General features: G+C 40.4%; 4 protein-coding genes across 11 annotated transcripts in view; 3 read left to right on the top strand and 1 right to left on the bottom strand.

Annotated features, from left to right (window-relative positions):
• Nucleotides 1-5732, top strand: part of LOC110483956 (tropomyosin alpha-1 chain) — a 19957-nt gene extending 14225 nt beyond the window's left edge. For 3 of the 7 annotated variants that reach the window (XR_002467662.3, XR_002467663.3, XM_021554239.2), the window contains one exon: nt 1-55. This exon is cut by the window's left edge and continues 151 nt beyond it. Coding sequence is in view for 4 of the 7 variants with exons in the window: in XM_077785868.1 (XP_077641994.1) it covers nt 4800-4882 (83 nt within the window). In the remaining 3 variants the exon portion in view is untranslated. Of the gene's footprint in view, nt 56-3574 lie in introns of those variants that run through there. The other 4 variants (XM_077785868.1, XM_077785870.1, XM_021554240.3 and 1 more) reach the window with 2 other exon arrangements.
• Nucleotides 5733-18516: 12784 nt separating this feature from the next.
• Nucleotides 18517-27274, top strand: LACTB (lactamase beta). Its single transcript, XM_031505747.2, has 6 exons — nt 18517-18762; nt 19670-19736; nt 21274-21464; nt 21807-22149; nt 23457-23622; nt 24128-27274. Exons 1-6 carry the CDS (start codon nt 18517-18519, stop codon nt 24669-24671), a joined length of 1557 nt encoding a protein of 518 aa, XP_031361607.2. The 3' UTR covers nt 24672-27274.
• Nucleotides 27275-27642: 368 nt separating this feature from the next.
• LOC110483903 (small ribosomal subunit protein eS27-like) lies at nt 27643-32017 on the bottom strand. The gene is made up of 4 exons (XM_021554136.2): nt 31924-32017; nt 31588-31696; nt 29232-29342; nt 27643-28164 (listed from the first exon to the last, which is right to left on the bottom strand). Exons 1-4 carry the CDS (start codon nt 31927-31929, stop codon nt 28136-28138), a joined length of 255 nt encoding a protein of 84 aa, XP_021409811.1. The 5' UTR covers nt 31930-32017; the 3' UTR covers nt 27643-28135.
• A 7864-nt stretch (nt 32018-39881) lies between these two features.
• RAB8B (RAB8B, member RAS oncogene family) lies at nt 39882-66509 on the top strand. 2 transcript variants are annotated; one of them, XM_021554137.2, is made up of 9 exons: nt 39882-40082; nt 55895-55955; nt 56956-57016; nt 58392-58469; nt 58856-58945; nt 59749-59814; nt 61882-61932; nt 62409-62433; nt 62564-66509. In XM_021554137.2, the coding sequence occupies exons 1-9, from the start codon at nt 39959-39961 to the stop codon at nt 62707-62709; spliced, it is 702 nt and encodes a 233-aa protein (XP_021409812.1). In that variant the 5' UTR covers nt 39882-39958; the 3' UTR covers nt 62710-66509. The 2 variants fall into 2 exon arrangements, with proteins under 2 accessions (XP_021409812.1, XP_021409813.1); XM_021554138.2 differs by having other exon boundaries at nt 62409-62681.
• The last annotated feature ends 4021 nt before the right edge of the window (nt 66510-70530 follow it).

Here is a 70530-nt window from a genome sequence, read left to right as displayed (position 1 = left end):
TGCTCTGCTGTACAGAAACTACATTTCTCAATGTAAAATAAATATCCCAGGTGTATCCCTTTTGCTATTCCTTCGCCTTTTATTTGTTTAACTAATTATTTAAGTTATTAATAAAATTTACGCTTTTATGCCATTAGGGATTTCATTTTTTGGTGTTTTCATTTTTTAGATGAAAACACTTTTGCCTGAATGTTGACAATGCCAAGCCAGCAAGTGCAGTGTGTGAAAATCGACCAGTTATTATCTTAGTTTTTCTCAAACTCTGCTGCAGATAAAATTACTAATAGATATAATAGGAACTCTTCCAGCTGTTATTGTTAGGACAAAATTTGCAAGGACACTACTTCCTTGGAGTCACTTGGTCGTGGGCGCATGGCTGAGGGAGCAGTTACATCCTTGATGTAACCAGATTTTTCACTTAAAAGCCTGAAATCTTTTCCTAGCTTTATGCTGAAGACTTCTTATCTTTATTTAAATGTGTTTGTTCATTAACTTACATATTTGAGGCAGATTTAAAGAGGCAGCATCAAAACCTTTAAATTCTTTTTTTCACCCAAAAATAATCCTTGAAATGTCTTGCAAAAAGAGTTTTCCCTCTTTCACACCTTGGTTATTCAGCCAAGATGATGCTTGCTAACATTTTGGAATTTCTACAATATATTTTTCTTGAGTGGCATGATAATATTGGAAGTACATTGGGAAGGTTTTGGTAGCTTTCCACTTGTGCTTAGTTCAAACTTGTGAGTTGGAATTGCAGACCCATGGGAAATGGTTCAAAGCTGGAGTAGGAAAATTCTAGTGATTATGCTATTAATGAAATTATTCTGCTACAAAATGGAACATCATGGATTTCAAGTTTCAGCTGATTTGTCACTGATTAAGGATGAAGCATTAAATACTGACATCTTTTGCTCTTTTTGTATTGTTATTTTCAACTAGGAAATGTATTGCCTTATTTTAACTTTATTTACATCACACTGAAATAAGTTATTTTCCAGTTCACATGAAAACAAAAACCAGATTGATTTCTGGTGATCCTGTAACTGTATATATTGCAAAAGCTCCTAAGTCACCAAAGCTAAATAAATTCATTATACCATAGCTGAACTGTAGTTTTTAACTTTTAGGAAAATGTAAATGTCTCTTTCTTGTTCAGCTTCAAGATTATTCAACACTGCAGTCTAAACTAGATTTTCTCCCCTCCTCAAAACTTGTTTTCCCAATAAGACTTGTGAATGGATGCATGCCCTTCTTGGCCCGCCATCCTTGGATAACTATGGCATATCCCAATTTTCTACCTATGACACATCCTAATGTTGCTGGCTGGGGGCAGAAGCCCAAATACAGGACATGCATCTGCAATCTCAGACAGTTCAGGTAATTAAGTTCAGTACTTACTACTCCTCAAGTGACACAGTAAGTGGCTGTGTGTGAAGGGTAACCAGATAGAATAGGATATATAAAAGTTGAGCGAATGTAATGGATGAGCATTTGTAAAATGACTAATAACTTCATAAATCCAGGAGTTAGGGGGATTGTGATCAACTGTAACTTGTCATCTGAGCCAGAGTAAAATATGCTACAGCAACTCCAGCTGCTTAATCTATTGTGTTCTGGTTCATTGTTTTAGCAGAGTTCACCCAATTCCTTGCAGTACTGGTATTTCTTAGGAAAAGTAAACAGAAAAAGCAAAATCCATTGTAGGAATCTGTCATTTTTTAACATAGTGATTTTAAACATCAGTATTAAAATTTTGCCTTTAGTGTCAGTCATACATGATCAGCTCTGCACTGAAGGATGACAGATGGCTGGACAGAGCACTGGAAATGAGCAGTGCAATGTAGATCCCCAGGTAGCTGCATGCAGAACTCCTGGCTGGTTCTGCTGCTCTGATCTTCACTCCAGGGAACTGTTGTGGTTCCCCATTCTGGTGTGGCTCAGCACTCTTGTCACCCTCCATTGTGGTATTGTACCTGCCATGTCTGGCTGGTTTTGTGCCTGAGGATTGTTCCCAGGAGTGCAGGGCTGGCTCTGGGCTCTGCTGAGCATTGCTGGCTCTGCACAGAGACAGAAGTCCCTGCTCTGCTGCTGGGGCTCCTGCAGAGCCAGCCTCTGCCTCTGGAGCAGATGGACACACAGCCCATGGGGAGTCAAGGGCTCACTGTCTGCTTGGGAAGTGCTTTCCCTGCTTTACTGGGGGATTTAGTTGTTTTGGAAGTTGAGAAATACTGCAAATCTCAGTTGTAAATACTGTAAATCTGCCTCAGTCAGAGAAGAGATTTCTGTGATGATGATAAGAGTAAGTTCATGTGATTAATTTTTGAATAACAACTATATACACTTTGTTAGACAAATGGAAGTTTTAGTTACTGTAAGGCTTTGATGTTTTTTTCTGCATATATGTGACATTATCGTGATGAGAGGGACAAGATCCATTTGTTACTGGAGGATCTGCAGGATCAGAGCTGTGAAATGTGCCCTGGCTTTACTGAGCTGGCTGTGGGAGTTTGGGCTAGGGAGGAAGCTGGGAGGAGTTGCTCACCATACAAGCATGTCCTGCAGACCAGCTCACTGCACAGCTTTGCCTTTGCTGTGTCCAGTGCCTGCAGGGGAAGAGGATTCCTGTGGAAGCTGTTAGGCAGCTTGTGGAAAAGAGTCAGAAACAGTCATTTCCTGTAGGGGAATAATCTGGGATCAAGAGGTCAGGAGTGCAGTTAGGCTATTGAGAAGAGCATGGGCAATTTGAGAATACAAGATAGTCAAAAGTCGTTGTGGAACATTTTTACTCCGCAGAGCAACTCTCAGTAAATGTCCTGTCACAACATGGCTGTGGCTGTTCTGTTTCAACACAAATTGTCCTCTCTGTTTGCTGTTTTTGAGCAAAGTGTTCATCCTTCCTTTCCATTTTCACCAAATGTGAGTCTGTTTTCCTACGAAGTAAAACTCAGCAACTTAAAGGTATCAAAATGGGTCGATTCTAGTAACCCCAGTAATATTTACCTATCAAAAATAACAATTTTGATAGGTAAACAATTCCAGTAATATTTACCTATCAAAAATAACATTTCAGCCCATCAGACCTACAAGGAAAGGAGTATGGGCTGAGTTGACCTGGTGGTAGTTGCCTGCTAGCATCTCCCCTGCTGTTACTTATGCTGGCTGTAGTGCAATTGTTTTCTCTCTACTGGCAGATGAGGTTCCACTACACCTTGAATAGTTTGCAAAGAATAATGGCATTCATAAAACAAATTCACATACTGTACAGAAGACTAAAGTAAGACATAGTACTTCTAGGAATATAGCTGCAGTTCTTCCATTTCTGTTCCAGTTTGTGTCTCACAGCTGTTCCCACAACAGGATTCTTAGCCAGTTCTTGATATGGTACAATAGCTGTTCCTTGGAGTAGCTATTACTAGAGTTCTAGAAACAGAGGTAAAATGTTTCTCTCTATGTTACTGAACTGTCTGTCATGTGACCAGTTTCTTTAGTAACTCTTATTTAACTGTTTTCTCTGTCTAATCTGTCTTCATTCTGCCTCTTTTTTTCCCTTCTAACCTGCTTGCTGCCTGTACAGACCAACTCTACCAGCAACTTGAGCAAAACAGTCGCCTAACTAATGAACTAAAGCTGGCATTGAATGAGGATTAAACTTTAGTGTGACTATATTGTTAACTTGTTTGAAAACACCTTCTTCCAAATTTCCTTTAAGAATGAATCAGTAATTGTAGAAATAAGCAAGAAACTTAGATTTTTTTTTTTTTTTTAGCTGTTGATTCTGTGGTAAATTAATGAAAGAAATTCACTTGGGAAAATATGGAAATGCTTCTTCTGGATGAGGCTTTTCATTATGTCTCTGCACACCTATTTTGGAGGAGCACTAAGCTCTTCTGCTGTACAGTAGCTTCTTTCCACTTAAGAGCTACAGCATTTCATTAACAGTCTTCAAAAAGTAACAGCCTATGTTGCAGAAAGGCACTTAGTTTATCTGACAACACGAATTGGCCCTAAGATTTTTACCACAGTAAGAGAAAAATATTCATAGAATCCGTATTTCTGTATTTCAAAGCCAACTTAAAGGATACTACAGCTGTTTTTTCTGGAGATTTTGATGTGATAATTTTGCCTTACTATGAATTTGGCTTGTATTTGACATTAAAAAAAAAGAATGGGAGCTCCATCTGACAATACCCAATCAGTTTAAAGGTATGCTTGCATAGTATGAAGTTACTATTACTGGATCCTGTTGGGATGCACCACCAGAACACTATGCTCATTTATTGTATTAACTATGTGTGTTAAGTGATTGTCCTATAAAAATGTGCATGCAACATAAGTCTACTAACTTTGAGTTTATTTTTTTCTAGAAGAATTAAATTTCTTAAAGGTCACTTTACCAAAAACTATAATACTTGTATTTTTTTTGTTCTTTGTGGTTTTGAATTCTGTGAAACTTTTAATTTTGCATCTGCAAAGAACTTTATTGCCTACTTAAAAAAAAAAAAAAAGCCACTTATTATCTCTCATGCCTATAAACAAAGAGCTTCCAAAACATTGTGTCTGTCAGCAGTGCATTTTTTTAACAAATGCAGCTGTGAACAGTTCTAAACTTGCATTACTTGCTGTTTGTTTTATTAATTTGGAATTCTCTCTAGTTGTGTTACCTGGAAACATTGATATTTATGAGCATGCACATTTCTTAACTTTCTAAACCCTTTGAGAGAAATGTTGATTGCATGCCTTCATGTTCAGTGCCTCCAAAGAACTGCTATTCATGTTTTAATTTTCTAATCCCACAACAGAGAAAGTGGCGCATGCCAAAGAAGAAAACCTTAATATGCATCAGATGCTGGATCAAACTTTACTGGAGTTAAACAACATGTGAAAACCTTCTTAGTGGCAACCACACTATTTGTTTTATTATTTTTACACCTGCTTGCCTTGAAGCCCCATAAACATGTCTTTATTTTAGTTTCACCACAGTCACAAGAACATCCGCTAAATTATCAAGCAGGGGTCAGGGAAACACCAAAATGGGCAAGCCATATGCGGGTTAAACGACATTACGTTATGGTTTAAATGTGCCATTTCCCAACAAAAATGTTACCTACACTTTGTAGAGAGTTCAGCAATTTGGTATGCTTAGTCTTCGAAGAATCCTGGCTGTGGCAGAAAGTGTCCCACCTCAAGTGCCAACTACAGTTTTTACACAAGAAGAATGATTCATGTTCAAGAGAGATCAGGTGGAAATGGTGCTATTTTGAACAAAAGATTCTACTTGAAGTCTTTTGTTTGATATCAGACAAGTCAGGAGTTGTCCAGCACAGTAACTTATTTTTATCAGGACTTGACTGGTCTGTGAGAATTTGGACTTTCTGTGCCTTCTAATTCAGTAAAACAAAGATATATAAGCAGTGGAGACAAGTGAAGGCTTCTGAAGGTTTTAAATTGTATTCTTGCAACTCAATACAGAAGTGTAGGTCAGCATTTCACCTTGAGTTTTAATTTGATTGTATTTTTCATGTTGAAATGAAAGATTCAATAAATTCAGGACAAAACATTAATTTGGAAGAGATTGTGTTAAAATGTATTTTATTTGTGGGGATTTGGGGTAGGGTTGGAATTTTTAAACTGATGTTTGCCTCACTTTTTTCACACTTTCTTTGAGCAGTCTTAAAAGTATACCTGTATGTAAACATTGTATAATGATATGAAATAAAATGCACATTTTAGGACATTTTTTAAATTTTGTTCTCCTGTGGTTTGTTACTCATCACATCAATTTCCTGTGCATCCCTGTGTAAACTCTGCATGTGTGCAGTGTCTCTCATGGTGTGAAACACTGTTAACACACTGGCTCTGAGTCTTTTCTGTCTTTTTAGGCCAAGGTATGGGAACATGGTGGTTTGGCCAGATGTGGATCTGCAGCTTCTCAGAGGGGCCCTTTGGGGCCATATTGCAGGAACCTGTCCCTGTCACTTGACTGCATGCCCAGATTGTGTGCAGGATGCAATTATCCCATAGTAGATGGTAGAACTTTCCAGAATTACTTAACATTGACCAAAATGCTTTTGGTAAGACTATTGCAGAGCTCCCATAGACCTCTTTGGGAAATGAGCCCTGAAGGCCATGCTCTTAGAAACACTACCATGTATTTGTGTATCTTACCTGGTAATATGTGCTAATTTATTTAATACAGTGATAAACCTTTGAAAATCATGTGTCATCTTCATAAGAGATATTTCCACTCAGCTTTTCAGTACTGGTTGATAATTTTTACATATGTAGATATCTTTATTTTAATTGTTAGGTCTGTCAGTGGGCAGCTTCAGGACTTGAAAAATAATTTTTTTTTCCTTCTTTTTCTGTAGTATATTGCTGAAAGCTGATGCTGTCCATCCCTCTAGCAGCAAGGAGCTTGGTAGGAGAAAGGTACAGATACTTTCCAGATCACCAAAGAATTTCCATTAGTGGGCCCTTAGCAAGCAGCTGAGAACAGATTACTTGATCACTGGTGTAAGGTGCTGAAGGGGTAAAGTAATACACAATAATTTCAGGTTAAGTGGGAGTCAGAGAGGGAACATGTACTGGTACGAGCCTGGGGATTTTTTCTGTTTGTGTTTTAAAGGGAGGAACTTGATAACATTACAGACTTTTATTGGCTGCTGCCAAGTCATCCTAAATGGAAAGGATGAAATCCTTGGCTTTATGTTTCTCTTGTGTTTTGGGGGAGCAAAATACATGTTGCAAGGCTCCTGCAAGGCCTTAGCTTGTACTGGAGACTGACAGATAAAATTCCAACCACAAAGTGCTGAGGTAAATTAATCTCTTGCTCCTTCCTTGCTTAGCACAAGGATGAAGTGTCAGGTAGTTGAGCTCTGAGAGTTCAAGTCCTCATGCATGTGTGGCTTCCACTGGTGCTGCTGGAGACTGGAGGGTTTGCTTTAGCAAAGTACTGTGCTGGGAATGGTTTGTGGAGGGTCACCCAGAGAGTCAGAGGCTGTGCAGGAGTGGAACAGAGGAGTTCTTGGCACTGGGCTGTGCGTCTTACACAGCCAAGTGTGCTGCTGGCTCCACTGCATTGCTGCTATGGTCCCTTGGTATGTGCTTGAGTCCTAAACAATGAGTCTGAGTGAGGTCAGACCCTTTGTTTGCTGCTTAAAATTGCTTTTCAGGAGACCACAAACTGCCTTGTGGTTTGGGGAATCTGAGTTCAACTTCCACTGTGTGTAAGGATATGAGAAGGCTGTGGTTTTCCTATCTCTTAATGGTATCATGTCACCTTTAATAGGGCAAGCATGTGCAAGCAGAGAGATAAGAATTAATCTGAAAAAAATCTGTTTGCAGAGTAACTTCCCCAAAGTGCACTGTTGCAGATGAATCCATAAAGCTTCTTAATAGGTAAGTAAAAGCTTTCCAGTTTCAAGGAGAGCCAAATGCAGCAATGAACATGATGATGATGAATCTCACCAAGTGGCTTTTTGCTGACTAGCAACAGACACATAAATACACATAAGAGCATATTTGCAGGATCAGGAAAATTGTTTTTACCATATCTCATAAGCTAGTACCCCTCATGGGTTCTTTAGATGTAGTGTCTAATCAGACAAAACTCAGTGCAGGTATAAAGCTGAGCACCCATTTAACCCCATTATAGCAAATGTGCAGCTACTTTAACTAAAAGTTTGTTAAATCACAGAACCCTGCATCGTTCAACATTCCTCAGGATGTATGTCCTGGTTTAGAGAATTACTCACCCTTTCTTTTAATGGAAAAACACATTTGGCAGTCTGAAATATATCCTAATTGTGCAGCCATGCTCTTTAATTGTCTGGTTTGGTTTTTGAGCTGACCTCTCTCAATGAAATGAGTAGTTCTGAGAGCACCAGAACTGGCAAAACCTGCCTTCTTGCAGATTCCTATCTCATGGTTGGCTGTAAACTTGGAATTAATTATTTTCCAGGTATGGAGATGTTTGTGTTGTCTCCTGCTCCCTCTTGGGATATCTCTGGTACAAATAATGTACCAGGCCTGCTGCAGGGTGTGCTTTCCTTCAATCATGACCCTCAGAGGCATGTTGTATCTTAATGGTTCCTTACATTCACAAAACTTGCAGAAATGTATTTTATCTTTTAGAGTTCTGTGTGGTCAGTCACTTCAATCAAGAGTTATTGAATAGGTGAGAGATAAGAAAGAACAGGAACCTTGATTAGGAAACAAGGCTAAAGCAGTAGGCTGCACCTATAGAGCACTGCCTCTCAGCTCTGGATCTATAAGGTATTATGTGTATTAAATGCTTCTCAAAATCTGAGTTGTCAAACTCCACTATACTGTTAATATCACAGGAATATCTATTACACTGGGCTGTCACTGGCTGCTGTAATCTTCATTAGTGACAGAAAAAGAAGAAAGTAGCCAACTAAGTTTTGAAACTGGGGAAGGAAATACGCCACATGAAGCCAGCACATAGAAAAATAGAGTACTTTTTCTTTCAGGTGTTCCTCTGGGTGGGCTTTAATAGTAAAACAGGAACATCAGTGAAAGATTAAATGGGAATTGCAGCAAAGAAGTCAAAGCAGAGGAAACAAGGATAATGCCTTTTATCTTCATGGAGGATTTTTTGAAAATGCTCACAGGAATAGCTCTTTTAATAGAGGGAAGCTGTATAACTTACTGTCTTCAGTGTGTGTTGTGTTCTTTCCAAGGTACAGAGAATCTGTACAAGTTTGCATCATCATCTTGGCTTCTGTTGCAAACCCATCTGGTTTTCTGTAAGTCAGAGCCTTGCCAATTCGTAAGCTGCAGCTGAGAATTGCATAAATGCAGGATGCCCCTCAATGCCAGCAGCTTAGTGAGCAATCTAGATAGTCCCTGTGGAAACAATGGGAAACAGAAGCAGATAGAAGTCTTACAGACACATAAAACCTTGTCACTCCTTTCCATTTGTGATTTCCTGACTCATAATGCACTAAAATGAAAGGACATTCCACAGTATTTTGGATTTGAGTATTGTGGACCTTAAGGATACCACAGCATTGGCTTCTTCCTGTCTCTTTGCTGGTTTGAGCAATAGCTGGATAAAGATTAAACAGCCTCTTTTTCATTAAAAAAATAGAGCAAAGACACGCAAAAACCCCAAGTCCTTCAGACCCAGCTGCAACTGCTGATACCACATGTCAAAACACACTGACCTGCAGGGTTGTGAGAACATTTCTCTATTCTTCACAGCAAGACTATATAGATCATGGGTACAAAGGGTTGATACATGTTTGAGGCCATGATCCAGCAAAGTATTTTGAATGCCTTCTATTCCAAGGCCTGACTATGATCTGCTTCTAGGGATTGTTCGTTTCCTCAATGTAGTTTTCATTCTTTGCCGTGAGACACGAAGAGAAATGTGGAGGAAGAATCCACGTGGTCTGTCACAGCCAAAGCTCATGGCAAACTGTGTTTCCTTGGCTAAAACCTGCAAGTGCCACACCTAGTGATAGTTGCCTGTGCCACTGAGGAAAGGTCTGGTGTTCCTACAGTACATTTTGTGAAAGAATAATTACAGTGGAGCAACTGCAAAGCTTTGGTAAATTGTTTTAACTTGGAACACCTTGGTATTGATATTAACATGGAGATCTGTGCGAATTTCCAGCTTAAAAATAGAGCATTTCATTGCGGGCCCAAGGGATAACTTATGGTTTTCTTGACAAGGATATTACTTGGAGAAATAGTCTGGGAAAATGCCTCAGAATCTTTCCTGGATTATGGTTTTTTTCAGACAGCAAGGATGAGCCTGCCAGACTTCTTTCTACTTAATCTGGATTGCTGAGCTACTTCCTTGTTTTTTATTGTACATATGTAGACCATGAAATAGGATAAAAGGGTGATGTAATTTCTGCAGGCTGTCCAGAAAAAAAAAAAATCTGGAACATGAATTAGGTGAGAAAATAGGAAGGGAAACAAGAAGATAGAATTGCACATGGGGGCTGAAGGCCAGTTGGGAGGGTATAGAGAACATGAAGATGATCTACAGAGGGTTGAATCCTCCCCTCTAAATGCTGCTGTGTTATGCTTTGTCTTGCTCCTACAGCCTCCACATGTCTGTGCAGCCACCTCATTCCTTTGCCACAGGGGAAGATGTTTGGTAAGGTCTAGGTAACAGGAATTCTTTGTCAACCTCGTCTGGGTTTAAAATATGCAGGAACTTTTTCTGTAAAAATCATTTCAGTGGTTCTTGCCACCCTGGCAGAATCTGGGTAAAATTTCTCTATGCTAGGACTTCATTATCAATTATCCTAACTAGGAAATTACAACACTTAAAAAATCCAGACTCATTATTTTTTTGCTGCTTGTCAGCAGGTAGCAAACATGCAGCACTTGTGTGTGTGCTTTTATTACATTCACATGCTGCTGTATCTGAGTGAAAGGCATTTCCAGGAAATTAACTGCTGGGAAGGATTGTGGATACAAGAGACAGCTCAACTAACAGCCCAAACTGGGTGTTAGTCCATGGGAGGTGCTCAGTGCTGAGACTTACTGTCATAAATTGGAATGAAAAGCACATGAGCTTATGAGTCTGTGTGCAGGAGATAAAGACATTATTGCCATTTTGAGCAATTAAATTATTGACTCCTCCCTCTGCATCTCCTTCAGTTTTTGTGCTGCCAGCAGTAGGAACCAGCTGGCAAAAGGACTGATAGGAAGGGTTTACTCTAGATCCATTATATTTGTGAATCACAAGCTATTAACAGTTTGGATTTAATTAAAGAAAAATGATAAAATCCAAGTTTAAATTGAGTGCAGATTGTGTAGGGATCTGTGCCATTTCAGCTGAGTTGTTTTAAAGATCATTTTACCAAACCACCCAGGTGCATACACTGCTTTGGCCATAGCACACATATGGAGTACATAGAGCTAAGGTCTGCCTGTTTGACTAAGCCTTAGTCAAACAAACAGTTCCATTAGAGCAAAGTCTCAGTGTTGCAGAATTGAGCTTTAATAGTCATTGCACAATGAAAAAAATCTCTTGTGTGTCAAAGCTGCTGGATCTTTAGCTGCCGTGACATTTGGTATGTCTGTTTAAAAATCAAACAGCTGCCCACAGTGAGCAGTGCAATGTTATATTTCAATTTCTAAAGAAGAAGCTGGTGTTCAGAGGTGCTGAGCAATTCTTTTGATCTGAGTGGGACACCTGCATACTGTATTAAAGGCCTGAGATGGCAGAAATCCCTTTTCAAACTACTTTAAACCCAGAAAACCATGTCTGTTTTCCCAGTTCCTCTTTTGCCCAAGTCTGTTTTGCCTGTGAATCAACAATGAAGACATTGCTCTCTAACATCAGACATATTACTTATCATTTGTACATGTATTTCTCAGACAACATAGGGATTTAGCTTTGGTTATATTTTATTTTCCTGGCTGAGAATTTACAAGAACACAACAGCCACAAAAAAAAAAAAAAAAAAAAACCAAAAAAACCAAAACCTTTTATTCACACCTGTTGGTTAAATTTGCCAGGTGCTAAGTCAAGTAGGAACTTGTTAGCTTTCATTACAGCATTTGGAAAAAATGTTGTCATCCACTAAGTAGAGCACAGCCTCTCCTCCAGCACCAGCACGCCTCGAGCTGGATTCTCCTGTGACAGATGTGTCCTTACCTTCCTTGCCTTCACACAGCAGATTGCTTTTATTGGTGATGAAAGGATGAAAAGAACCCAAGCTGAGTGACAGACATTGAGATGAGTGTGCAGGTAGTAAAACTGTTCTACTGAGTGATGGTAATCACACGAAGCCATAACTATAAGTTAAGTGTTACAATGATGTAACAATATACAGTGATGTACATTGCTATACACCAGAAAGTACAAGTAGTATCTAAAACAAAGAAATGGTCCTGGTTTTGGTCAAGGTAAAAGAAATAAATGACAGTATTTCCAATTCAAGCAGCTGATGAGTTATTCCAAGTCTTACACTTAGGGCATATTAGAAAAGTCACTCATCTCAGGCAATTGTCTTCCCTCAGTAGCAAAGTTTTTAAAATTCTCTTAGTTGTTTCCCACAGCTCTGCTTGCAAAGGTACAAAAGAAATACCTACTTTAGTTTTTGCAAATATCCTATTGTGGTATAAACCTGTGCAAATGTAATTAACTTGATTTATCCTGTATGGAAAGTGAATAAAGTAAAATCCCTGCTTACTAATTTGTGTAGCATATAATAATTACATATTTTGAGAGGGGCTCTTTTGAAATATATCTAAGTTTGGGAAGGAAAAATATGAAGCAAAGGAATAGAGTTTGTAGTATTCGTGGACTCAATCCCATAAGAATATGCAAGCACAGTGCCAAATGCCTCCACCCAAATACCCAAGACGTTACTAATTTGATAAGAGTCCTTTTCCTGTTTTTTACTAGCCTGTGCAGTTTCTCAAGCTATCTGTACTCTGTTCCCACAAAGAGCAGTTTTAGCAGCACAGAACATGTCTGCAAAGCAAAATGAAGGTGTAGTTGCAGCACAGGTAGGTGAAAGCACATGAGAATGGATGGTCAGAGCAGTAAACATGTGGAAAAGGGGCTGGCAACCAGCCTGCACTTATATCTGGGTGAGTATTTGGTGTAAACTGCAGAGAACCTTTTGTTTGTGGCAGTAAAAAATACATGCTGGGGCTTCAAATAATGTTGAATGGCTTGGAAAAACTGCTGGACTAGGTACTGAGCAGGATCCTAGCAGTCTTCTGTCTAGAACAGATAAGTTCAGTAAATGCAAATCAGGCCTGTATTCTTCAGACAGGATATGCCTGAAGATTCACACAGAAAATCTGGAACCACATTTTTCCTCCTGCTGCTGTATCTGTCCAAGCAGACACAGCTTTCTTTCTTCCTGACTTGTAGGCACCTGCTGTGGAGGTGCTGGCACTTCAGGATGGCTGAGTGCAGTTGCCTGGCCCACTTCTCTCACCAGCCAGAGTCAGGCTGTCAGAGTCCTCACACACTCACACACTCTGGGCCACGTTCATTTCATTAAGCTTTGTATTTTGGGGAGAAAGGGTGGAAAGAGAGGTAGTTACCACCCAGTTGTGAGGAGCTCTTTCTAGAGCAAGCCAGAAAGCTCTCCCCAGTGCTTAAACACCTAATTTTATCTTTGGGCATGTGAGCCTCACAATATCTCGTTAATATGTTTAATCTTTCAGGTGTTTTACACCTTCCATGGCTCGCTTTTTGTTTTGAAACAACATGCTTGAGTCTGAAAAGATACAACTGGAAAGTGAATCTCTGATGCTGTGTGGTGCCTCTGGCACTCTGAGCAGTGGTGATGCACACCATCATTTTCCATGGTGTCCTGTACCTCTGCCCAGTAAGTGGGAGAAAAGCTGGAGAGGATAAAAAGGTTACACACAGCAACTGAAGTCTAATGATAAATGTGAGTACATCCTCAGGCACAAAATTGTTCAGTCCTCTCTGTGCTGTTTTCTACCAGAAGGGATTGTTACTTGGAGAATAACTTCAGGAAAAACAACAACCAAAAAAATCTGCATGTTTTATTTTCTTTGGAGGGAGAGGGAGAGTGTATGTGTGGTGGTTTTCTCTTTTTTTACACTGATGTATTTCACAAATGTTCCTTCACTACATACTTTCAGCTGGTGAAAATTATTTTTCCTCTGGGTCCAAAAAAGTTTTGGGTAGACCCTGAATTAAAACTATGAGAAAATCACCACGGCAAAACTGGAATTTTAAAACTAATGTTTTTGCAAAGAAGAAAAATAAGTGTGTGTGCCCTTTGGCTGATCTGTAACCACAGCATGGTCTTTTCAGCATTCCTTTTCTTAACATACAAAATATTTTCCAAACTCCCATCCTGTTTTTTTAGGAACGGTGTCAGACTGCATGCAGCTTCTGAAACTAAGGCAGTAACAGTGTGGCACTATAAAACTTGCTTATTCTATTTCATTGAAGGTATATAATGCCCAGATGATACATCCTGAATACACAGGAAAATGAAGAAAATTAAGCAGAGCTGATGATAAATGTGTTGATCTCACTGTCTGAAGACCCACTGCTTTTAATCCTGCTCTTTCTCTTGGTTCTCTTGTAAGGTATTTTACATACTTAAAGAGTTCCTGAGTAGTTTCTCAGCTGACCTATGACCTTATGGAAAAACAACTCGGAGAAGATTCAAATGTCAGACTCGAGCTGGGAGTGTGCCCTTATTTCTGTACCTTTAGGGGGGTCATGCCTGGGCTGGCTCTGACTGTCCTAGCACAGAATGTTCCAGGTGCAGGTTGGTAATGCAGCTCTGCTACTGCCCTGGTACTTACCCCGAGATCATGCAGCTCTTACCTTACTTGAGAAATAACAATACTCTGAAGACTGCTATACTGACCAAGACCAAGCAAAAAAATGTCTGTGGGTGAGGAGACTGTAATAACTGAGTTCAGTAACTCTGTGACAACCAAGGAAGCTCCCGCAGCAGTGGAACCACTCCCTTTGCTAGCAACTGGTGAAATGGGTGAGGGTTTTTACTGCCATCTACTGTGCAAATGCTTCAAGCCAGAGGGAAATAAACATTCTGACTCTTGGTTCTCAAATAAATGAAATTGCTTCTGAAAAGAGAGAGAAAGCAGAGCTTGATTTCTCTCTACATCTGGTATTCCCTTTATTTATCTTCTTTTCTAATTCAGAAATAATTTGGGTATTTTATTTCCTTCCTGTGCTGAGAGTAGAAATATCAGGCTTGATCAAGGTAATTGTTATCCCTTCACTCTTTGCATTTTCCATAAACATAAATTTTCTACATATCTATGTATACATAGATAGTATTTTTAATTGCCGGATTTCTATTTTTCTTCATTTTATCTAGTACAGTCCTTTTTGACAACTTTAGCTCTTGTCTGTTAATTATAGTCCATTAGATTCAACACTTAGGTCCATAAATCTTTACAGAAATTAGTCTGTAAAGGAATCCAGTTGGAATAATGGGAATCCATTGGATTAATGGACCACTTCATTGTTTCACAATAAATCCAAAAAAGAAAATGAAGGAACTTCCTTACACTACAACTTCCTTCATTTTTAAGAGCCCTTTCCTACACATTTTCCTACAAGCTTCAGTCTGGGTCTGAGCCAGTTACAAATGGTGTTTAATAATATTAAAGAGCAGAGATGGGCTCATGATTTCAGGTTTGACCAGCACTTTATCAGGGGAATACTAATCACTTGTTTTCTATCTTTCAAACTTTTCATGTTGTTTGTTAAAAACATTGCCCATTTTTTCAATGGAAGGGCTACATTTTAGGGGCGTGTCACTGCAGAGTTTGTCAGTGAACTAGAAAAGCAAATGAGATCATCATAGCAAGAAATAATGTGATCAAAGTCCAGACCTACAATCAGGAACAGCCATAAAACATCTGTTATTATTGCTGAGACATCAGAATCCACAAAAGCATTTGCCGAAATGGAGGAGGACTGATGGAAGTCATGAAGTTGTTTTCAAAATTCCTGATTTTTTTTTTTTTTACCCCAAGAGTTGTGTTTTAGGAAATGTTGATGAAGCCTCACAGTTTGCAAATGCCTGATGTTTCCACAAACTGGTGACCATCAGCAGCAGGGTGAGCATATTGTACCTTTTGCTGGTGGGCTACAGCACTGCAGAGCAGTGCAAAAGCTGCTGCCCACTTTCCTGTGGTTCCCCAGCTCACATCATCACAGCCTTATGAAAAAGCCAGTGAATGCTGTGGCATGCAACCACAGAGCAAGATAACTGGGAAGATACACCAGCACTTTGGAGATCTTGTTTTATTGTGCACTTGGTGTTTGTCTTAGAGGCACTAAAACCTTAAGGAATTCTTGATGGTGAGACTCCAGAGCTGGGCCCAAGTGGAGGTGAGTGAGCACAGCCCTGCCTTGCTGAGACACCCATTGTCTCACACCATTCTTTATCAACTGAGTAAGGCATATCTCAACACAAAACCAGCAAATATAGTCTGGAAAGGAGGCAGAGCAGGGGGAAAATCAGCTGGTTTAGTACTAAAACAATCATCTGGATATTTTTCTACCATGCCAGAGGGGTCTCCAGATTGACTTTTCTGGTTATGTTACATAAAGAAGATGTATTATAGCTGAGACTTTGTGCCTATACTTCTGAGTCACTGATGGACAGGAATGGAAGAAATGTCTTTTTTGTAAAATTAGAATTGGATCAGCCTAGTGCTTGCTGTCCTCATTTTCTACTGCTATCAGTAGAAAAATAGTAGAAAATCCTCAAAACATTGTAAGCCTGATACCTCAGTTCAAAGTTAGCAAACCCAGCAGTTTAGAGGAAGATAAAACAGATAACAATAGGCCAGGTTGTGCTACTGGACTTAGCACAAAGCTCTTCATTAAGGCAATCAGAGAAAAATGGCAATCTCTGTTTCTGGCCCATTCCAAAGTGTCATGTCAAAGAGTGTTCATGCTGAGCAGGTTAATGTAGGAATGCAGAGAATCCTGCTGCAAAATGCTTCCAGAGACAGTTTAACACCGTGAAAATGAGTTACAAGAAAGTAAATACATCATCTTGTACCAGTTGGGTATGAAGTTGTACTGTGATAAGCAATGGAGTTTTATTGAGAAAATACTAATGAGCAATAAATGCCTGCAGTGGAAAGGGTAGCATCTGGTCTGCATTTGACTTCACACATGAAAGCTATTTGGCCTGACTTTCTGCCAAATCCTACCATTTTTGAGATCATTGGGCATGAAGAAGATTGAAATCCCTAGGTTAGCATCTCAAAGAAGTGAGCTTGTAAGCAGAAGTGGGGAGTCTGTCCTAGAACTCTCCATATGCCAGCTGTGCCATCCTCACTTTTCTAGGCTGAAACTTGACACTACAGCAGTGCTGGAAGATAAACCTACTGTAAGTAATTCCTGAAAACCTAGTTCAAATATGGTCATCTTGCAGTTAAGAGGTTTTATCTGGGTCTTAGCCCAGCTTGCTGTACTTCAGCCTGACATACATTTAGCAGCAGGTTTTTTTCATTTGATTCTGCAAACATTTGCTGGGGAGTGCAGAGTTAAGAAATTATTTTGCAACTTAAAGTATTCTACACCTTCTCTACCTTTTTCTTATGCATCAGAGCAATGGAAGTGTTGGTTAATACCAGGTTATTTTGCCAAAGCCACGTTGGTGCTGGTAGGAGTTACAACTTCACCTCCATCAGGAGGAAGAATGAGTGGTGCTGAGCCTGCTGGGACTCTGCTTCAAAGACCTTTATTTTCAAAGAATAAGTCTTTGGGGAGGATTGACAGGAATTTAACTAATTTTGCCAAATGCCACCTGTGACTGCACGTGGACACAGCTGATGGCTTTTGGTGGTTAACTAAAGAAACAGCTCTAAGTCCCCTGTACTTGGTGCTGGTGAGGCCACCTCTCAAGTGCCAGTTCTGTGCCCTTCAAGACAAGAAGACACTGAGGTGCTGCAGTGGGTCCTAAGAAGGACAGTGGAGATGGGGAAAGGTCTGGAGCACAAGTCTGATGAGATGAGGGAGCTGGGGGCGTTTGTTTAGCCTGGAGAAAAGGAGATTCTGGGGAGACCTTATTGCCCTCTAGAACTCCCTACAGCAGGAGGGTGTACCCAGCTGGGGGTCGGACTTTGTCTCCACACAACAAGTGACACGGTGAGAGGACACAGTCTTAAGGCCGTTCAGGATGGGCACTAGGAAGAATTTTATCACTGAAAGAGTAAAATTGGACTAGGCTGACCAGGAAGGTGTTGGGAGTCCCGACCCGGGAGGTGTTCAGGGGTGGACGCTGCACTCGGTGCTGCAGTCCGGTTGATAAGGTGGCGCTCGGGGCACGGGCTGGACTCGCTTGTAAGAGAAGGGTGACTTTTTTGTTTGATGTAGCTGCAGATAGTAATTTGTTTCAAATAAGTTTGTTTTTACAGCGGTAATAGGCAACAGGCTGTGAATTGCTGATAATACGCATTCCTAACCTTTTACAGCGGTAGTAGGCAATAGGCTTTGCATTGCTGATAACACGCATTTCTAAGATAACACGTATACTTGAGACTGAGAATCCCCAGATCAAAAGACACCTGTGAGGAAGACAACCAGCCTTCATCCCACGACCACCAGGAGGCAGAAAACGACCACCTAGCAACAGAATGCGACTGCGCAGAAGAAACGAGTGAACTAAGGAAGGAGATAAAAAGAGCGAACTAGGGGATCACAGGGCGGCAGTTTGGCGGAGCGGTTGCTCCCCTCTGTCGCCGCAGCGCTGCTTTTTGCTTTGCTCTCATATACTCTATTAAATGAATTAAATAAATTCTGTTAATCGGATCAGATGGCCTCTTGTGCTCAATCATAACACGCTGGCCTCGGAGGTGTTTCCCAGCCCCGCCGTTCCTGCGGTGCCGCGGGCGGAGCGAGCCCGGCCCTGCCCGCGCTGCCCCGCGCCGGCCGCCGCGGCCCCGCCGCCGCCCGGCCCGCTCGATGCGCTCGGGGCTCGGCCCGGCGAGGCGGCGCCTGTGTCCCGGCGCCGCCACGTCCGCCCGGCCATGGCGGGGCTGGCGCGGGCCCTGCGGCGGGCGGCGGCCCCCGCGCGGCTCCCGGCGCCCCGCAGAGCGGGCGGCGGGGCCGGGGCGCGGCCCTGGGGCTGGGGGCTGGCGCTGGGGCTGGCTCTGGGCGTTCGGGCGGCGCCGGCGGGCGGCGAGGCTGAGAGCGGGCGGGAGGAGAAGCCGCCGAGCCCGCGCGGCTTCGGCGCGGCCGTGGAGAGGAGCAGGGACCTGGTGCGAAGGATCAAGGTGCGGAGCGGGGGCACCGCTGGAGGTGCCGGCGCTGGCGCCGCTTGTGCCAGCTTGATACAAGGGTGGACGGAAGTGTGGCACGGTATGGAGTGTCTTGAGAACATGGAGGGCCTTAAAGGCTGTGGGGAGGAGAGGCAAGAGCCGTCCGCGGGCGCTTGGGTCAGCCGGCAGGAAAGACCCCGCTGCGGGCTGGGCTTCTTCATGAGGGGAAGCGCAGGGGCAGGCACCGATCTCTGCGTTTCTGTCACTGGGGAATACCAGGAAATCGTGTCAGGAGAAGTTTAGGTGGTATTAGGAAAGGTTTTTTACTCAGAGGGTGGTCAGGCACTGAACAGGCTCCCAGGTAAGTGGTCGCGGCTCGCAAGCCTGACAAAGCTCAAGGTTTGCCTCACGCTCTCAGGCACTGGCTGGCATTGTTGGAGTTCTGGGCAGGGCCGGGAATTGGCCCCTAAGATCCTTGTGAGACCCTTCCAACTCAGGATATTCTGTGATTCTGTTTAAAAAGCCCGTTGTAGTGACTTCGAAAATCCAGCTGAAGCTTTTTTTGAAGTCTTGCCTGCCAGTAGGTGTTGCTGTTTGCTGGTTGCATATTAATGGTTATGTTTTGTCTCTTTTGCATGTTCTGTTCAGTAATTTAATTGAATTATTAAAACAAAAATATTACCTTGTTATTCTTGTTAGGTATGGTTTTCCCCATAGCTGAGTTAGAATGTCAGCTTTGCAAAAGCAGTTTGTACCAGTTCAACCAAACTGGTACATAACAAAATTTCAACTATAATTTGGCAACAATAAGCAGGTTTGTTTGTAGGGTTTTTGTAGCTTTTTCAGTTCAAGGTCTTGGGAGGAGGTGCTTTTCAACTTAAATATCCTTCTAAATGTCTTCTGTCCATTTTGTTTTTTGCAGGATGAAGCAGGAATCCCTGGGATATTAGTTGGAGTTTCTGTAGACGGAAAAGAAGTCTGGTCAGAAGGTATGGGAGTAGTAGCTGTGCATGCTGTCAAGAACTGATGAACATTTAAAAAACGAACAATTCAGACAAGCTAATCTTGTAGAAATCAGACTGGGATTTTGTCTACTTGATGTCCCATCTCTGGACAGTAGCCATAAATGGGTGCTTAGGGAGTATCAAATGACACCTTTCTTGGTAAACTTGAGTTATTTCCAGGAATTGATAATTTGTTAACTTCCTGAATATGCTAGTATGTCTCAACAGTTAGACTGGGGAACCTTTCTTCCATTAATTTTTCAGATTACATTTCAGTGTGCTCTGGGCATTAAGCTATACAGTGGTCTGCTAGCACTCTCTGTAGGAGGTAAAGAACTGTTCTAAGCAGAGTCTGTTAGTACTTCTTCTTTAATGTAGGCATTTGATATTTTTAAAAAACTCATCAAAATGTGTGTCTGTGCTCAGAAACATTTTCCTGAGTTTCAAAACAACTAATTCTGGATTGTTTGGGTCTCCTCCTCCCTTCTCCATGGGGAGCAAAGTAGGAACAGGTGTAAGTTGCATATATTCTGTGATCACAGTTCTGAACCTATTTTCTTGCTGATGGGAACGGTGTGAGGTTTGGAAGGTGTTTTCACAGGGGGGAAATAATCTGCATTAACAGGCACCAGGCACTTTAGTAGCAACTATATAAAAGAAAGGGTCTTGGGTAAAAGGCATGTAATCTGTTTTATTTCTTGTACTTTGTCAAGGTTTGAGGTTTTCCCCTGAGCAGTTCATTGTTAGACTACAGTTTTATATAGACAGAGGTGTGTTGCTTGCAGGCCTTTCTTGTACTGCAAACATGTCATTGCTGCATTTTCTTGCTTTTGTGCTGCAACATCATTTGCACTTTCTTCAAACCTAGCTCAAACTGAAGCCTAGTTTGGCATCTTGATCGTGACTTATTTATTCCAGTTCTTGCTACCAGACTTGTGGCTTGGTTACATAGGAAAACACTGTTACAGAGACTGTTAAGTTGTATTTTAATTGAAGTCATGCTGAGTGATGTTAAAACATCGTAACACCTCAGTTCTCTGACACCTTACAGTTTTGATAAGTGGTATGAATTCGTGAGTGATTTTCTCTCTGAGTTTCCAAATTGATAAAATACTGCTTCAGCCATTAATTCAGAACAGTAAAAGGAGTGTGTATGACTGCTGGTCAGTTATTTTACAGTCTAGATTTTGGTCTTTTTGGGTTTTCTATACTGAATATTTGACCTAATGGGTATAAATTTTGGCTTAATCTTCAATCTCATTTATCATTATGTTTGTTATAGTCTTAATCAGCAATTTGAGATGCCATTGTCTCATCCAATGGGCTCTGATTAACTGCTACTTCTACAGTAAAAATCTATTGACTGAATTGAAGCAGGAGTCGGGATCGTCCAATGCTTTGGATCCCAGTTTAGCTGGAGGAAAAATATTTTAAAGGGCCAGTAAATCTAATTAATTGCATATAATTAATTCAACATGTCTGTGTGCAAAGGACTTAGCAGAGTGTTTTTATCTTCTTACAGGTTTGGGCTATGCTGACGTAGAGAACCGTGTGGTGTGCAAGCCAGAGACCGTCATGCGCATCGCCAGTATCAGCAAGTGTCTGACAATGATGGCTGTTGCTAAACTCTGGGAAGAGGGGAAGCTGGATTTAGATGCTCCAGTGCAGAAATATGTCCCTGAATTTCCAGAAAAGGTCTATGAGGGTGAAAAGGTATGTAATTGTTTATTCTTTAGAGTTTTCTTTAGTTTTTGTTCCTGTCACTACATAGCTATCTGTGTGCAGGTGCCTGATCTTGACCTATTCCTTCAAAACACTCAGAATCATTTAGACAAGTACTGATGGTTCCTGCTCAAAAAAGCATATTTGGATCTTCACTTTTATATCAAGTGTGTAGTGTCCACATATATACTTTTTTTTTAATACTGTGTTTAATATGTGGTATTTAAAATGTCTTGTACCTTTGTCTGTTCTTTGTCATGGTGAATATTACTTTTTCAGTGGTTTATTGTTTGTCTTTTAATGAAGAGAGCTCACATTATTCTGTCTACCTAGGTGACTATTACCACAAGACAGTTAGTTTCACACTTGAGTGGGATTCGTCACTATGAAAAAGATATTACAAAAGTAAAAGAAGAAAAGGAAAAGGCAAACAGAGCACTTAAGCTAGCAAAATCCCATCAGGATAAAGAACAAAAAGCAAAAGAAGGTAAAGGGCTTGAAAACACTGACAATGTTAAACAGAAGAAAGAACATGATAGTGAGACAAAGAACCGAAATTCAAAGCCTGGCAGAAACAAGGAGTTTGAACAGGAAGAGTATTATTTGAAGGAAAAATTTGAAAGTGTGATTGAATCACTGAAGATATTTAAAAATGATCCTTTATTCTTTAAACCAGGTGAGTTTCTATTAATGTAGACCAAAATTTGCTCTTCTGGTGAGAGTTTTGTTTCAAATAGTTTTACATGTAATGATGATAATAGAGTCCAGTGAAGAGTGTTTATGTGGGGGTTTTGGTTTGTTCTGCTTCTCTTCCTTTTTTTTTTTTTTTTTAGTTCATATGCCTCATTAAAAGCTCAACAGAGAAGTATTTGGTCTGTTCTGCACAAACTGTCTGGTCATGTAATATTTATGTATAAAACTTTTCTCCCAGGAGCAGTAAATAATGCAGTAAGTGTTCTGAAACATACCAGTTAGTGGATTTATAAATGCTGAAGCAGAAGATAATTCTGATAACAAATTTGTATCTACAAAGTATTTTGTAAGCAAATACCAACTTGCTGTAGTCATGTTCTGGGGCTTCTAAATAGGAATCAAAAGCAAAAACATTTACTAAGGTACTAAATCAGACCTTAAAAACATGTAAAAAAACCCCCATAGAATCACAGAATTACTGAAGTAATTTATTGTTTGGATTATTTAAATTAGGTCTAGAGAGGACTTTGAGGAACTTCAGGTGTAAATTTTAAATGTTAGGTTAAGGTAAATTATATGCATTGCTGATAAATAGTAAATAATGTGCATTTAAGGGGAGAGGGGTAGAAAGAGGGTGAAGTTAAACACTCATCATTTTGGAGAGCTCTAGGAACCACTTCAAGAGATCTGTCTCAACTGTAGGCACTTCAGCAGTTGCTTGATATGTAAATGTTTCACAGAAAGCATTAGCACAAGGATGAGATTTTTTAAAAATGAAACATTCTTTTGTAAATAAATTCTATTGTCTTAAATAATATACATGCTGGTGTTTGTATATTCTTTTGGGATATTGTAGAACTAGAAACACTGTGTTAAAAGTGATGAATACCCTTGAAAAATGTGAGTACTGCTGGATTTTTCCCTTCTCCAGGGTATGAACACACAAGTCACAGTAGCTGATCATCTTTTAAGCAGTAACTTTATGGCTTGTGTCAGCTTTCCAAATCCAGACATCCTTGTTAGACCTGATGTGGTAAATCTCCTGGAAAGGATGTTAAATGTTAGTGTTGACATCTTGGCATGAAACCCAGCTGTACATAGAGATCTCTGGAAGATTTTAGTGCTGTTCTCTTAGCAGGATGTGTCTGCTGCAGTGCAGAATTTCCTAGCCCTAGGATTAACATTGGTTGATTATTAATTACTGTATATAGTTTTATTTGCACATATGATTCAATTTAAGTATCATGCAATTAATGTGGGTTTTTTCTCTTTCTCACTACTTTCTTCAAGGTAGTCAGTTCTTGTACTCAACATATGGCTTTACTCTCTTAAGTGCTGTTGTGGAGAGAGCTTCAGGACAAAAATTTACAGATTATATGCTGAAAATGTTTCGTGATTTGGATATGCTGTCAACTGTCCTAGATGATAATGAAGCAATGATATATAACAGAGCAAGGTAAACAGGGGCGGAACTCCTATTTTTTCCACAACAACTGTTGCCCTTTCTATTTTAATTAAGATAGCTTAATTAAGAATGTGTGAGTTTTCTTTTCCCAGACATTTGAATGAAGTGTTGTATGTTACCTCAGCATTACTCAGGTAGCTGGTTCTAATGCCATGGTATAGGTTCTGTAATTAGCATGTAAAATTACAAAATAAGAAATAAATATTTCTTGTTCTAAGTGTGAATATGGGAGGTGAGTGGAGTCTTTATTCTTAGTATATCCTAAGATTAAGCAGAAGGATTAGTACTTTTATTGAAGTTAGGCTTGTAACCTAAGTCACCTTAATTTTTGTCTTCCTGTCTAAATTACTTGTTGATTTTTCTGCAATCGATATATGTTTAAAATGTTTGCAAGAACAAGCTAATACATGCTTAATTTGCTCTTTTAAGGCAGAGCAGCTTAAAATCATTGTGCATAATCCATAAGAATGACAAGTTGAATTTTCTTGAATTTTAGGTGTTACATTTACAACAAAAAGGGACGGCTGGTAAATGCACCATATGTGGACAACTCTTACAAGTGGGCTGGTGGTGGCTTCCTGTCATCGGTAGGTGACCTCCTGAAATTTGGAAATGCCTTGTTGTACAGTTATCAAGCTGGACAATTTAAAAACAAGGATGGCAAACTTCTTCCAGGGTACCTAAAGCCAAGCACAGTTGCAATGATGTGGACTCCAGTGCCAAAAACAGAAGTGTCGTGGGACAGGGATGGCAAATACGCCATGGCTTGGGCTGTGGTAGAGAAGAACCAGCAGTATGGCTGCTGCAGGCAGCAGAGGCACTACGCATCTCATACCGGGGGCGCCGTGGGGGCCAGCAGTGTCCTCCTCATTCTGCCTGAAGAGCTGGAGCCTGAAGCTGTGGCTGCTTGGCCAGTGGTCCCCCCCAGAGGAGTCATTGTCACCATTATCTGTAACATGCAATCGGTTTCGCTCAACAGCACTGCCTTAAAGATCGCGAGGGAATTCGATAAAGAGAAACGGGCACAATACATAGACTAAAGGAGATGTATGGGACTGAACTCGCTGTACTGAAAAACAAAGGGAGAAGGGTGTAATTAGACTTCAAGTTCACTAAGAATATGGGAAGAAAAACATAAAAAATTCACTTAATTAACCTCTGCTAGTGGTGCTAAACTTATGTCTAACTGGAATTTATCTCTCAGGGAAGTTTCTAACTTACAGAAAATGAGAATGTAACACTCAAGGGTGACTTTCTGTAGTACCTGTGTAAATTATTATATAAGCAGGTTATTTTTACCAACTAGTGAAACACTTGACCAAGATGAAAAAATAGCCTTTTTTTTTCTTTTTTTTTTTTTTTTTTTGGGCTAAGGTATAAATTATCTACCTTGAATGTTACCCTTTTGAAAAATTTCACATCTTGATTTGAGCACACAAATATGTTGCTTCTTATTCTCACAGTTTGTCTGCCAAAACTATTCAGTATTACTTCTTAAAGAAAAATTGTGTCACCATTGCTTTTTGTTTTCACATACCACTTCCCTTACCTGCTTAAAAAAACCAACAAAACCCAAACCTTGAAGCTACCTCCAGAATGCAGATTTATACCAGAAGCAGGCTTTTATCAGAGCTGTGGATTGAGAGCTAGAAAATAATTAATCTAGAGCAATGTAAGTAAAATTATTTTTGTTATTTAGATGTTCTTTCATCCATTTGTATTGGGCACAGAGAATGTGTGGAATTAGTTTACTGTGCAATAAAGATATTATTTCTAGAGTCAAATCCACCCAAATAGCACAATGTGGCAAGCTGTCAAACTGTTCCATTGTTTTTGAGTGATACACATGCTAACTTGGTAGCCAGAACTGGCACTGTATTCTATAGCCTAGATATTCCCTTGCAAACAGGAATTAGGAACTCAAATAGCTCAATACAGCTCAAAGTTAATTCTTGAAGCCAGGAGTAGAAGTCTCACCAACCAAACACAGCCATGGCAGCTGCAGCACAGCTCTAAGTGCTGCATCCAGGGGTTGAGACTCTACCACCTCTGTGGGCAGCTTCTTCCACTGCCTGATCACACTTTCTGTAAAGAAATTTTGTCCTGTTGTCCAACCTGAACTTCACCTGGTGCAGCTTGAGGCCATGTCCTCTTGTCCTTTCACCTGTTCCCTGTGAGAAAAGGCCAACCCCCTCTGGCTCCAGCCTCCTGTTGGGGAGTTGTGGAGAGTGATAAGGCCACCCCTTTTCTCCTGGATCCTTCAGCTTCTTGTCAGATTTGTGGCCAGACCCTTCCCCCAGAGAAAGAAAGAATGTCCACTGCCTTTCTCTGGACATGCTCCAGCTCCTCAATGCCCTTCTTGAAGTGAGGAGTCCAAAGTTGAACATGGGACTAGAGGTCTGAGATTTTCTAATCTTCAGTTTCACAGTGGGAATACAGTAGCATCCGAAGTGTCCATTTTATATATTTCACAATGGCATGGAAGATCTCTGTCGTGTCAAAGATTTAGCCCCACCTCACTTCCCCTGCAGTTACATTAGACAGTACTTCCAGGCTGAGACAAAACAGGAAAATCTTTCAGGAAAGGTTTCAATACTTCCTTTCCTGCACTGCTTAGCAGGTCTGCTTCTCTGAATTTAAGGGGCAAGGTGTCTTAGTTAGCAGCTAGCAGAAGATAGCCCTGCCTGTCTCTTTCCCAAACTAATGCTTTTAGTGTTATCTTCACAGTTGTTACCTGCCCTCTGATGATACAGCACGCTACCATATCTGTTCTTACTATGCCTATGGTAATATTTATTACCCAAGACTAAGAAACTGGGAAATTTAGTATTTTGAGGGGTCAGTGTTTTACCTACATTTTTAATTGGAGCTAATAAGACTAGTTTAGTATATTCTTCATAATTACAATCATTATTGTACCTTAAAAATTGTTTGCTTAGGGTTTCTGGCCCACTCACCAAAATTTCACTTTTTTATTCTTTAATAATGTATTGTCTTTATCTCAAGAGTATCCAAACATTTAATCTTCTAGCACCTGGAATAAAATGGGTCCTTGACAGTCTCTGCTTTGGTATTAAATTAATCATGAATTCTTATCTTTTAGGGTAGAGAAGGCAGAGTTATGAGAGACTAGGAATCAGTCTGGCCTTAGCCTATGTATTCAGGTCACAATTAATATTGCTACTTTGATCTTTGTTCTAAAACCAATAATTTGATGGGCTGGCATTGTGCATGGGAAACTAGACTATGTCTGGTTAATTAAGAGCAGCTTTCATGATAAACTTACTTATAAGTGAACCTTTGTTGTGAGTGGCACTGACATAAACTCCTGTTTTTCTTAGAAGGCATGTGTATTCCATTGGTACACCTGTTTCTGTAGCAAACACCTCCTTCTGCATATGGTAATTACATGTTTGCTGTTTGAAATAACAGAAATAAAACTTACCTTGCAAATTCAACCAATTGTACTATCAGGTTTTTGGTTTATTTTACTGACTAGACATGTACGAGTTTTCAATGTCATAAAAAGAATACTGACTAATTAGAAAATCCCAGTAATAATCAGCTCACCAAGACACCTGATACTTTAAAGAGCTGTTGATACATAACCTGAGATATTATCTAATAAATAAGATATGTGTAAGATTTTGTTTTAGTGGTTTCTTATGATAAAAAAAATCCATTTTTACCAGCCATTTAAGAAGATATGGCTTTCAAAAACGAATTAAACCATTTTCCTTATTGCAAGAAGGTAATTATTAAATGCCAGTATTTAATACTAACAATATGCATGTGCCTAAATAATATTCACCCCTCTTAATGTAGTTCCATGACATACAATTGCTTATATGCCAGTTGCCTTTTCTATACTGCATGTTTTCAGTGCTTTGCAAAGGACTTTTTTTTTTTTTGGGATAGACATATCAGTTTAAAGTACCAAGTGCAGTCTTGAGATCAAATTAACAGGAGGGAAAATCCATGCATTCCAAAGAAACAGCTGCTGAACAGAGGTGAGTAACTTGTCATTTTTATTTATCACCATATTACCCAAGAAGGGGAAGGGACTACAGCAACGTTGAAAGCAAATGAGCCATTTTAAATCTTATCTAGCTTTTGCAACCCTTGCAGTTATGGTAGCTGCAGTAATAAAATACACAAAATGCATTTTTAAAGCAGTTTCTGTCACTATATGCATTACACTGCTGTAGTTTATGATCAGCAAGGGGAAGGATGCAAGAAGTCCAAGGTTTTTATTGTTTAAACATAAAATCATAAAAATAGAGCAAATACAACTTGGTTGTCTGCAAACTTACAGGAAAAACCTGCACTTCAGATCATTTATTGAAAAAAAGATTCCAGCAGATCAGTGAGAAGTAGCAGATTAGTGAGAAGTAGTAGTGTAATTTGTACAAAATCAATCATAATTACATTGTTGTTGTAGCAGGCATTTTTAAACTGGTAAGGCTTTCAGGAACACAGATCCAAAAATCACATGCTGAACTGTTCAGTGTTGCTTTCTTCTAAATGAACAGCCTGCAAAGAAATCATGTGAGTAGAGATATTAATAGTTCTTAAATTGTTAGACTGCCTGGAAAAATTGTCCATCCAATGTAAGTAGAAAACTTCTTGGATTAAATTTAAATTTCATGTACCATAAGAGGTAAAGATTTAGCATTGTAAGTCTTCTCTAGCTCAACCTGAACAACATGGCTGTCATGCAACTCATCTTAAGATTACGATGCACTATTTATTTTCTTCCAGATGCCTTTTAAAATTTCAGTCTACTGTTCCATCGCTTAGTGATACAAACCCCAAAGTGAAACAGCTGCTATGTGTGTTGTTACCATTTCAATTGCTCAACAGCCCCACGTCAGGTATTCTCTCCTCACGTTTACTACCCCTGTGTAGTAGCACATTACATAAGCACTGCTGTGTGTAATTGATATACATGCTTACCTTTTGCCCTTTAAACAAGAAATTAATAAAATCTGGATTAATTTTTACATTTTTTAAATCCTGAAGTGTTTCTAGTGCTTTTCACATACCCCAGAATTGGGCTGCACTCAAAGATAATGGTATTATACAAGTTATCTGTATATATATTATCAGTGGTTATTTGTTCCCTTATAATTTATATGAAACAGATTTTCTTTGAGCCAGGGAGTGCTTTACAGTAGGGCTGTTTAAAAACAAACAGGTAAGCCATTATTGACTAGCAGTGGCACAGAATTACTTTAGCCTGGCAAAAGTACCCTACTCCTTTGATGGTGCTTTTGAAGACTTTAAACACAGCTCAGAGTTAAACAGCAGTATTCATTACAGAAGCTGAAGGGAATGACAAGTCACCTAAAATGAAGTGTGTTTGATGACAATGTAGGTGTTTAGTTGCCTGCCATATCTGTATAACCATATAAAAACAAAGAATCTGAAAAAAAGACACAATTCTGGACCTATTAACAATGCTTCTACTAGCCAGCTCTAAGCAATTTGCAAAATCAGTGTTTTCCAGTATCAGTTTCTAAAATCCAAGGAAAATATTTGCAGGCTATAAAATGCATTTATGTAGGTGGCATAGTTAGGTTGTGTAACATTGCCCTTACCTTCTGTGAGCCTGGCTTTGCCCCCAGTTGGCTGACACAGGACAGTTGAGCATCCTACACACAGAACTACTGTCTGAGCATGGCTGAAGACAGTGGTGATCTTGTAGCATCCTGAAAAACAACATCATGAAACTTTCCACTGGGTATTTCTAGCGTAATTTTTTATGTGTTAATTTTATCAGGTACTCTAAATACACTTGTCCAAAATGCATCTATATTTCATTACACAACACACCAAGCCAAACTATAAGCAAGCCATTGTTGTGTTCTGAAGTGCTTGCCTTTGCTTACATGGTAGGAAAGTGAGTTGGGTAACAGGAACTGGTATGATTCCCATATGAAAATCAACAGGCCCTGCTGGCTGACAAGCCCTAGTTTGCCTATCACATCTCCTGTAAGTTCAGGAGTTCCAGATTACCCTCCTCTGCTGAACAGAGGAACACATGTACCTGGAGAAATATTTAACTTGTAACAGTAGAACACTGCTGTTGACAAAGTCCAAAAGCTGGAAATATAAACAGTGCTGTTCCAATCTGTGTTTGCTTTCTGTTTAATAATTTGTACATGTAAGGCTTGGTTGCATTCTATAAAATGAACATAATATTTAAATGGAAAGACTTGTACAGAAAAACTTCACTAATTCCCTATGCGATGCTTTTGTCCACAACTTATAAATTCTATGACTTAAGAAAGGATGAGATCACTCCTACATGGCTTAGAAATGGGATTTTCACTGCTTTTCAATTTTTTTCCCTTGAAAAGTATTTTTAATTAGCCAAGAGGTATTTTTGGAGGGAGAAAACCTGTAAAGGATTTAATCTGTATGTGGATATACAAAATAAATAAGTAAAGGTGAGCAGAGATTGCATTTTCATACATGTGGATCAGCAATATAAGACAGAATATATGTTGTGAGCAGGGTCCTGTGACAAAAGGTCTGCTTGGTAAGGAGAAGTACTATTAGACAGAAAAACAGATCTCTGTTTAAATCACAAAGAGTAGCTGTACAAATCTTTGTGAAAAACTACTAAGAGATGAAATTTAATCACAGCAAATTTTGGTTTTCCCCTGTTGAAGATGAACTTCCATGTTGATGAGTTTTTAATGTTTGTGGGTTTGGCAGGGAAATGAGTCCAACCCATTTGATTACTAAGGTAGGAACTTCAATTCCACTGACTTAGGGACACATAAAGCCAGCTGCTATTTTCAGTGCCTTGTGTATAGGATTCTATCATCATTGAAGCTCTATACATCCCAAACACAAAAAACAATTAACCCAACAATAATGAAGATAACCAATGACCTATGGGCCTATGTTGACACTAACTGTATCACAGTGTATGCATTAATGTATACTGGTTTGAACAAAGTGTAAAAAAAAACCAAAAAAAAACCCAGAGGCTTAGCCTTCAACTCTGTATTTGTTTAAAAGCAACCACAGTTTCCTTTCAAGTTGTTTAAATAAATTTACCACACTTTAAGATGGAATATGTCTCAGAGCTTCTTAGAAAACTAGGCTACTAAGAAAGGATAGGAAAACCTGAGTACATCAACAATTCCCTGGTTCTGAGTGAGGAAGATCACTATTGTGTTTTCTTACTGCTAGAATCTTCTTATGCTGCAGGAGTTGCTAGGAAATTACCACACTGGGCAATATGCATGTACCTGTGCTGAATAAAAAAGCTGTTCACTGGTAGAGCACATACCTGTCATGGTGCTTCAAAATCCCATTGTTTAGTTTATAAAAGAGAAGTTGATTACACAGATGTCTCTGAACCAAAGTAATGAAGACCTCTGCAAAGTGGACATAGGCAGCATCTTATAACCCTTGTATATGAGCTAGATGGCAGCTTAGTTCTTAACAGCACATGCAAAAAAGGCAGCCGTGTATGTTTTATGTATATGTGCAGTATCCCTGCTTATATCCTTGATCCTTGTCAGAAGGTTTTCCAGTTGCTCTTTGAGAACTATTTTACAAAAGAAATAAAACAATGTTGCCTTCTGTTTGAAACTTGTGCTATGGATACTTGAAGGCATCCATTTAATCTCACTTTTTATACATGTCAACCTGGGGGGTTGGGTTTTTCCCTGCTTGCAAGGGTTTTATAAAGGAAAAAACCCAACTAAAGAAGCTCTTATGCCAGAACCTCCAGAAAAGTCTGATTGTTTACATTATCTTTTCCCAAAGATTGAAAACACTTTTACTGTTAAAAAATCCAAAGCAATATACAGACCATATTCTCTACAGAATAGATAAACTAAACTCAGATAATAAATAATAATCAACCGTTATATGAACAGTATACAAGATCAGTTTTGTTCCTTCCAAAAACGCATGAACATTTGAAATATTTACCTGGACATTTTACATCCATAAAGTAGGAGTTTGGGCTCTGCACAAGCCGTTTCTTTTTGTGCTTCCTCTTCTCATCCTCTAAGGAGGGATGCCCTAGGTCTTTGGCCAGCTGGGTTGGGCGAGAGGAGAAGCGCACTGCGCGTTAGGCGCGGCCGCGGGGCTGCCCGAGCCGGGGCCCCGCCGGGGCCTTCGCGGCCGCCCGCGGCTCCCGGGAACAGCGCGGAGCCCGAGCGGCCGCACCGGCCGCCTCAGACCGAGGGCGGCCGCGGCCGCTCCGTCACCCCCCGCCCCGCAAAGTCCCCGCGGCACCGGGCCCGGTGCGGCAGAACAACTCACCGGCATCTCCGCCGCCGGGCCGCCCCTTCCGCGCGCTCCCCGCCGCGGCCGCGCCGTGCCGCGGGGCGGGGACGGGAGCGCCGCGCGTGTCCCTCCGACACGGCCCCGAGTGTCCCTCCGACACGGCCCCGCGTGTCCCCCCGACACGGCCCCGCGCGTCCCTCCGACACGGCCCCGAGTGTCCCTCCGACACGGCCCCGAGTGTCCCTCCGACACGGCCCCGCGTGTCCCTCCAGACACGGCCCCGCGTGTCCCTCCGACACGGCCCCGCGTGTCCCCCCGACACGGCCCCGCGTGTCCCTCCAGACACGGCCCCGCGTGTCCCCCCGACACGGCCCCGAGTGTCCCCCCGACACGGCCCCGCGCGTCCCTCCGACACGGCCCCGCGCGATGCTGGCCTCGGCCTTTAGGAGTGCACCGGCTTCACGCTGCCTGCTGACCAAATCAGCGCTCCTGTGGCACAGAATCGTAGAATTGTCAGGGCTGGAAGGCACCTCTGGAGATCATCCTGTGAAAAACTGTATTGACTTGTTTGTTCATCCAAAGTATGAAATTAGGATAAAAGGGTGTGGGGGGGGTCGGGGCATGGAATTTGCAAGCTTGGGCAAGGCTGGTGACCGCAAACAAAGATTGTGAAAGATCTTGCAGGACTGGCTGGAACTGATAACCGCAGCGGAAGGAGACCCATCACCTCCACTTGTCAAACCAACTACTGCTGGAACTGATAACCACAGCGGAAGGAAACCCATCACCCCCACTTGTGCTGGATAAAAAGGGACTGAAGAGAAGAAAGGTTGTCAGCTTTTAGCTGTACCCCAGACTGAAGTTCTCCCAACCTCAAACTTGTGCTGCCCTGATAGACCCAAGGGAGCCCTACAAACTGACATCGGGAACCTGGACTGGTGAGTTTTCTTTCCCAGGGAAAATGGCCAAAGGATGTGCCCAGGGGCCCCTGGGCCTGGCTGGGACCTGACTGCAAAATATCCATACATTGAAGGACTCTACCTGTCTTTCTTGTTCTGAGGAACCCAGAACTGAACATATGTATGTTATTTCATAGTAAATTATGCAATGGCAAGAAGTTGTACCCGTGAGCATATTCTTTTGCCGTTTCTCACCCCAGTCAAAAAGAAAAAGGCACAAGAATTTCTGTTAGTTATCATTCATGTACTTAAATCAATTTAGCGAACTTATGAGACATAAAATTATTGCAGATACTGGAAATTAAAAAAAAAATCCCTTTTTTTTAATTAACAGTCTGAGTGTTTTGTCTGTAAGTCAGGAATCACAAATGTATCTGTCAAATCACGTGTACTTATCCTGGAACATTTAAAAGTGTAGTTCAATAGAAATCCTCCTGGTGGCACAACAGACCTTACAAAAATCACTTGGTATGAAGTCTTCCCAGAAGTCCAACGGGAACGTGTCGGGACACTGCTTTTCTGAGAGGGAACTGATTCATTTAGCAAAACTTATTTGAAAAGTTTGCCATGAGCACAAGTGAGGATGAATTTCACAGAGGCATATCGCTCTGACAACAATATTCTCAAGGCTGGGCTTGGTCTCTCCAGTGCTGACGCTATAACAACTTTCAAAATACTGTCCACCCCAAACTCTTACATTATTTTGCCAGCATAGCCCCGTGTGTGCTCCAAGCCATTGTATTGGTTTTCCTCTTCTCACTGCCACAGCCTTGTAACATTCTAATGCTGTGTTAGCGTTTTTTCCTTGTGTGCTGGTGTGGTGATGACACACAGATAGAGGTATTTTGGAAGTATTTCTTGTTGTATCATGGGGAATTTAATAGGAAGGGCTCTGACTCATACTTTCCTCTGCATGCTGTCCTGTGAAGCTAAGAACATAAACCAGTTACCAGCACAGAGTCAGTTCTTGTGTCTTAGCTGTTCCTACTACCTTCCTGTCCTTTTCAAATGCATGTTATTTATGTGCAAGCAGAATGGAAAGATGATAATTACTTAAGGCTTTTGATTTAGTACCTGAAGGAGAGTTATGTTTTTCTGTGTTAAATACCTTCACCATGTATAAAGCACTACTTAAAATAAAATAGATCTTCTGAAGTGCCATCCTTCTTCACCTCTTCCTCCCAGCTTTCCCTTAGAGCTCTCTCCTGCAAAGAGCCTTTGGTTCCTGAGGCAAACTTTAGAGTCACATTAGAAATTGGCTTCCATGGAAGGAAGGGCACACAGGATGATCTGAAAACAGGATGTGTTTTGGACACATTCCTCTGGTTCTCTATTTTGGTTTTGCTTGTAGATTCATTTCCTTTTTGTAACAGCTTGTAGTTCAGTGACCTGCTGTATGAGTAAATTCTAATGCATTACCTTTAATCTTACAATTTAAGCTTTTTGTGATGTGTATTCTTTAGAAAACAGAAATGCAGCACTGAGTTGAAGTGTCAGTTAGCAAGGAGAGAAATGCTGTCTGTACAACAGTGGTTTGGCATACTAGGACACAGATAGATTTAGGTCTAAGAGAACAACTTCTTCTTTCCAGCCTTCTCCTAGCAAGCAAGGACTTTCACCTCACTTTAAGTTAAAAAAAAAAAAAAAAATCAACCAAAAAAAACCAACCGAAGAAACTTTATCTGGTTGCTAGAATGACAAAAGAAAAATTCCAAAAGTTGATCTGGAAATGTTTTAAAACAGCATAATGACAGTTGAGTTTTCTCCTGCATTGCCAGCCTGTCTCACGTGGTTGAAAGCTGAATCTGTGTCTCTGAGGATGTGTTGTGGTGGGTTCCTGCTGGGCTGGGACAGCCACAAGCCCTCACTGTGAGGAGCACCTGCTGCCCTGGTACTGCTTTTTTCTGCTCCATTTGTGGTCTGCACCTGAATTTGGGTAGCTCCTTAGGATTTGCTATCTGACACTATCTGATGGCTTCTGGAAGGTTTTACTACAGAACCTTGTATAAACTGCCTGTGGTCACTGACAAAGTGTGTGGTGACTGATTTTGGAAACCCAAATTCCCCCTACTAATGTTCATAGTGGTTGTCTAGAATACTAAAATGGGGATGGGTGGCTCTGTAATACTATTGTTAAAAGTGTTTAGATTTCTTTTTGCTGCACTCAAAATAAGTTCACTTTGAGTGGTATGTTTGATCCAGAATGTGGCCTGTCTGTGGTTTTGCCTATACTGCAGAATAAGTTTTAATTGATTGTAAACTAATGGTGTAAACTGTGGCATGTAATAATTTGTTTTAAATATGCTTGTGCTCAGATAGTTTAGATTAGCAGTGGAAACTGAAGAAAGTCCACTTTTAGCACTAGTGTAAGAGCAAATTTTTAAATTAATGGATTTTACAGATAAGGATCGTACAGTGTTTTTTCCTTCTGGAATTGAACTGTACATACTTAGTGTAAGTTTTTTTTTTTCCAATAATGACTTCATTTAACCTCTTCTATATAAAGTTCTGCAGTATATACACATGGAAAATTCATACATTTAGATCACTATAGTAATGGAGAGTACTGTTCTTTGTACATTAAACCAATGTATTGATCTTAAAACTAGGAGTTAAAAGCAGGACATATCAACCTATCAAATGCAGTAAGACAAAGTGTAGAATGAGCCCAGAAGTATACACCTTCTAGTGAAATAAGTGTTTACAGGAAACAGGTAATAAGTGATTTTTTTAAAGGAGTGTCACATGATAGTCATCTACATAGGCACCTGCCAAAGTCAGAGTTGTTAGAGATATGCATCAAAAATATGATTATATTGGGTAGCAGAGTTCAAAAGCTAAGGAGCAAAGCTCATGTTAATGACATGTGGTTAGGTGGCATTCAGGGCAGGACTGCCTCATAAGATTATTGTTGGTAGGACTTGGACCCGCTGATTCCAGTTTGTGCCAAAATAACAGGATCTTAGGTCTACCAACATGTTTTAAACTCTGTTTTTTTTTTTTTTTTTAAACCTTGTACTTAAGCAGTTAAGATGCAGAATTTTCAACAAATTTTGTGTGCATTGAGAAGAGCTTAATTGGAAACAGATTTTTCACACAATTGTCTTTTTACCTTAACAGTCTCACCTTCAAACTAAAGGGGGGAAAAGGATTTTGAAAGCTAGAAATAAGGATGTCTATCATTTGAGAAATTAAAAATGAGAGTGGGAATCAAGTAGCAATATACTATAGTTTTTTCTTTAAAATGTAGGTGTTGCTAAAAAAGTGTTTTCTGGCTTTTTTGAAGATTTTTAAACTTAGTGCATAGGAGTAGAGGTCATCATTACCTTTTGCTATTCCTATGAGTTCCTTTTTTGAACTGAGGGCTTTAACAGATGCACTTTACCTACACCCCAGTGACTAATGGAATTCTGCCATACCTTGATTAGGACTCACCTGTTTATTGGATGAGCTTGAACTATGATACTGATCTCCTTTTATTGGATGAGCTTGAACTATGATACTGGTCTCCTTTTACAGATGACCTGCCCAGTGGGTGAGGGAAAGGCTGTGCAGTCTGCCTGGACTTCAGGAAGCCTTTGGCACTGGCTCCACAGCAGTCTCCTGGAGGAGCTGGCAGTCCCTGGCTTGGACAGGAGCACTCTTTGCTGGGTTAAAAACTGTCTGGATGTCTGGGTCCAGAGGATGGTGGTGAATGGTGCCACATCCCGTTGGGACCAGTCACTAGTGGTGTTTCCCAGAGGTATTGGCACAGTCCTTTTTGAAGTCTTTATTGATGATCTGGATGACAGGATTGAGGGCACCCTTAGGAAGTTCATGGATGACATGAAGTTGGATGGGATTGTTGATCTGCTGGAGGACAAAAAGGCTCTGCAGAGGGATCAGAACAGGCTGGATCTGGGTGCCAAGCCCAGCTGTGTGAGGTTCTCCAAGGCCAACTGCTGGGTCCTGTCCTTGGGTCGCAACAACCCCCTGCAGCACTACAGGCTGGGGCAGGGGGGCTGGAAAGCTGACAGGGGCTCAACGTGAGCTCAGGTGGGCACAAAGGCCAATGGCACCTGGCCTGAACCAGCAATGGTGTGTCCAGCAGGACCAGGGCAGGGACCTGGATGTGCTGGGGGGCACATCCAGGGGGCTCCTCAATTCAGGAGAGACATTGAAGTGCTGGAGTGAGTCCAAAGAAGGACAGCAGAGCTGGGAAGGGTCTGGAGCACAAGTCTGATGAGGAACAGATTTGGGAGCTGGGGGTGTTTAGCCTGGAGAAAAGGAGGCTCAGGGGTGAACTTATCACTACTGAAAGGAGGATCAGGTTCTCCTCCCAGGGAACAAGTGACAGGATGAGAGGACATGGCCTCAAGCTACTCCAGGGCAGGTTTAGGTTGGACATTGGGAAGAATTTCCTCACAGAAACAGTGATTAGGCATTGGAATGGGCTGCACAGGGAGGTGATGGAGTCATTATCCCTGGAAGTGTTCAGAAAAGGACTGGAGATGGCACTTGGTGCTCTGGCTTCGTTGACAAGGTGGTATTTGGACTCAATGATCTCAGAGATCTTTTCAAACCTTAATCATTCTGTGATTCTATTCAGGCAAAATGCTAGGGTAGTAATTTAGGGATTGTAAAGGGTTTTAAAATTCTGCTTTTTTGAAATGTACAAAATAGAATCAAACTGTTTCAGTCCCATCTGCTCCTACATAGTGACAAAAGGTAAACCACAGTTTCAAATCTGTTCTATTTCCTACATGTTCAGTGTTCCTTTCAGAGGTTCTCCTATGCCAGAAAAGAAAAGAATTGTTGATCTATTTTACTGCAATGCAATATAAACCAAATGTTAACTTTTCCAATTTGGTGCAATAACAAAGTCTGGGTTCCAAAGTGTTTTCATGAAACAGGTATCATAGAGGTGTGGATATTGAATATTAACAGCTTTGATAGTACTCCTCAAAATTTTACTAACATATTACAAGGTATACAATTGAACAATTACAGGTTTTTTTATATTCTATAAAATAAAAATTGCAACTTATTTTTTCTATCTTGTTTTTAAAGTTCATGGTTAAATAATCTGTCCCTTGAATGTGGAAAACTGGCACTTTTCCAAATCAGAACAGAACGCACCATTGCAAAGCACCAGCGTAATTGAAGAGGGAAGTAATTTGCATTATTTTTCTATAAAAATACTCTTGAGTAACAGATGGTGATCACAAACATATTGCTCCAGAGACATATGAAAGCCTACGTGTTCCATAAAACTCAAGAGTGAATATTAACCCCAAAATTCTCTCTTCAATGCTGAAATGTGTTTGTGTAGTAATCTTCAGCATGGCCATAATTACAGTACATGTCTCTGAAAATACAGCTACAGGAAAATATTTCAGAGAGTAGGTTTTCATTTGCACTTTCCTATAATCCAATTATTCATGTTAGACTGAAGTAATTAACCAATTTGTTCTGACTGCTTCAGTGCCAGGTTGCCATTATAATTTATAATCTCAATTATTGTAATACGTAGTGTGACAACTAATTTTAACATTTAAACAGCCCGACTGCTAGTTATACAGTACAAAAATGATCCAAGCAGCCACGTTTCCAAATTCCGGCCTGAACTAGGCAGAGGTCCACAGGTGTGTTAAAAAAAAAACAACAAAAACCAAAAATTGGCAATTCCCCCCATCCTTGCTTTGCAGCTTTCATTCTCCTCTATCAGATGATATCCTGGTCTTCCAGAGGTCTCAATCAAACAATTATTATAAATAAGAATTTATTTTTTTCACTTGAGTTTTGACAAAGCATATAAATGTATAGCTATAAAATTTTGATCCAATTAACTGGGAATCAGATTAGCATCCATGACAAGCTCTTGCTGAATTCACCTGGTACAGAGTTTTACATCACATCTGTCAATGGATTTTTCATGCTATCAGCTCGGATTGAGGTCCTGATGGGAAACTGAGGTCCTTAACGGAGCAAGTTTGGATAATTAATAACTAGGAGCAGAATACCTTCTACTTTTTCAAGGATTATAATGGCCGAAGTTATTTGGAGTAATTCCTCAGTGCACAAATACAGCATTAGGCAGGCATTAGACTAGCTTGGTCCTATTTCACCCCATCAGATGGCTAGTTAATGTCATGAGGTGATTTTTTGTGTGTTTGCAGGAGGTTAACCATGTATGAGAGAGCTTTAATATTCAAAACTAATTTCATTTGATTCTCTATAGAACTCAGCATAAATATTTCCCAAGTTAACATACATACAAGAAAACAAACAAACAAACAAACATCCCCAAAACAATCCAAAAGCAAGAAAGGACCATTTACATTAGGCTGGGTTATAACTAATAGAAACTTTAATCAATGATTTGGGGAAATATTTTTTGTTTTTGCTGAGAGGGAGCTGAGAACTGTTCTAGTGATTTATAGTGTTAAGAGTTCTGTTTATAGCTTATCTGAAGGCTACAATTTTTAGATTAAAGCAGTAAGTCCTTGTCATTTTGAAGTGTTTCAGTAGTGCTCTCTATGTTTATAGTGCCTTGTGACATCCTGTGGGGAACACACTATAATGAATACATAATGAGGCTGCCTCACACCAAAAGATTAGTGGAAAAAAAGATGGGGGGAAGCGTTTCAGCTGCTGTAGAGTAGGTATCTTGTTGTCGAATACCCCCATTTGCACGTCAGACAGCGTGAAAATAATTTTTGCGTTGTGCGCACGAGTTTCTTTCAGAGCTGACATGCCCAGGACAACATGTAAACTTCTGAGGTCACACGCTAGACTCAGTTACTGGTGACGTGAGAGAATGGTGCCAATATTTAACTTGAACACAGGGGAATTGTCTCTCTTAGAGCTCCCGCTGGGTTCGCGGGGAGCTGAGCCCGCGGGGCCGCTCGGCGGCAGCGGCCGGCCCACAGCGCCCGGCGGGCCCGGCGGTTCCGGCGCCGTGACGCGCCCGCCCCGGCTTCCCTTCCTCCCCTTCCTCCCCTTCCTTCCCTTCCTTCCCTTCCTCCCCTTCCCTCCCTCCCTCCCTCCCCGCCCTCCCGCCGGAGTCCCGCCCTCCTTCCGTCCCGCGTTCGCCCCCTCCTGCTGCGGCGGCGAGCCGAGCCCAGGCGAAGATGGCGAAGACTTACGACTATCTGTTCAAGCTGCTGCTGATCGGGGACTCGGGCGTGGGCAAGACCTGCCTGCTGTTCCGCTTCAGCGAGGACGCCTTCAACACCACCTTCATCTCCACCATCGGTGAGGGGCCGCGCCCGCGGCCGGGCGCCGCCATCCCGGCGGGGGAAGAGGGGTCCTGCCCGGGCCGGGCGGGGAAGCAGCGAGGGAAGGGCCGGGGGCACCGCCCGTCTCGGCGCCGGGCTCGGGGCCGTGCGGGACCCGGCCCGGGCCGGCGGGGATTGTCCGGCGGGGGAAGGTGCCGCGGCCCCGGCGGGGCCCGCAGGGCGCGATCCGCTCCTGCAGCGGCCCCGGCGCCTGCCGAGCCCGGCAGCAACAGTTGTGCCGGGCCGGGCCGGGCCGGGCCGGGCCGTGCTGCCGCTGTTGTGCCGAGCGCGGAGCCGCAGCCCTTTGCCGGGAGCCCCGGGCAGAACCGCGGCTCCTTGGGCTCTCCCGGCGTGCGGCGTCTCGTGTTGGGTGCGAACGTTCGGAAAGCGCTGGAGGGCAGGGGTTGCTGGAGCTGCACGGTGGCAGTGACTGAACGCTCTGGGCAGGTGGTTCAGCTCTCACTTCTTCCTTCCACACTTCCAGTGCGTATGTGTACTCACGGTTTTGAGATTTGGAGTCGTTCCGTACGAGCTCCTCAGTCGTCTGTAAAAGCCCCTTAGCGAGTAGTAGGTGGAGGAACCTTCTCGACAAAAGTTGAGTTTTGTCCTAAATTTGTTTGCGAAGAGGGGTTTGTTTCTAAGCCTCTCTAACCTTGTTTAATGGCAGTGAGGTGTGATATATCAAAACAGGTTGTTGCGACTTACATTTTTGTAAGATTTGTCAGTTTTAAAATACTTTGCTGAAATATAAGCAAAATTTTCAAGGCCTTTGCTGAGCTAGAATTGAATTGAAACTACAGTGTGGCATGACTTGAGATTTGTGTTCAGCTACTTGTAGCTGAGGTCACTTTTAAAGTGAGGTACACCATTTTGGGGATAAACGGGAAAAGTGCAGTGGAGGTTACTAGCATTTAGGAGGGCAAAACTAATGCTGACTTTAAAAAATAGCACTAAGAGAATGAGTAGACTCTCTTGGCAAGAAATTGTTTTAAAGATAACGTGAAGTAGTGTGTAACTTGTTTAATGTTACCCTAATGCCCTGTCCTTTTCAGACATTTTACTGTGCTGAATTTGGTGCACAAAGAAGAAACAGTCTTTATTTAGGCACGTGTGATTAACTAAATTAGGTGTGGTGTCATTTCTAATGCTTTAAGAACAGTTTTTCTGCATTTTTCTGGCAAATTTCTCTCTGCAAACATTTTCAAAATGCTGTATCAGTAATACCAGCTGATTAAGGCCTGAGTAGCATTTTCCCTTAAGAGATATTGTTTTGTATCTGCGGTGTAAAAGGCTTAATAAACATTAATAAATGCTGTATCATTTTAAAAAAAGCCTACTTTGGTACTGTGCTGCTTCTTTATTCTTCTAAAGAGATAGCTAACATAAATGGGTGTGTCTGTCTTCCAACCATTTTCTTGATGTTTCTTGAATTGCTCAGCCCCTCAATAGATTTTTTTTTTTCTCACTGATTCACTTTGAAGTTTTGAGGACTGTGAATATGCTGTTGTTTTTTCTTAGCTTACTCAGTAAATATAGGATTTGTTCTCATTTCCTTCCTTTATGTTTGTTTGTGCAAGGGCCTTATTTTCAAAACAAGTCAGCTCGAAGAAACTTATTAATAACTGAGGTATACTTTTAATTCCATAGGCAATAGTTGTGATTCCACAGTTATGTATTCCTTCTTATAGTTCTACTCTCCTTTTATTTTTTAGCAAAGAACCTCCAAGCAGGAAAGTTGACAAAGCAGGAAATAGTGAAACTTTTCATAAAAGTGCTGACTTATGCTTGAATAAAAATACTTGGATTTTTTTCAATCTTTGTTGCATATTGCGTGTGTTGCTTGTTGTTCTGTCATATGGCTGTAATCTGTTCTTGAAAATGTGCTCATGTGCCCTTTCTCTCTTCTCAACACTAGTTGATTTTACAGTCATAACTGGTCCATCTGATGAGCTTGGGGAAATTCCATTTTTAACAATTCTGCTTTTTTTCCGTGGCTGATAGGTCATAGTTAATCGTGCTGTGGAGGGAGGTGCAGGGATGCAGTGCTTCTCCCAAACAGGCTGCCCTGCCAGTTCAAGTTTTAAGGACCCCAGATGAGCATTTCTCATTAAATACAGAGTTTTCCTGGAGTCTGAGCTGCCAGGCTGCTTGGTTTGTATGTTCTCCATGAAGTGGATCCTGCAGTAGGATGGTGCTTACGATGTGTGTTCAGTTACCAGTGATTTGTGATATTACGTGCCCTCAGTTCTCCTCTGGTGTGTCTCTGCTAACAAGATCAGACTTGGTTCTACTGTAGAACTCTAAGAAGGCATATGTTTGAGATGTGTTGACATCAGATTTTATTGTTTAATCAAAAAGCATTAGATGCTGTTTGTGAGATGAGTCACTTTTTTTTTTAACTATGGTGGGGTTAAATATTCCACATTTTCAGCTTTTTTCTTAGATTTTAGGTCCAGAAGTTAAAACAATCTCTGTTGCCATGATAAAAGGCCCCAATTCATACCCAAGTACCACATAACTTCCATATAATTTCCCACTCCAATTGCTCTTTAGTAGTTTAACCAGGGTTAAACTACAGCACTCCAGTTGCCAAAACAATGGAAATGCTTTCCAAAGGGAAAAAAAGAAAGTAGGAGGGAGGTATGGAAATACTGTTTTATTCTAGAATAATTGTTTTACTTCTCCCCAATGCACATATTATAGAAATAAGTCAGTAATGAATTGTAGTTACTTTGTCATTGTACATGGTATATATGTGTTATACTTCACAGATCTCCTTCTGTTTTGCTGTCATGCAAAACGTGCCTGTAAGGCTACAACATCCATGGAGATTGCTTGGAGGTTAGGAAATGCTCCTTTGACTTTTCTCCTCGAGACTTTGGTCGTGCTTGTAATCATAATCCACGTTGGACTGGTTCAGGCAGCAGGGACTTCCAGCCTGGTGTCCTGTGGCCAACAGTTGCATCAGAAGTGTGATAAAAGTGCAGTGCATATGTATTTATAATTCATCAGACTTTTATTCTTTTTTGGGGTGACTTTTGGTGCAAGAGCCTTTTTGTCTTTGTCTTCACTCCCTGGCATAACTAATACCTTCAGCAGAATTTGCCACCCATTATGAGAAGTGAACCAGTGAGCTTTGGCTTATTCAAAGCAACATATTTTCACTCTGTGAAAGCACTGATTGGCCTTAAGCAACTTTAGACACGACAGGTCCTTGTCCTTCAGCAGCTTTTAATTTTTTATACAGGGCTCTTAGATCTGTTAGAATTTCTGAAAGTGCTGGCGAGGCATAATGCTGCTCTGGTCCCTAGTGAGGATCAGCTTTTCACTGTGAACGTGGGATAAAACTTTTTTTACAACGGGAGTCTGTTACATAAGATTGCGTTGTTTAGTTTGCTTTCTGAGTGGAAACTTCTGCTTTTGCACACTTGTACATGGAAAGTAAAATGCAGTTGAGTCAGCTCATTTTCATACTTAACAACTCCTAAAGCAAAACTTATCTTGGAATATCTCATGTGCATTTTGCTAGTAGTTTCAGTGCGATACACAAGAATCAGAAGCATTAATTTAGCAGTTTCTAAGTATCTTAACTTGCTGTTCAAGTAGTGCTGTCTGGTAAAACTGGATTCCGTTTATCATTTGAAATAACAAGGTTTATTTTTTGCATTCCTTTCAGCTTTTTTGTATCAACTGGTTTCTATGAGAGTAAAGTTGAATCTTTGTAGCTGATAGCATTTCAGATTTAGTACAGAGGCTTGCTGACAGAAACAAAATTTGTCGTATTTATTTTTTTAATCCAGGATGATATCAGCATTTGGCAGGAAGTTGCTCACAAGATAGTACTGTATCTGAGAGTTGAAACCATTTGTTGATTTTACAGAAGTAACTTTTCCTTAGTCTACATCTTCCAAAATAGGACACTACTCTGGCAGGCAAGCACGTGTGTGCTGACCTTTGAACACTTTGATGAAAATCCTTTGTCAAGCAAAATTACCACTTCCCTTTTACAGTGAAATTTCCATGTATGTAATGTGTAATGGAAATTCTTTTAGTGTATTCAAGTCAAATCATGCCTCGTTGAGTATTTCTACTTTTCTTCACAATTACTTATTTCTATGATGGACAAGGACTGGTTGTTGCTTTCTTGGGGTTTGGGGTTTTGTTACCCACCCTCCCATTAAGCTTCAGCATTTCCTGTCCTTAGTCAATCAATTTCTTTTGGGCTTATCCAGATGGTGGGAGCTGTAGAAGAAAACACATCAATGATAGATGAGCAGGGAAGCATTGTCAGGAGTACTTTATTAATGGTCATTTCTGCAAACAGATTGTCATCTGGACTTTGAAGTGACTGGGGTGAGTTCACTCACACTCAGGTGGCACTGTTACACTTACCTGCAGAGTGGAAGTGTGTGTTCAAGGCTCGTGGGATCTGGGGCTGGGGTATCTCTTTAGGACAGGGTTTGCATGGAATAGGGAAAACAGTTTTGTGGCAATAAATACGAAAGTGGAAGAATGATTCCATTTTCAAGGTCAGCGGTGGGTGGTCAGCCAGATGATGAACAGGAAGTTTTAGCTGAAGGTATTACAGGTTTAAAAGCATAGAAGGTTGTGTGTTTTGTAACTTTAAATTTGCTTCTAACACCTAGCTGTCAGCAAAAGACATCTTAACTTTGATTTTCATCTGCTGGTGAGGTTGCATTACCTTACTGTATTCTGCAATAAGACAGCAGTGGAGTTTAAATTGTTTGGCTTTTATTAAAAATGCTGTTGCAGATTTTGTTGCGTGTTTTACTCTGAAACAGTGTGACAGATGTCTGAGTGTTGATGCCTATTCCTAATTGGCAGATGGAGGTCTGTCTTGGTTAAGTGTTACTGGCTATTTGAGTGACAGAAGGGCAGTTTCGAGCTGCTTTTGTGACTTGGTTTGAATGCAAAGTTAAGAACACAGACTAACTTTGAATAAGGGTGGGAACAAATATCTTGGTTGATGGATACAGGCTTTGAGAGAGGTATTGAAGACACAGCTTTTGTTTGGGAATTTTTAATGTACTTTTTAGAATGGATTTCCTAGTCCTTGTGTAGTAGAAACACATCCTTTTAGCAGAAATACATCTTGGACTGTCTTACTACATGAAATTAGCTAAAATTCATAATAATAATAAGAAGAATACATGCAGTGTTTATAATTATAGTTTATTTCATGTTTTGTGGTAGAAGTTACGTGGTTTTAATTTAAAGGATATTATATTGCTTTTTATCTTTAATTGGATGTTATGGTAGCTTAAGTGTCAAGTCACCTGGCTGACTAGATATATAAAATAGCTCTGATGCTTTTCTAATGTAGATAAACCAGGAGTAGCATCAATAAAGTTGGACTGTGTCAGGCTTTTGTACAGAGTTAGAATCATAGACTCAGGATATCCTGAGTTGGAATGAGCACACAAAGATCTTCAAGTCCAACTCCAGACCGAACAGACCAAGTGCTCTCAGCTGTTCCCCATAAGGTTTCTCCTCCAGACACTTCACCATGCTTGTGGCCCTCCTTTGGACCCTCTCTCAAGCTTTGTATCTTTCTTTTACTCTGGGACACAAAACTTGACTCAGAGGCTTTTAGTTGCCAGCCTTGCAACTCAAAACTTAGGTCAGTAACTTCCTGTCCCAACAGAGGTTGCAGTGGGTTGTAATTTAGTGCCTTTTAGAGGGTTTAGACCAGCAATTGCATCTAATATTAGCTTAATCTTGTGGTTTGTAGTAAACATGCCTGTTAAATGTAAGCTATGAGACTTGGTTAGATTGTATGTAGTTAAAGGCAAGTCAAGTACTGCATGTGTCAAAAGGCTTCTCTTCTAGGGAAAACAAGCAGTTGACCAAGTTTAAGGCGTGTTAATTTTGCTGCCATCACACGGATTCTTCAGCTTTGGGCACCAGAGGAAAAACCTCCTGATGCTGAATGTCAGTGGCATCCTCTTATGTGTATGGCAACATCAAAAAACTTGTCAAGCAGGCTGGTCACTAGTAGGAGTCTGGCTCCACTGGAGATTCTGTTTTTCCCAATCTGGAGATTGGGAAAACGAGGCTGAGTATAAGAAATTGGGCAAAGCTGAAGTGTCTGTCAGCCAGGGAACACATGCACTGCTATCCCTACCTCCACACCTCCCAGTAAAATTCTCCTTTCTTCCACCTGACAGAGAGCAATAGCTTTCCTTTACTGTGTCAAAATATCTTGTCTGTATGGTGTGATTTCTTCTGGGATTAAAGCTGGAGTATCTCTGTCAACCCAGGCATGGAAAGGGGGAAAAAGAAACAGTAACTGCCTGGGAGAACTTTTCCGACTTAGGAGAAGTGATGTAGGAAGTACTTAGAACATGCAAAGCAGGAAAAGCAACTTAAGAAATGAAAGAATTAATATTAATTAATTAAAAGAACCTTGCAGGGTGTAGGAGAAGAAAACAGCTATGTGCCAGAAAGGAAAGTATGACCTTCCTTAATAAGTTAGGTGGCTGTGCCTGTTAGTACAGGTAGTAAAAACCTTTCAAAAAAAGGCCTATTTTGTCATTCGCATAAGAAGTTAAAGCAGCTGTTCCTCTCTCATGTCCTTAACTTCCCAAACAAACAGGCAGTTGACAAACCAAACACCCCCCCTCCCCATGCTTGCATATCCCTATGTTAAAATATGGGTTTAAAAAGCTTCTGATGAAAATGGGTTTTTGGGGCTGCTGAGAGTGCTGTCTGTAAAACTAACTACAGTAACTTTAAACCTGCTTTGACTTTTTGGCCTGATTTTGCTGCCTCACTAGGTACTTTCTACACTTGCTTCTAACACAACTGTATTCAGACTCTTAACTGAAATTCCTAGATTAGATTATTTATTTTAACAAAGATAATCCTTGCTGGATGAGACATTTTGCTTTTCTTGGATCCTTTTGGACAGAGTGCCAGTTAAAGCCAAGAGCTGTCTTACTGATGTTGTTGATATGTGCTTTTTTTTGTTCTCTGTACTTTTTCTTCCACTGTAAGCAGGTCTGTGCCTCTAAAGTGAGTGTGGAGTGTTAGAATGTTCAGAGTGTTTAGAAGGCACAGAGCGTTGGTGCATTCCTATAAAACTTTCAAAAATTTCATCTCTTCTCTCATTGCAGTGGTCATGTGTAACTTATAACATTATCCAGTTTAACTAGTTGTTCTCTCTGATGCTTTTGTAGCATCCCTGAACCTATCAAGGAAGTGCTCACCTGTCCATAGCAACTGTTCCCATGGAGTTTTCCATACCTGTGTTAAATGTGCAGCTGGTGGGGTTTGTATGTGGTGCCAGCCACAGGCAGGGCTGGAACAGAGGGTACAAAGTGCATTGTTTGAACTGTGTGAGGGCATCTTATCTCTAAGTAGTCATGGACTTGCCAGTTCTTGCTTTGCTTTGTGGATCCTGGGACACTCAGTGTGCTCACTTTTCATGTAGCACCTCTTCTGTTTTAAACAAACTATGTTCTGCCCCCTCAAAATCTTTATTTCTTCACTCTGAATAACCAGTTTGTGTACAGCCCTGAAACTTTTAAGAGGCTTTTTAAAGAAGAAGTGTTATCTCATTTTCTCACTGGCCAGATGTATAGATGTACCAGGACCAAAAATTAGGGAACAAAATCAGTCCTGACCTTTTTGGTCTGTTCTTATTGTCACAGCTGAAGTTTGGTTTATGAGTAATAAAAAATGAAATTTAAATAATGGTGGCAAGGCAGTATTGATAGCATGAGACTTTTTAATAAGCCATTTTTTCTACCTTTTGGATTCTTAAGATGCTAACTTTGGACAAAGTAATTATTTCTGTCTTTTTCCTGACAGCAATATTCAGTTAGAGTTATTTTGGTTAAAGACATAATTTTCTATGTTTTCTACACCTACAAACATAGATCATTTACAGGCAAGAAATTTGAGATAATTTTTCTTCCTGTTCTTGGAGGTTCCACTTTGGGATTGGGGGATTTTTTTATGCTTTTTTTTTTTTCCTTACCTATTGATTTATGCTTTTGATAAGGATCAATCACATGTTATCTTGTATTAAAGAGGAATCAAATTTTTGTATTCATAAGCCACCTTCTAGATGGGGAAACCTGGTGTTCTTAGCCCTTAAAGCACGTGGCAGAGGTTTTTTTTCATGTTGTAGAAAGCTGCATACTGCACATCCTGGAGATACGAGGGAAAGAAGAGCTTCAAAGTAGATGAGAGATGTGCAAGTCTCCCACAGCTGCTTTACAGGTTGAGTGAGTGTGGGATAGGGTCCCTGGGAAGTCACTGCAGCTATTTCTCCTGCATTCCCAGCCCTAGCTGGAGTGTGCCATCCAGAGCAATTCCTGCACTGCCATGCAGCTGCCTGGGTGCTGGCTGCTCCAGGACCCTCACTGGAGCTGCTGGCAGGCTGCTTGTGGGCTGCCTCTGGCTCTCTGCTGGCCAGGGCTTCAGCTGAATGCCCAGTTGAACAGAGTTTGCTGTGCCACTCACAGAGGAGCGGTCTGGCTGGGAGTACCTGTGCTCTCAGGTCGTGCCATCAGCTGTTGTTCCAGATGGAGGTGAGCTGAATTATGGAACTCGCACAGGCAAGTGAGTTTGAAGGAGGAAAGGATTTGGTTGTGACACCTGGTCCTGGCAGCGCCTCCCCCAGTTTCAGCTGTGAAGCCATAGCCTCAATTCAAATCTGGTCAGTTTTTATGTTTGCTGCTCTCCAGTTGCATCTTGGCTTGAAAGGAATATGTTCTCTAAGCAACTAAGTTAATGCATTCCTTTTAGAGACAGGCAGTCTATAAATAATCCTTAAAATAAACAAACTTTGCTGCCTGTATCAATAGTACAATTTAAATCTATTTAAAAATTGTTTAATGAGAAATTGAGTTACCATCAAGTGTAGCTTATCTTCCATTCAAAATAGATTGAGAGGTAGATCGTAAGTTAATTTCTCTGCACTTTCATAGTATCTAGATTGTAAGCTCTAAAATACATTCTGCAGGGATTCAGCTCTTTTAAAGTTGGTCTCTTGTGACAGTTGATCATTTAACTCATGTCAAGTCATATTAAGCTTCTAGTGTTATGTTGTTTTGTAGTCTTGAATTTTATATTGAGTATTTTTGTTGTTTAAAATCATGCATTTCAAAAGTTGCTCAAAGCAATCTGCAAATTGACTTCAAAACACTGAAAAGAGAATTTCAGTGTTCAGGATGTTGCAGTGTGTCCACAGTGAAGCCCTGCAGTGCTCAGTTGTGCTGGCAGAACTCACAGGAACACTGGTGTGAGCAAGTGGCTGAAGAGAACTGGATTCAGATCTTAGTGTGGTAACCAGATCACATCGTAGGCTATTGAGCTGTAAAAAACATGGATGTTTCAAATGTTGGTCGAATTCTGTTGGTTATAAATTGTATTCTGAATCCTTTCTTGTCTTCAAGGTAGAAAGTAGCTTATCTTAGGAAAGGAAGCTTAGGGTGGCAGTTGTGCCATAGCTGAGGGGACACGTGCTGCAGGAAGTGGCACTTTGCTGGCACCCTGAGCACTGAGCTGATCTTGGTCATGAGTCTCAAGGCCTTAGGAGCTGGAAACTGCCTTATGTCACACATGCACATGGTATCCCCATTTTTATTGTCTTATTGCCTTACCTACTTTAGTCATTTCTATAGCTTTCTTTTGCCAGTGTCCAAACTTTCAGAGGTGCAAGGCACTGCTCTGTGCCTCATGTGGAACACTGGTTTTGGGTTCTTGGTGTGGGTGAAGAGTTAGATAAAGAAAGGCCAGTTAACCTGAAGGAGCCTATTCAGCCCACTCAAGGTTACCAGTGTGTTGTGGGTTCTTGTGGGCTGCCCAGAAAGAATGCAATAGTTTGTCCCAGTCAGTTGTGAAAGAGTAACTAGAAGTGGTTGCACTTGTGTTTAATTCTAAAATAATTTGTTTTATGACTTTTGAAAAAATGTTGACCTTTACCCTGGCATGGTGTTTCTTGTTAGTCTGCTGTATTTTTAAATGGGTGCAATAAAAGACTACTGCCTCTTTAATTTACATACTGATACAAGACATTGCTGAGATCATCTGAAAATTCTTTGCAGATGTAAATAAGGACTAAAGCTAGATGTTCACATTCAAAATGATTAGACTTTGTTCTTTTGTATGAGGCTGTATGACACACTGGTATGTTGCAAGGGTTCTCTACCCTGCCTTTTACAGTGATCTTGACTCCTATTTTGTAATTTTTTATTTTTACTATAATTATTCTAGGACGATTAAATTAATGGCAAATTTCTGAAGCTTCATTTATCTACCTTTGTAGATTGAGGCAGTATACTGATGTAGCACAAGCAAATGTTCTCTTGAAAACCACATAAAAAAAAATGTGTATTTAATTCAATCCCTGCAATATCGCCTGCTGAGAATAAAAAAAAAAAAAAAAAAAAAAAAAAAGCAACCCCTTTCTGGAGTACTGATCTGTAGGTCTGTCCGTGGAAGGTGATGAAACTCCTGAGCTCTGTTCCGGTGTGTCCTCACCCAGCTCTGTGCTCAGGGCTGGTGTCTGCTGAGTGTCACCTGGCAGAGGTCTTGGGGCTGGGAGGCTGCTGCCGGTGCTCTCCCTTGGAGGGATCAGCAGGGCTGCAGCAGAGCAGCACTGCTGCTTCCCAGCTCTTCTGTGCAGCTGCAGCCACTTGCTGTCCACAACATGCACAGCCTAGAGGGAGAAGTATCTTCTGAGTAATTCTCTCCCAGGATTCAACAAACTGAGGGTGAAGCATATTGATTTTCAGTTATGCGCCTCTTCTCACTTCCTTTTTTTTTTGAAGGTAAGTTATAAATCTACTTGCTTGGTTCAAAGTTGCTTTTAACACACTTAACCCAAGTGGCTGCAGAAAGTGTTTTCCTTTCTTTTTGTGTATCTTAAGACTCCTACATGTCCTGCAGTGAAGAATTCGTAAGGAGTTCTCTTTTCCTGGCTCAGCCCATTGAAAAAAATCAAAACCCCATGACCTCATATATAAACCAAGTAGGCTAGAAAGGACCAATGCTGTGAAGCTGGATCAAGCCTAGCTTGAAATTTGATGCATAAACTCCAGTGTTTCCTATGCTGATTTGCTCAGAAGGGTAACAAGACTGTACCTTGACTCCTTCCCCCATCCTTTTTATTGTGGTCTATGTCCTGTAGTGGTAAGTGCCACAAAGTTCTGTTTATCACGGAATCCCATTTAAAAAAAAAAAAGTTTTATTCCCATTTCATTCTTCCATTCTTACTTCAAAGGAGTAGAATAAGATTTAGACACATAGGAATACAGCTTCTTTAAGAGGGTGAGGTTTTTATTATATGCAGGTCATGCAAAGCAGTTCCCGTTTTGTTTTAATGAACTGGGATGCATCTTTTATGTTCTTTGATAGATGAGACTAAAATAAGATTTTTCCAGCAAGCTAATCTGGTACTAATTTTTTCACAATGTCTTTGCCAATTTTTGTGTTCACTGACTTCTTAAAATGTCTTTGGCTTATATATTAAATATAACTAAAAGGTAAACAAATTAAAATGCTAGTACATTGAATACTTTAAAAAATAAAGTATTGATTTGAGATGGAAATCAGAAGTCCGAGATGGAGCAATACTCTGCTGGGGTGGATATACAGGCTAGTGTATGCTATCAGAGATTGATGTTTATTTACATCCTGAATGGTGCTGATTTCCTGTCTGATTTCTTGCTACAGCTGCACACATAAGGTCCTGCTGCCGCAAACTGGTGTTGAGCCACATGAAAAGTTAACTTAAAATACTGGTGAATTGGGTAATAAAGCTAAAGGTTAAGAATTCTAATATTTGTCTGCCAGTGCCAGAATTTTTTGTTTCAGTTTCATTTTTTTTACACTAATCTGTATAAGTTTCTTTTGTGTTTGCATTTTACTGCTCTTAGAAAACATTCAAGAACATGACCCTTCCAGAAGCATTTTGCTGAGCAGACTCAAGTCCCAAGAAAACTTTACCTTCAGGAATTATTTTCTGGTACAGTTGGAACAGCTTACTGGCTCCAACCAGAATACTTTGGTTTGTTTTCTTTGCTTTCTTTGTGCTGTAGCATTTTCTGCAACAGCAATTTTGTTGAAAAGAAGAAACAAGACAATCTGTCCAGGCAGTGGTACTATGCAGGGAAAAGTTGTAGTGGAGTCCTAGCTGGATTAGATACTGTAGCATGAAAAACTTGAGATATTGGCTCTGATGGCTACAGGGTTAAAATCAGGGCAAGAAGAGAACAAAAGAGTAACAGTGATGCTTACTGAGAGTAAGCTACTGTTTTGAAAACTAAAGTAACAAAATGAACTTTTCCAGCCTCCCTGCTCAGTTTGTCCTTACATTCCTGTAAGAATTGCGTCAGGCTGGTTTGTTGAGGTTCATGGTAGAAAACCACTGGTACCAGAGCTGGAAAAGGAACTGCTCCCTGTGTGCTGCTGGGCAGTCCTGGGTGTTTGCTATTCTAGTGTTGTGAGCTCTTTCTAATATTTCACAGTGTCTCTTTAAAATTATTGCATTGCAGCTTAATTATGGGTAAAATCTGCCCAGGTGGGCTGGAATAAGAAGAAACATAGCTGGGAAGTGGAGTAGGTGAAAAGGGAATGGCAGAAGAGCTTTAGGATGCAAGATGGACATGACTTCTTGGCTTATGCCAAAAGAGGCTGGGTGAGGCCAGTCCCCCTGGCCTGTGACATTTGGCTGTGTGTCACTGACCAGGCACGCCCTGAATTTTGTCAGCTGTGCAGAGCAACGCAAGGTAGACACAGCAGCATACAGCTGCCACGGTTTTCTGTGAGAGCCTTCACTGATGATGCTGCCCAGTGTGCTCTTAGACAGAGTTTTGTTGGCAGCTATGGAAGCAAATACCCTCAGTAAAGTGAGGAGAAAGAATGCACCCCTGGCCTGTAGTTAGCAAGGATCTGGAAAGGGTTTTGAAGAACAATCGGCCCTCAGCTACTTTTACCCCATGCTGCAAGGCAATTACAGCCCTAACTAATGTGCAGTTCAGATTGCACATTGTGGGTTCTATCCTTGCAGGATGCAGGTTTGATTCCTGCAATAAATGCTTCTGTATGGCTCTGATCTAATATTTACTGACAGGCTAGTGTGTCAGACTTTCATGGGACAACTTCTTTAGCAGTGAAAGATAATTATCCTGTTAGCATTTGCACTCTTAAGCATTAATCTGGATCTGTGTTTTCTAAAAGCTTCTAAAACTTAATTTCAGATGAAGGTCTAGATGTTTCTGGGCTTTTTCTCCTTACTGGAAGAACAGCATTCCATGTTGCATTTTAAAATTGCGAGCTGTGTGATCCTTTGCAAACTTTTAATTCACTGACACCTGTTATTTGGCCTAAGTAACTTTTCAAACTTTGTATCCCAGTGTATGACTGTGCAAAAGAAGAATGGATTAACAACAGAAATCTTCTGTTAAGAGTTAGTGTTGAAGTTCTGTAGTTGTTGGAGTGTTTTGCGTGGTGTAATGTCGATGTAGCTGTAACCAGATCGTGGTTTGTGCTTTGCCATGCAAGAGCACTTGGACGGAAGTGGCAGCACATGTCACCAGGCTTGCTCTGAATGTGTGTAGCTCACCACTTCCTCATACTGAAGTGAAAGAACAAGAGAAACATCAGTTTCTAGTCCATTTTAACTTCCAAAAAATTACAGTTGCAGAGGTACTTACAGACTTTCCCCTTATATTCTTCTTTTAGCTTTGAAATGAATATTTGAGAATTTGGATGAAGTTCATATTAGAAATCTTAAGTTCTGAGAAGATATTTTTTTGTGCAGGTCCTGACTTTCAGAAGTCATCAAAGGAGTGGTTGTATTAATCATTTCAGCACTGCAAGAGAAATGAGTAACCACGAGAAACCAGTCTGTGCAAGAGCTGGATTGGTGCACATGGGAAGCTTGTGCTGCAGTCAGGAGTCCTGCTCAGAAAGCCACCCCTGCAGGACCAGTCACTGCTGTGTCCCAGCTTCAGCAGTGCAGGCAGAATTCTCTTTCAACCACAGCAGTCTCTGAATCTACTTTTCCTGCTAGTTGTTTCCTAAAGCTTCAGGCCTAGACACAAATGAACTTTTAGAACTGATTTAAGTTGCTGTTGCCACAATAAAATGCTCTTTCCAGAGAAATCCATATTTGTGCTTTATAACCTTTGAGACCAAAACAAAATTTATTCAAGCCAAAGGTCATTTGTTTTCAGACCTGAATACAATTATCTGTGATTTCTGCAGCTGTGATTGCACTAGTTAGGAGAAAAATCTTTACCACAAGGGAGGTGATACCCTCTGCAATGTAAAATGGAAACACTTGCCAATATTATGTTACATAGGATAGGAATTTTTGAACGTGCATATAATTCTCATGTCACTTTTAGAAGTGTGTGAATTAATGAAAGTATCTTTTTTCCTACTAGTGAATCTTGTGAAATTGTAGTTGTACTAGTAATCATAGCATTTTAAATTAATGCAATTCATTTTGTATGCTGTTTAAGTGCTGATGTGATATTTTTGCTCATAATTTTTGCTCATAATGAGCTGAACTACATATCCATGGCACATTAAGTGGCCAAAACTTGTTATTTTCAGTATATGAAAATAGTAATACTGCATGTGAGAAGAATGAAATTCAAATAACTAATGGACATCGATATTTTATATTCAGTTTCTACTGTGGTGTAGTAAAACGTCCCATAGCTTCCTGTTTAGTGGATGGATGAATTCTTAAAGCTAGAAAACAGCATTTTTCCAATTAAGATACTTTTGATAATTGTAAATTAAATTACATTTTAAGAAAGTTTATTTAATTTCTTCTAACTTCCCCCTGTCTTTTACAAACTACAGCTAAGTATCAAGTAACTATTTAAGGTGCAGTGAAGTGGGCCATTTGCTTCCAAACCAATTAATTTGGGGAATACTGTCACAGGATTGAAAAATCTGGCAGTCATGTAGTAGTGAGGCTTGAGCAGCCTCAGTTTGACCTGTGTTGTAATACAGATTTAGAGATCCAAAAGTTAAAGTAGTTAGGATTAAGGGGCTAGTCTGTTTGGAAATCCAGCTCACCCCCGAAACCTTAAAAAGTCATTATTAAGCCATTCTGAATTATTTTTTTCAATCCTTTTTTAAAACCTATGGCTTAAAATCTGAAATTTATTTTCAAAATCAGTCAGAGAACTGATGGGTACCATGTGGAAGTATAAAGGGCAAAAGAAGAGAAGTGTTTTCTTGATACTTTTTGGAGCTTCCTAGAAAATCTTAATTGTTCCCAAATGAGTATTCTTGAAAAAAGAGTCTTATATCTCCTGTGTTGTATTACTGTGATGTCTCATTAGATTGCATCAAACATCAGTTTTCAAAAGTAGATGCTGGCTTTGAAAAGGAACTGAGGTGTCACAGGATGTATTTCTGACTCTGAGCCAGAGGTACCAGGGAATTGAATTAAACTGCAGGGACTAGTCAGATGTTCAGGAGAGATACACATTCATACTAGTGACCTTATTGGTGTCAAATGAAGGATCTGGAGATCAAGTCTTCCTCTAATGATCTTGACTAACTGTACTGATGCTGAGTTTGGCCTGCTTTTATGGTACAGAATAATTTATCCTTGCCCTGTTCGATGCAGCTGAAAACTTTGTGCCTTCTCAGCACTTCCAAGTGTGTGCAAGTAATGGCAGCTTCAGAATATTCTTTTGACTCAGTTTGCTCTTATCAAATTGCCAAAAGGAAACTGAATGCTTCCTTTTCATTAACTGCAAAACTTAGGAGTATCTCTTTCTCTGGCAGGAATCGACTTTAAAATCAGAACAATAGAATTAGATGGAAAGAAAATCAAGCTACAAATATGGTAAGTATTTCAAAGTAATTCAGGTTTCCAGTAACTTGAATTCACTTTGAGAAAGAATACTTCAAAGCTTTTGAGCTTCAGTGCACCAGAAATTTCATACCTTTTATTAATTGACTGTTCATAAGGTTTATGCTTTCTCCTGGCTTGCCCTTGGAGTGGTTCTGCTTCAGTAACACTGACAATAGCCTGCAAGCATGCAAGCATTGCAGCAATTTCCTAGTTTATCAGAAGCTGTCCTCTTAAATGTGCCTTTAGCTTTCCCTTGTGGAGGAGAAATATTAACTCAGTAGCTGTAAGCTAAAATATGCAAGCCAGTAAAATGTAATCTCTTCTGGTACTTTACTACCTGGTTGTACTCACCAAGGCACAGGTGAGTGATAATTCCTTGCATGGTGGCTTAGTAGAAACTGAGTGTCCTGTGCCAGGATCCTTGTGACTAAGGAGGTGCAGTGCCACAAGTGGCTGATAAAAATGTTCTGTCTGTAATACAGGTTAAAAAAGCTGGGTTTTGTCAGGCCTTTGGGCTTCAGCTTTCCTGAGGTGTGACTGGAGTCTGCTGGGTCACTCACAGGCAGGTGCTGCTTTCAAGTCACCCAGGACAGAACACCAGCACACTGAGGTGTAGTGGCTGACCTTAGCACCAAACTGGATGTGACAGTGCACTATCCTGAAATATTTTATTGCTGTGTGTTTTAACTTCTGCTTAAGACAGGACTTGGATGCATCAGAGCTTTTTATTTTTAATTGCTGGAGGGCAGGCTGTGTAGTGCTGAGTTTTATTGCTTGCATGAAAACTGGAGTTTTTGTGCTGCTCTAACTGCTGGTGTAAGGAGGGTAGCTTGGGAGTGAGGAAACTGCTGAGGGCTGAAGAAACTTGTGCAAACAGCCAAAGGTGTGTTTTTCCTAATAAACATGTATCAATGCATTGTTACTCTCTTTCTTAAGACATCTCTAAGTACAGATGAGTGTAAAACAAATCCTTTTTTTCACTGAATTGTAGGGATACAGCAGGCCAGGAGAGATTCCGCACAATCACAACAGCCTACTACAGAGGAGCCATGGTGAGTGCTCACACTTCAAAAAACCTAAACACAACTAGTGGAACTGGTTTGCTGTTCCTAAGTTTGTGTCGTGTAAGTCTTCCAGTGGAGGACTGGATAATTGTGGCTTGAGATGTGGGTAATGAAATTTGTGGTTTGGTTAGGGGTTTACTCTTTGTTTTAACTTTTTTCAATGTGCTGGTACTCAGTCTAGGCCTGTTTTTTGTGATGAAACTTCCAGCCCTATTGTCTTTTTTAATATAATTAAAATTTCTGCAGATTTTAATAAAATAAGCTACCAAGCTTTAATCAGATAGGTTGGGGTTTTTTTTTAAAGGCAGTCAACCCCTTTAAGCACTTGAAGTGTTTAAAAATGGATAATGAATTGTTTTAATATTAAAAGTGTGTTTCACTGAATTGCTTTTCCTTCAGCCAGTAGAGAATGCAAAGTCTGGGCTAGAAATACAATCATCTGCAACACCTACTGTTCTGTTTTCATCCATTGAGTGTCACTTGAAGTCAAATAATTGATTTAGAGCCTGCACCCTTGTGGTACAACACTTGTAATGTTGTTAATGGCTCTTAATGCTATGATTTGAGATATTTTATGTTGGGACTCCTTTAATTTTGACTTGGTGGTTACTCCCTGTGCTGCTATTTTAGGTTCTTTCTGCTTTGTATGAACAGATATGTGACATTCATAGGCTGTGGGTCCAAATAACTTCACTATTACAGAGCACAGGGAGAAATAATAATGGTTGTGGCACTGTATTAGAGCTCTCCAGTGCTTAAAAAGGCTTTGACAGTGACTTGGTCTTCTCCCCAGTCCATGGCCGAGGACTTCTATTTGTCCTATGAGGAATGATTGGAAAGGCCTTAGGAAATGGAGGTGAACCTTGCAGTCTGTCTTTAATGCAGTGGCTCTGTGGTTTCCCATGCTTTGCTAACTGTTGAGATCCCATGCTGATGTATGTGCAGAACTGCTGGAAAGAGCTGAAGCTTCTGGGGGAGCCCCAGGGGTGAAAGTTTCTGCTGGCCCCAGCAGATTGGAGCTAACAGGTTTGATATCCTGGACTGCTTAAAGCTGCTGCATCTAAATGTGACTTTAACCAGAGAGTCCTGGTTGCTGGTGTAGTAGAATTTCTAAACTTGCCCTGTCTGTAGCCTAATAATTAAAAACTTTGGATAGGTGGTGTGTTTGGCCTCTTAAAGTGGCAAAAAATGTTAAATAGTTACATTTTGGGTAAATTCCAAGCCATGGCATAATACCTTGAGAAAAGACTTACCTATAATCCAATGTTGAATTTTTTTAGAACTATAATTAAAACTACAGCATACATCAAAAGTCAGCCAGTAGTACTAGCTCATCTAACTAGATTTTCCCAACTTTATTTAGGGAATTATGCTGGTGTATGACATCACAAATGAAAAGTCTTTTGACAACATAAAGAATTGGATAAGAAACATAGAGGAGGTAAGTGCTTTGTTCCATCTTATGATTTCCCCTAGAGAAATAAAAATCAAGTAATTACTTCCAATGCAGTAACCATGCACCACTTAGGGGAAAAGTGTCTACTGTTACATTTCCAGAATAGCCCTGTGCATGTGTGCTACCTGCTACAGAGCTCATGGCACATATTTGATCTATTACAGTACATGGGCAAATGTAATCTTGGAGTATTTATTCCAGCCTATTTTAATATTTTAATTGCTTGTTTCAAGAGTCAGCCTCTCTCAGTAATGCCTTCATATTAGATAATTTCTCTAAAATAAAAGTTTGTTGTGGAGGAGTTTGACACACAAGTTTCTTTTCAACAATGATGCACTTTGTTCCTGAGAGATTACTTTTTCTTCTTCCAGCATGCCTCTTCAGATGTAGAAAGAATGATCTTGGGTAACAAATGTGATATGAATGAAAAAAGACAAGTCTCAAAAGAAAAAGGGGAGAAGGTAAGATTTGGTAACTCACCCTATTTAGAAGCCTACTTCTTGTAGGATTTTAGCTTCTGGATGTTTGGTATATTTTAGATGTGTGAAAGAATGGGTCTCAAATCTCTTGTTTCAGAAACTTTTATAGGATGCCAGGTTTGGGTTTTTTTGTTTTTAAATAGCACTTAACTATCTTCAGGTTTGAATAAACTTAATGGTACTGTTATTTTGAGGGCAAGATCCTGTAAAGAATGTTGACCTTTGCTATAGCATGAAATATTCTAGATCTCAATATAAAGTTTTCTGTATAGTTTGGCCACATTGTGCTCAATTCATTCAAGGTGGTTACTTATTCTAGTTATAAGTGCTGTTACTAAAGCTTAAGTAATTAATTAGTTGTTCTACAGAACAAACCAGTGAGGAAGAATGCTACAAAATCTCTTGTGTTCAGCTGAAGTAGTCTGTGTTGGTAACACAGCTTATGGGATGATTGCATTGTAGTTTTCTGGTCCACGATCTGTATCAAGAAAGATTCTATCTTAATGTTCTTTTAGAGCCTAAGCAAGAATTTTGGTGAGAAATTAATGTCTTTTTTTTGTTTTGTTTTGACTTATGTGAGGATATGATGAGTTCTAATACTTTATCTAATTGTCTTTAATGTTCTTGCAAAAGAAAATAGAAGTGAAGCTTGCTTGGTTTGGTTTTTAAAGTTTGTTGTAGCATGCAGCATCTATTATATTATGAACCTATTGTGAACCTGTGTGAAACATTACTTTTACAAAGGAACTTCAAAACCACTGAAAAACTTTTAACCTCTCTTCCAGTTAGCAATTGATTATGGAATCAAATTTTTGGAGACAAGTGCAAAATCCAGCATAAATGTGGAAGAGGTAAGAGATGGGTGCTACACTTGGGTGTTTCTTGAGTTCCTTCTGTAGAGGTATGCACCATGATCTGCTGGGCTTTCTCACCTGGCCTGGGACCTGAAGTCCCAGCTGTACTCCTGGGTCTACTGCTACAATCCAACAGTTTCTGGTTTTCTGGCAGTGTCTGGAATTGTTTTAAAAATGGGTGTTAACAGAGTGGTCTACTATTACTGTAGCAAACAGTTGCCTTAGATGTTTGTGCCTTGCTACTTAAATTTCAAGTCCTTTTGGACAAGGAATAGGTTTAATTTTAGAACAGTGCCTTGTGCAGGAAATGAGGTTCTTTACTTTCAGGATAACATGCTACTGTGTCACAAAGCCTTCAGGTTACTGCTAAATACATGCTGTGCAGATGAGGCTGGAAATTCGTGTATTAACCTGGAACACCAGGTCGTAAGCTCATGTTACAGGAGGAAAAATACTCACAATGCTATTTATAGATTTATAATCTGTTTTCCTGCAAATAAATTTCATGCTAAACCCACAAGATCTCTGTGAGAGCTGAAGGAAATAGAGTGGGAAGGAAGAGTGGCCCAAGTCCAGTCTATCTTACTATAAATCACTCCTGTCATCTCAGGGAGGGTGGGGGAGGATCTGAGCTGTATAAGAAGTGTGGACAAAAAAAAATAACTGTATCAAAGGCCAGTTAAATTAAGATTTATTCATCCAACAATGCAGACTTGTGTTGTCCTTATACTTAATCCTTTAAAAGTCTTTCTATGGGATTTTTTTTCTTTAAAAGTCCTGCATTCAGCTCATGTATGTGACAAGTTAGCTAGAAACTGAAGACATTACTTTAAAATAACAAGAGGCATGTTGTGCCAGCCAGGTGTGTTGTTTTTTTCTGATTGTGGGGTGATTGTTTTACAGGATAGAGTTAGAATGGACTGATCTGCATCATGCTGCACCTGGACTAGCTTGACCTGATTTTCTCAGTGTCCTTGTGATTCTTGGAGCAGACTCTGGAAGTGGGACCATGAGGAGTCAGTACCAGAGGGGATACCTGAGTTCCTCTGGAGAGTTGACTTGCTCTCTCATGACATGGCAGTTTCAATTTAATCCCTGCATGTCATGAAATGCACAACAGTAGTTTGTGCTTACTCCAAGATGTTTGGCTCTCTGAATATTTTTTTTTTTAATTGTCACATGAATGGTGAAGAAAGCATTAAAAAATGCAGCTAGTGTAGGCATTTGGCAATCACTAATGATTTGGTTTACTTTCCACCAAATACTTGACTTGCAGGAAATTACACAATTGTGATATTCTTGGGATCAGAAGTGCATTAATTTATTTGTTGTGATTTATTTACATTAAATGAGTGCCTGTCTTTGGCTATATTCCAAACACAAGGAGAAGGGAAGTGTTTATACTTCTTACATTCTGGAACTATCCTTTGATTATTAGGGTCTCCAGACAGCCTAAAGTCTTGCTTTTTCCTGCTCCTGGAGAATTGCAGAGCTTTTCTGCTGCAGAAGTTTCTTTGCTCCTTCATACATTGAAATAGGGGATGCTGAGATTTGCCAGAGTAATTATTCGTGGGTTTTTGTCTTTAATCGAGATATTGGAAGCTGAAATAACCTTACAGATAGTCCAGAGTAAAGCTTTTGGAGGACAGAAAGCAAGCTAACCTTAATGTGAATTCCTAGGCTTGCCCTTCTCAAACCTCTCTGGGTGCCTAACTGTGATGCACAGTTCAGTTTGCAGGGGAAATAAAAACAGGATTAGTATGCAGCCTTGTCTTCAGCTGATTTTTCTTTCTTCCCCGAGTAATGCAATGGGAAGGTCTGTTCATTTGCTTCAAAGATTGACAAGATGGAGACTAAAAATAAATATTTTTTGCTTCTAAAGCATGTTTACTGAAGTTTTAAATATACAGATACTGTGTGTAGAGTGTCTTGCAACTCCAAGTGCTTCTAGTGACTACAGAACACTGTATTGTTAATGTGTCTGGCTAGTCCAAGTTTATCATGTCCTTAATGTGTCTTGTGATTAACTCTTGTTTGTTTTTCTTTATTTCCACTCCTCACCAGGCGTTTTTCACACTTGCACGAGACATAATGACAAAGCTCAACAGAAAAATGGTTTGTATTTCCAATTAGCATACAAACTAAATACAGTGAGAGGACAGCTATCATAATACTGAGTAGTAGCCCTACCAAAAAACTCCTGGGGATTGCATTAGCTTCTTGATAAAATTTGAGCAAATAGTGATTTATCACGCTTTATTACACATCAGTGCATAACTGGTCATTATTTTGCACTATCGTTAACACTGGGCAGCCTGAAACTGATGTGTTGTTCCAAAAAGCAGTAGTGTGATCTGTGTTTTATTATTTAGTCTCTTTTCCAGCTAATTCTTGAGATCTGGATTGTTATGTAAATGTTTATTTTTTTTGCCAAGTGATTAATGAAGTCTGGATAATTGAGCAGCTCAAATTACATCAGATCTCTGCTCTGGTTATTGCTTTGCAAGCAGAGGAAGTGGGGAGGGAGATTAGGAAAGCTAAAAATACTATTTTTTGCATCTTATGATGTTGACACTCTTTTTTTCTTTCAGAATGACAACAGTTCATCGGGGGCAGGTGGGCCAGTAAAAATAACAGAAAATCGATCTAAGAAGAGCAGCTTCTTTCGATGCACGCTACTTTGATGAACTTCTAATGATAAGACTGCAGCACACTTAGAACCTTTTCTGCTTCTTTGAAAGCACAGGGTCACAAAGCCTCAGAAATAATACCACCAAGCTGCTGCTGAGAGCTCCATTGAACGTAGACTGCGATACACAAATACCAAGTGGATTTTGCTCACTAAGCCTATTGACCTGTCAGGCTCTTCTTTCTCAGATATGGAAGCTATGAAGTGGAGACACAAATGCAAGATTTAACTTGTTTTCCTTTTTTTGCTTTCTGTTTTATTGCCTGTTGCAAAAGCTGCTATGTTTCTTTTAACTTTGCACATCCATATTGGCCTCTTACTGCCTGTTACAGCACAATCTTACATTTGTATTTGCACAGTTTGACTTGTAAGTAAGATTCTTAACAGATTTGTGCACAGTTTGTTTCTCTTTTTAAACAAATTTATTTTCAAGCAGAAGAGCCAGGAGAAAAATTAAGTCTCATTTCCATTATTTTCTATGCTGTATACTCATGGCCATGCAGTATGGATGTTGTTGCTCTAGTGATGAGAATTACTGTAACAATTGGCATTTAACAATTTATACAGATTTTGTCTCTTAGATGCACAAATCTGTTTATGCAGAAGCTATGGCTTCTATTCTGAATGTAGTATGCTTTTCTTTCTTTACCAGACTTAGCAAAGTTGTGTTCTGAATTGCCAGTCACTGTCTGATTCACAGATGCACCTTTCAGTTATTTGAATAAACACAGTGTCTTTCCTCACTTAACTTCCCTTTGTTAGCTCAGACTGTCTGCTCGTTTTTTTGTTTTTGATGAGGAAGCACACTCTGGATTTGAAATCATCACCACAAATTGGCCTCATCACTATCACTTAAGTGGCTTGTTGGAAGCTGAATGCATGAGTTTTGAGTAACCTCTTTGTGGATTCACTTGTTCAGAAATGACTGCTTCTAAAGGTGACTTCCATTTTTACTCTTAATTCTAAGGATAGTTTGTTAATGTCTGTAAGCATTGGCACTAAGGAAGCCTCTCATTAGGGCTATAATGTACTCTTAGTTCTGCAATTAATGCTGAATGTGTGTCTTTGGTCTGCTCGAGCAGTTGTTTTTTCATCAAAAACTGGTACAGTGACCTAGACTGTTAGAAGCAGAGGTGAAACATAGTTGCCTTTTTTACTCAACTGAACATTGTATAACCTAGTCTTTGTTCTACTACTTTTTTATTGTCTTCTGAAAATTTTCCTCAATGAGCAATTTAAACAGGTGCTTTAGTTCTGTTGGTGTGCCAAACGTGGACCATTGTAAGCTTTAACTACAAGTTTGTGTCCAGCATGTTTGCTGTTAGGGGATGGGTGTGTTCTGTCATTGTCAAAGGAAATGTCTGACATGCTTTTGCTTCACTTCGTTGTCTGGAGTTGTAAACAGTGAGTTAGTTGTTACCACAGAGAGCCATTTTGTTGTGTCAGGTACTGAATTTGTCATCTCTGGGTCTGTTGGAAATACTTGGAAAGCAAACAGGCCAATAGTGTTAGATGTAAAGCTTTAGATTTTAAAGGGTTTAACCTTAGTAGCTGGTTCCATAAAGTTTTAGGTGGTTATCAGCCTGTCCCCACACGTAGTTTAATAGAAGTAGTCCTTGTAACTAGATGGTGGATCTCATCAACTGCTGTTGCTGCACTAGAACAGAGAAACCTTCATGGCAACAAGGTTTAGTGAAAAAACAAAGCAACCCTAACTGCTCTGTTGTCTACCCTTGATGTTTTTCTTGGACAGGCTAAAGCAGTTATGTTTTCTGTATGGTTAAAAAAAGTGCTTCTATACAGAAAGTGTTGTGACACCAATTATGAATGTTGTTTATTTTCAGTAATTTACCTCTGACTTACTTGGTGTCGTAATACTTTGATTTTTATCTCAGGGGTTGTCTGCAAACCAAAACTGACATGTTCTGTGTTTGGCACTGTTTACAGAATGCTTTGTATTGTTTTTCCTGTCTTCACTGTGTGGTTAAATGTTCATTCAATATTAGTCTCCATGAACTTCCCTTTGAAAGAGCCTGTAAGTAGTAGAGTCTATGAAGTGCTTCTTGAAGCAGCAGCGAATTGGGGTATCTACTCTGTATGGGGGAGGGTGGGAGGGAGAAAAGAACTTGCTATTTTCTTACATTTAGCTGTGCTAAACTGTACATAAATGTGAGGTAAGACCATAGGAAATTCACTTTATGCATGAGAAAGTACTGCAGTAAATATTTCCCTTTGCTTATTGTTCGTGTACAGTTCATCTTTTTCTATTTGTAGAAGAATTTAATGCAATTTTGTTGTCATCTGCTGAAACTGAAGAATTCTAATTTCATGTGATCTTATGGATAAGGTAAAACGCAGATTTCTTTCTTTATGTCTTTGCCCCCACCCCACTTCTCCAGCAGTATTAAATGGCTGAGTGGCTGCACTTTATCAGTGTGCTAACTTTTGGTCAGTAGAGACCTTTCTGTGTACAGTCTGCCCTGTCAGACGTGGAAAAACGTGCTGTATCCTAGCATGCAAACCAGCTGTATGTTTTACTGGGGTATTTTAGCTATGGTTTCCTCTAGACAAGCGGGTGATGATAATGGTATTGTTCTGCCTACGCATCAGATGCTGGGTATTACAGGCTTTTCTAATATCACTATGATTGTTTTGTGCAGTCTCTGTTGTTACTTTGCTCAAGACTATATAATCTTAAGTTTTGAAGGACTCTTAACTATACCTCAGTCAACTAGTTAGTACTCTAATGTCCATTAGAATGAAAGTCATATACTTATTACTCACTTAGCAGCAAATGTATTTCTGTTTTCTTCCAGAAATTCCCATTAACCTTTCAGGAAAGCAGACATTTTTTGGTGGATTTCAATAAAACAAAAATACTGCTTGCTTTGGAGTTTTAGGAGAACTTTCCCTCAGCCCCATGCCTGTGCACTATATCTTGACCTGTATTTTTCTAAATGGTTAAAAAAAAAAAAAGCCAAATGAAAAACAAACTGGTCTCAGTGCTTTGCAATTTTATCTTTCAGTCTGTGCTCAGCAAAACATGCACAAGAATTTTTTGTTGAGTGTATATAGAATGTGTTATTGACTTATCTGGGAAGTCTAATATTGCTAAAGCTTAAACCACTCATGAAACTTAATGCAGCTCACTTTTCTCCTTGGGGAACAGTGTCAAAAATGCTGATTGACTTTTCAGACCTGTAGTTCTTTTTACAGAAAATATTTCCAATTATGACTTTCTCATACTAGTCTGCTGAAGTTAAGAGAATTACATGAATCATTTTCACAAGTGAATAAAGAAGTCTTGAATGTACATATCACATTAAAATATTATGAAAGCATAATGATTTGAAAGTCCATCAATAATATGTAAAATGCATAAATGTGTTATTTGTGAAAAATGCATCTGTTGTTTAGTTACCTGTTAATGTAACAGAATTTTTTGCAATGTTAAACTTGCTAAGAATTGATCTGTAGGTAATAATAGGCCTTCTTTTCTCCTCTGTTCATTGAACTGCTTATACCATTTTCACTCTTATAAATAAAACTTGTATTTCTTTCTTCCAAAAAAAGCAGGATTTACATTGATTTTTCTTGTTTCTGGTGAATTTAACTATTTCAGTGCATTCCTATGGCCTTACGAACATTTTTGCAAATAAAACTTCAATTACCATTATTTTAATGCTATATAGCTACTAAATTCAGAATAAAAAGTATAGTCCTTGAGAAAATGCTTAATTTTGAAATAGAAGTGTTCTGCTGTGTGTGTTTAAGCACATTTTACCTCTGGTATAAAGGTGTAATGTGAAAAGCTCCTGCAGATAAAAGTGAACTTGTCATGTGGTTAACTTGTAAACCTAATCATTAAATGTGTATTGATGTATATAGATAAAAAAACCCAAACCTAGCTCCTAAGAAAACCTTCATAGTCCAATAGTTTTATTATTTCATGTGAACTTTTTTACAATGTGTGTCTCAAATAAAAGTTACATAATGAAAAGCATTTTGGAGTATTTTGTATGAAATATTCCACATAGTTTTTATACAGTTGCCATTGGCACTGTGCTTTTGATACATTTGTTGTGGAAAGGTGTCTTGCTGGCTTGTATCTGTAAAACTTAGTGTAACTAGTGATGAGCCACAATGGTTTTTGGCTGTCTTTGCTTGTTCCTAAACTTCACTGTTCTTTAAAGTTGTCCAGAAAAATCCTTTATTTCTGTAGTGATTGCTTAAATCTAAGTATATTTTGATGACCTTCAGTTTCCTAGGAAACTGTTTTTCCAGACATTTAGTATCATGAATTGCCCTTTTAAAGTAACTTCTAAACAATGCCTGTAAAGGTAACATGAGACACAATTCCCAATTTGATTAAGAATCATTACTGACTTAAGCTGTTAACATTCTCTTTTTTTGTTGCTGTTTTTAATCAGCATTATTTGAAAGGTATGACTCTGAAGTAACCTGGAGCACAAATGTTACAGCAATATAGCAAATATTGTTTGTCCAGTGTCCTTCAGCTGCAGAATAAATCCCAAATTGAGGGATTTGACAAATACTTGTTAGCTGTTATATTAGCAATAGTTTCTGCCTTCCAAGTTATTGTGATTTGGCAGTAGCTCACAACTGGTACAAAAATTAGCAAACCTAAGGAAAGAAGTATTTTATCTAGCCAAGACAAAAGCAAATTAATAGTTGAGACATCTTAAGAATGAAGTGGGAAACTCAGGGACGACAGATAGCTTCTAAAGTGTGTTTTCTATGTGTTCCCCTCATCAGCTGTGTTTAGCTGAAAGGATAGATTGTCAACACTCTTAGCAACACAAAGCTAGAGTTCCAGCCTTGCTACACCTTACTATTTCTTGATTCTGGTTTGCTTTGTTCTGCTTGTTTTCATACTTCTGGCAGACAAATTTGCTGCTTTAGGAGCAGCTGTTAAGGCATTATCTTACATATCCCCTAGATCTGAATTTGGTTTAGTTGCTCAGCAGTTAAGTCCTCACAGTAGTTAGTGACATTTTAAGTACATTTGCATTCTGCATTTGTTAAAAGGAAATAGCAGACATACCTACACTACATAAAAATGGTGTTTTATTATAACTTCTGTCTGGATCTATTTTTGGTTGCAGACTAGCAATTATGATACAAATCATAATTGTAGATGAGAGGCAAGTTGTTGGTACACATGTAGAATGGATCCACTTTTTATAATGTGGTAAATTGCCTTTTTCATAAATTATTCTTTTTCCAACTTGGTTGACCAGCCTCTCTTAAGAATTATTTGAACTATACCAAAGTCATCAATCTAAAAAGTTTTCATAATAATTTTTCTTTAGAAATATTCTAATCTTCAAGAGATGAGATACATAAATAAGCTTTTTATCTCACCATGTGGAGCTTTAAGAAAGGACGTGGCATGGAATGCAAAACATACTGAAAAGTTGTGCTCTTGTATGTGTTGTAGTTGCTTCAAAATTTTTTTACTGTCTTCAGCAGAGCACATCAGCAAGAAGCTGCTGGTGTGAAGAAAAGCTGCATGAATTCTGAGCACTTTTGGTACTTACTGTTAGTTCAATTTGTGAAATAAAGTTGTAAATTATGAGCAGGATATGAGCATTTTCCCTATCTGAGGAATTAACAGGTTTAATGAACTCTGGAGAGTGTGTGTAACTTAAACTGCACTACCGAATACAGTGTACTACTTCCAGAGTGACCAAGGACTCTGTGATCATCCATTAAGTTGAGAATTTCACCCTAGTTAATCTGAAGTAGCTTCCTTGTGTAGGTGGCTGAGGTGCCTTACTGCATTTGTGACCTTTTCTGCCTCTGCCACCCGTCCAGTGGTGTGTCCATGACACGGCTCTGACCAGTGGCCCAGGCCTCATGTAGGTACTGGGCTCTCAGATCCCTGGACTTGCTTCCAAACAGGTTTTGGTTTCTCGGAAATGCCACCATTGTGCTCGTTGACCTTTCTGCCTTGGTTTATCACCTTTGTAGAACAGCATAAAGGGATGATGCTCCTGAGCCACTTCCTTTGGGACAGGAGCTGGCAGGGCCCAGGGCTGACGCCCTTCTCCATTGCATCCTCTTTCAGTGCTGCCTCACCCAAACACTTGTTTTTGTATGCAGTGGAAAAGTGCAGACTTCACTCACCCAACTCACTACAAGTGAAATGCAAATTATATAACTTTTTTTTTTCAGAAAAGGTGAATGTTTAATTTATTTTCATGCTGTTTGCAAATCTGTACTGCTACCTTTACTTACTTTTTATTTTCTTTTTATTTTCTTTTTTTTTTTTCTTTTTTTTTTTTCTTTTTTTCCCCCTTCAGGCAACATAGGAACTAACTAGCTCTGGTCTGACAGAATTTCTTCAACAAGGCTGAACAACTTCCATCCCTCTCTTAATGCTGCCAAATGCTTCTTCTGAGCTTCCTCACCCAAACTGCGATGACTTTGTAACCCTCACCTTTGTGCACTGAACCAATAAAACACAGGCAAAAGGCAAACACGCGTGTCTTGCGTACTGTTTCTATGTAATTTTCCAGAATAGCACTGGTAGATGTACATGAAATTAGGAAATGGCCGAGCAGCTCCTTGTGCCAGCTGTGGGGAGGGAAAACCAGGTCTTGATTAATTAATTGAGTTCCATGAGGTGTTTAGGGAGCTGAGGTACTCTGCCACTGCTTCGTTTGCTTGAAGGGAGGGCAGGAACGAGCCCGGTGCGGGAGCCCTTTCCCCTCCTTATCTCCCTCAGAGGAGCGGCGAGGCCCCTGCCCACCTCCCTGAGGGGCTCGGCGGCGAGACCCCCCTGCCCGTGCCGGTGGGGAGACCGGCGGCGAGCCCCGCTCCCGTCCCGCCCCGCCGCGGGAGCAGCGCAGCCTGAGGGATGGGGATGGGATGGGGACGGGAATGAGGATGGGATGGGGACGGGGATGAGGAAGGGATGGGGACGGGGATGAGGATGGGATGGGGACGGTGATGGGGATGGGATGGGGACAGGAAGGGGATGGGGATGAGGATGGGATGGGGATGGGGACGGTGATGGGGATGGGATGGGGATGGGATGGGGATGGGATGGGGACGGGGATGAGGATGGGATGGGGATGGGATGGGGATGGGGATGGATGGGGACGGGGATGGGGGTGGGATGGGGACGGGGATGGGGATGGGATGGGGATGGGATGGGGATGGGGATGGATGGGGACGGGGATGGGGGTGGGATGGGGACGGGGATGGGGATGGGATGGGGACGGGGATGGGGATGGGATGGGATGGGATGGGATGGGATGGGATGGGGACGGGGATGGGGATGGGGGTGGGATGGGGACGGGGATGGGGATGGGATGGGGACGGGGATGGGATGGGGATGGGATGGGGATGGGGATGGATGGGGACGGGGATGGGGGTGGGATGGGGACGGGGATGGGGATGGGATGGGGACGGGGATGGGGACGGGGATGGGGATGGGATGGGGACGGGGATGGGGATGGGATGGGGACGGCTCCGAGATGTGTTTTCTGACGTGGTGAAGGCACCTCCTGCCCCGGCCTCTCCTCTGCACTAACAGAAAACTTAGGAATAGTAATTTTAAACTTTAACTCAGTAAACCCTTGGACTTACTTTCATAGGGAGGGCTATCTTTTGGAAAGAAAGAGAATTTAAAATGAAGTTTCATTTATCTCAGGCTATAATTTCAACATTACCCACTTTTTAGGGTAAGACACCTTAGGAATTTAGAGTGGTGTGGTTTGCTGGAGACCTGTTCTTTGTTATTTATTAAATACACATGGAAAGCAAAGGACAAAAGAGGTGAAAATTGTCTGCACCACCTCTTTCACTCTTTCAGTTTTTGTGTAGCAATTCCAACAGGAAAAGCCCTTCTCGATAGTCCTCCAGAGGGCACATGGCTTCGGCTTGAGAAAAAGGTTACTAAGGTTTTTTTCAATATATTCCTTCAACAAAAGCATCGAGGAATAATGATATAAAACCTAGTAAATATTTTTCTTTTGTCCATATATTTCTAGTAA

Source organism: Lonchura striata, chromosome 11 (assembly GCF_046129695.1).
Source record: "Lonchura striata isolate bLonStr1 chromosome 11, bLonStr1.mat, whole genome shotgun sequence".
In the NCBI taxonomy this organism is placed as follows: Eukaryota; Metazoa; Chordata; class Aves; order Passeriformes; family Estrildidae; genus Lonchura; species Lonchura striata.
The sequence above is the reverse complement of the archived record's forward strand: the minus strand, read 5'-3'. Positions and strand labels throughout refer to the sequence as shown.

What these genes read in the sequence shown, in the direction of transcription:
- LACTB (XM_031505747.2), top strand. Translation starts at nt 18,517, where the DNA reads ATGGCGGGGCTGGCGCGGGCCCTGCGGCGGGCGGCGGCCCCCGCGCGG. An exon ending in ACCTGGTGCGAAGGATCAAG is followed by an intron (nt 18,763 to 19,669) that starts GTGCGGAGCGGG and finishes TGTTTTTTGCAG; the next exon opens with GATGAAGCAGGAATCCCTGG. An exon ending in TCCTTTATTCTTTAAACCAG is followed by an intron (nt 22,150 to 23,456) that starts GTGAGTTTCTAT and finishes ACTTTCTTCAAG; the next exon opens with GTAGTCAGTTCTTGTACTCA.
- LOC110483903 (XM_021554136.2), bottom strand. An exon ending in TATGGATGTAAAATGTCCAG is followed by an intron (nt 29,343 to 31,587) that starts GTAAATATTTCA and finishes GTTGTTTTTCAG; the next exon opens with GATGCTACAAGATCACCACT. An exon ending in CAAAGCCAGGCTCACAGAAG is followed by an intron (nt 28,165 to 29,231) that starts GTAAGGGCAATG and finishes ATTTCTTTGCAG; the next exon opens with GCTGTTCATTTAGAAGAAAG.
- RAB8B (XM_021554137.2), top strand. Translation starts at nt 39,959, where the DNA reads ATGGCGAAGACTTACGACTATCTGTTCAAGCTGCTGCTGATCGGGGAC. An exon ending in CACCTTCATCTCCACCATCG is followed by an intron (nt 40,083 to 55,894) that starts GTGAGGGGCCGC and finishes TTTCTCTGGCAG; the next exon opens with GAATCGACTTTAAAATCAGA. An exon ending in CAACAGTTCATCGGGGGCAG is followed by an intron (nt 62,434 to 62,563) that starts GTGGGCCAGTAA and finishes TTGAAAGCACAG; the next exon opens with GGTCACAAAGCCTCAGAAAT.